We start from the raw sequence: 72,089 nt of genomic DNA on the forward strand, positions 1-72,089 counted from the left end.
AGTTTCATAAAAACTGGATTTTTATAAGATTATGCATAAAAAGCCAATATACCCACTTACATTTTCAGATCTTTATATTTATTTCAGAAATGTCTTTAGCTCTATAGTCAATGAAATGAAATAATACTAAAATATTCAAAAATATTCAATTTCCGAAATTGCAAGACTCGCTCTGGGATGCTATTTATATTGGAAAAGATATTCAAAAAGCCTTATTTGTTAAGTTGCGATAGTTACTCCCACAAAAGAGCCATTTGCCCTTTGCATGTACAAAACAACTTCAGATACATCCACTATCTGGAGATGACTTATGCTTTTTGTTCGTTTGTTTTTGAAAGAAATATCTAACAAGCATATCAACAATTCCCATTTTCAGTCACTATGATGGGATATTCAAACTTGATAAATATTGGGTTGATTACCTGTTAGTGTGAATAGATATGATCTTACAAAGATAGTTATTTTCAACAGAAAGCCAGAAAGATTTTATCTACTTTGTGTTTCATGGGTATAACCAGAGAGCAATACCTATTTGGTCCAGTTGGACAAACTCACTCTATGAACATATGTTAAAAGTATAACAAAATTAAGAAGTCAAATACATATTTTGTACCGACAGTCATCATACAGCACTAATTTACTACCTAAATATGTCTGATTCTTCTCACCTAACATATAATAAGAGCTGAAAGCAGTCTCTTTTATCTAACTTAATATGGTAAATCCTTTGATTCTGATTATATTATTTGACAAATAAAATGTACAAAAGAGTGGTCCAACTGAAATGACATGACAGAATACTGATAAAGAAAAACATTGCAACAAAGTTAACTCTTTTCAGCCTCACCCTGTCCACATTGGCAAGCAACATTGCAACAGCACATGCAAACATAAACACATACACACATATGCACACATGTACATACACCTATACATACATGCTAAATTCAGGATTTATTGTACAAAAAAAGTTCAAATAAAAAATTTATGATTGCTACAAATAATAATTTGCCTTACTACAAAAAATACACAATCCAGTCACCACAGATGTTACATTTTACATGCCTATCCACATGTGACCACTTAATTTATATTTAATTACTTAATTAACGAATTAATTCAATTATTTGTTTGGTGCTAATACTAAGGCTGGAACTCAGGGCCTGTCTCTGTCCCAGAATTTGTTATTTTTTTGTTTTAGTTTTCTCATAGATATCATTTTAATGCTTGTACCACAGCTCCAGTTCTAGCATTTGTTGGTTTCTTTCAAAGCAGAATCTAATGGACTTTTTTTTTTGGTCTGGTTTCAAACCACAATCCTCAGACTTCATCTTTCTGATTAGCTAGGATTAATGACATGAGCCACCAGTGTGGCTTCTGCTTTTTTCTCTATAGTTATCTAATGCACATACATAGATAGTAATTTAAAAATGAGAGTATAGAAGCAAGATGTACATGATGATTTTGTCCTGTCAGAAATTCAAGTTAGTAATGTAAATTTCTTCTTAAGAACATACTCAAAAATACCATGATATAGTATAAGAGACCTCACAATTGGACAAATGAGCTTTAAGAGCTTTCTAATAGATCCATTATTTATTGGTACCCAACATTAGAAAAAAAATGTATAATGTAGTACTAAAATAGAAGTCCTTTACATGAATGACTAGTTACATTCCATGTTTTTTTAAAGGCACTTGTTTTCATTTAAAAAAATAGGCCTGTCTATTTTCTTCATGTGGTTTCAATGAATTAAGGTGCTTAATGAGAAATAAAAATGCATTAGTAGTTGTTTGCTATCAATTAAATCTCACTTTGTCTTTTTGGAGAATATAATGATCAAAGCAATAGTTGAGAATCAGCAAGCAATTGTTCATATTCATGCTTCCAGTGCAAGTGGATCAACAGTAAGTAATGCTCAGTACCATTTTCCACAAAGTTTTGTCACAGATACAATCGGCCTGCCTTCTCTAGCTGCTTTCCTAGCCTGGATCTTTTCTTTCATTGTGCAGGAAAAGTGTGATTCAACTGATTTCAGTCAGATCTGTTCCTAGAATTATCAAGGATTTAGATTCTTGTCTGCAATAAGATTAAACCTACATCTCTTCATGTAGGCTGTAAAAAATGTATTTACCAAATTCAAGTAAATATATAAATTCTATTTCCATCTTTTTCAAAACATAAAATTCTGTTTGCTCTATAAATTGATCAGAGGCATGCATTTGTGGCTATCTAGGTCATTGCACATCTGTCTCTCTTCCTCTCTCTTTAATGTTTCTCATAGATAATAGGATTGCTCTATAATGATTGTAATTTATTTTGCTTTTATATTTTTGGTTGCATCATTTTACTTTCTGCTCTGCCATTTCCCAAATGATTTATATAGAAGGCATTATTTCATCTTTTCTCATTCATAGAATAATCTGCACATGAAGACACTACTGGTCCTTATTTTCAGTCTGTATCTTTGAATACGGAGGAAAATCTTTCCTCTGCTATCCATCAATTCCCTACTATCCAGTTAGAATAATTTCGAATAGTAAAAATGTAAAAAGGAAAAATAAATCATGGTGAAAAAACAGATGCAGAAAAGTCACAGGATTTTTCTGAACAGTTCAACTAATGTGAACTATTAGGGAAATACATGGACGCCTCATTCCCACTGTCACTCAAAGTCTCTAGTTAGGCAATTCTAAGGAATATGAGAAACTTGATGAAAAAGTGAGGAATGGTATCAATTGCAAAAAAAATGTAGTAGGATCCATGCAAACTTCTTCTTTGGGCTGCTGAAAATAATCAGGTTATTACATTGTGGAGACTGCTTTCCAAAAAGGCCACTCATGTGAATACTAGGGATGACGATGAGTATACCCATATTCATCAGGAAGCCTACAGTGGACACATAGACACTGTCCATTAGTTGTTGGCTCAAGCGGCAGATATTCATGCAATAACTGTAGATGGTTGGACAACCCTGGGCAGTGCTTATATGTGGAATAATACTAGAGTGGCTTTTTTCTTACTTCATCATGATGCAGATACCAATGGCCCCCTTGCATCTTGCTGCTGGGAATAGAGATAGCAAAGACATGTTGGATCTGCTTCTGTTGAACCATTATGTCAAATCAGGTCTGAAAAACAACTTGGAAGAAACTGTATTTGATATTGCCAAAAGGATAAGTATGTATCACTATCTCTTTGAAGTTTTGCAAGGCTGCAAAAATTGCTCTCCTAAGTCATAATGGTTCGGTTAAGTTTATTAAATTTCAAAAATGCTATTGCATTCTTTATTTCCATATAAAATATTTTCACAATCCAAATAACAACAATAGCTTATTGTAACAATTAATGGATTCCGTGGAAGTCTTCCAAGTGAATTGCCTGACTGTGATGTCAAAATGTATTCAAGAGTTAGTTGTATACATCTATAATGATTTCTGGAGAGTTTTGCTATTTTTATTGTAATTAAGTGGTTACATAATTTCCCTAATTTCACAGTATTGTGGAATAGTGATGCTCAGTTAAAGTCACAAACACATTCTAACATTTCTGGAGCAAATTGTCTATCACAGTCTATAATATTTATGAGTTCTATGAGCTTTGCGATACAGTTATTCCTTCCAAATTGGTTGGTATGTACATTTTTTTGTTTTGTATAACATCAGCTGTTCCTGTTTTCCCACGGGTTTCCTCCCTCCCATCCCTGCCATTAACTTGCTTAGTTCATTTTGGTCAATGTCCAGTGCAGCTGATGGATTTTTCCCTGATTCCCTCTAGTTCTATGTCATCTTCCTGGTTCCCCTCCATTGTACACATATACAACATACATGTGATCAGCAGCATGGGGTTATTTAGTAGAGATTCGATCAGATTGTTTCTTAAGTCCTGTTAAGTTTATCGTATTACTTAACATTTTGGTTTTAACATCCACTTATCAGGGAGACCATGTACTGTTTGTCTCTTTGCTCTTGGCCTACCTTGCTCAACATGATCACCTTCTAGCTCCATCCATTTCCCTGCAAATGCCATTATTTTGTCATTTCTAATGGCTGCATAGTATTCCATTGTGTACAGATACCACAATTTTGGGATCCATTCATCTGTGGCGGGACATCTGGGTCGTTTCCATATCCTGCTTATTACGAAAAGTATGGCAATAAACATGGAGGTGAATGTGTCCTTGTATACTGGTTACTGTTGTTCAGGATGGATGCCTAGAAGTGCTATGCCTGGGTCATAAGGGAGGTCAATATTTAGTTTTCTTAGGACCCTCCAGACTGTTTTCCAAAGTGGTTGTATGAGTGTACATTCCCAACAGCAGTGTAGTAGGGTTCCTTTTTCTCCGCATACCCACCAGAATTTGTCATTGGCTGGCTTGAGGATGTCGGACATCCTGACTGGGGTAAGGTGGTATCTCATGGTTGTCTTTATTTACATTTCCTTCAAAACCAGGGATGGTGAACATTTCCTAATGTGTTTCTTTGCCATTTTTATCTCTTCTTCTGAGAAGTCTCTCTTTAGTTCCCTTGTCCATTTAGTAATTGGTTTGTTAGCTTTGGGAGGGATTAGTTTCTTGAGTTACCTGTATATACTGGATGTTAACCCCTTTTTGGATATATTGCTGGTAAATATTTTTTCCCAATTAATTGGTTGTCTTTCTAGCTTGGTTGCGATAGTTTTAGCTTTGCAGAAGCTTTTTATTTTAAGGCAGTCCCATGTTGTCGTGTCTCACTCCAATTTGTTGTGACCCTGGGACGCTGTTCATGAAATTCTTTCCTGGGCCTATAAGTTCAAGTGTCCCTCCTACTCTGCCTGGAGAGGTTTCAGAGTTTCAGGTTTAATACTAAGGTCTTTAATCCATTTTGAGCTGATGTTGGTGTATGGTGATATGCTGGGTCCACTTTTATTCTTCTGCATATGGTCACCCAGTTTTCCCAGCACTAGTGGTTGAAGAGGCTGTGTTTCTTCCATGGTCTGTCTTTGGTTCCTTTGTCAAATATCAGCTGACTGTAGGCATGTGGATTTATTTCTGGATCTTCTATTCTATTCTATTGGTCTTCGGGTCTGTGTTTGTGCCAGTACCATGCTGTCTTTGTTATTAAGGCTCTATAGTAGAGTTTGAAGTGCGACATGGATATAACTCCCATGTTGTCTTTATTTGCTAGAATAGTTTTGGATACTCTAGGTTTTTGTGGTTCCATTTGAATTTTTGGACTGTTTTCTGTCAGAGAAATACATCATTGGGATTTTAATAGGAATTGCACTGAATTTGTATATTAATTTGGGCAGAATTGCCATTTTCACTATGTCTGCCTATCCAAGAGCATGGGAGGTCTTTCCATTTCCTAGTATCTTCTGTAATTTTTTTCTTTAACTTTTTATAGTTTTCATTAAATAGTTCTTTTACATCTTTGGTTAGGTTAATTTCTGAATATTTTATTTTGGGGGATGTTATTGTGAATGAGCTTGCTTTCCTTTATTTCCCTCTCTGCTTGTACATTGTCAGTATACAGGAATGCAACTGATTTTTGTGGGTTTATTTTGTATCCTGCTACTTTGCCGAAGTGATTTATGATTTCTAAGAGTTTGGGGATGGAATTTTTGGAATTGTGAAGGTATAGTATGATGTCATCTGCAAAAAGGGATAGTTTAATTTCTTCTTTCCATAAACAGATCTTTTAATGTCTTTTTCTTGCCTTATTGACCTGGCTAAGAGTTCCAGGGCTATATTGAACAGGAGTAGAGACAGTGGGCATCCTTGCCCCGTTCCTGATTTTAAGAGAATTGGTTGTAGCTTTTCCCCATTAAGTATAGTATTAGCTATTGATCTGTCGTAAATGGCTTTTAATGTTTTAAGAAATATTCCTTCTATTCTTTTGCCTCCAGAGCTTTTAGCATGAATGAATGTTGAATTTTATCAAAAACCTTTTCTGCATTTGTGGAGATAATCATGTGATTCTTGACCTTGGCTCTGTTGATGTGTTGGATTATATTTATTGACTTACGTATGTTAAACCATCCCTGAATCTCTGGGATGATGCCTACTTGGTTTTAGTGTATGGTTTTTTTATGCGTTTCTGGATTCTGTTAGCTAGAATCTTGTTAATGACCTTTGCACCTGTGTTCCTCAAGGAAATTGGCCTGTAATTCTCCTTTTTGGTTGGGTCTTTGCCTGGTTTGGGGATGAATGTGATATTGGCTTCATAGAATGTGTTTGGGATAGCTCCTTCCTTCTCTGTTTCTCTGAAGAGCTTGAAGAGTATAGGTGTTAGTTCTTCTTTAATGGTCGTATAGAATTCTGTTGCGAATCCATATGGTCCTGGGCTTTTTTTGTTGTTGGAAGACCTCTGATTGCTTCCTGTATCTCCTTGTAGGATATTGGCTTATTTAATTGATTTACTTCTTCTTTGCTCAATTTGGGAAACTGGTATTTCTCTGAAAATGCATCCATTTCTGCCAGGTTTTCTTTTTTTAGAGGATATAACTTTTCAAAGTAGTCTGTTAAAATTGTTTGGGCATCTTGGGTACGTGTTGTGATTTTTCCCGTGGCATCCCTAATCCTGTTAAAATGGATTTCCTCTCTTCTTTTGTAAATTAATCTTGCCAAATATCTATCAATTTTATTTATTTTTTCAACCAGTTTTTGTTTAGTTAATTTTGGCTATGATTCTCCAATTCTCTATTTCAATAATCTCCTCTCTTAGTTTGGTTATCTGGCCCTGTTTAGTAACTTTAGGTTCCATTTTTTCATGTTTTTCTAGCTGTTTTAATTGCAACATGAGATTATTTTCTTGGTCTGTCTCTATTTTCTTGATGTGGGCTCTGATGGCAATAAATTTGTCCATCAGGACTGCTTTTGCTGTGTCCCAAAAGGTTTTTGCGAGGTATTTTCATTTTCATTGAGTTGTAGGAATTTTTTAATTTCTTCTTTAATCACTTCCATTACCCAGGCATTGCTTTGAAGTGAGCTGTTCAATTTCCATGTATTTGAGTAATTTCTGCAGTATGTTTTGTTATTGAGAACTAACTTGATTCCACTATGGTCAGATAGGATACAGGAGATTATGTCAATCTCCTTGAATTTGCTTAAGTTTCTTGCATGGTCTATTTTGAAGAAAGTACCATGAGCTGCTGAGAAGAATGTGTACTCTGTTGTTTTAGGGTGAAATACTTGGTAAATGTCAGTTCTGCTTGAAGTATGGCCTCATTAATTCGATAGCTTCTTTGCCAATACTCTGGTTGGTAGACCTGTCCTTTGGTGAGATTGAGGTGTTAAAAGTTTCCTAGTATTATCATATTGGATCTATTTTTTTCTGTAAGTTTGAGAGTATTTGCTTAACATATTTGGGTGCACCGATGTTTGGGGAATGATAGGTAGATGATGGTAATATCCTCCTCTTGTATTGTTCCCTGTATTAATATGTAGTGTCCATCCTTGTCTTTTTGTATTGATTTTAGTTTATTTTTTTTACTGTTGATTGGATCTTTTTAAATTTTTTATTATAAAGATACTATACAGAGGGTTACAGTTACATGAGCAAGGTAATGAGTACACTTCCTATTGAGCATTGTTACCCCCTCTATTATTGTCCCCCTACCATCCCTTCCTTCCTTACTTCCCTGAGGTTCTTTCATTTTAATTGTGATTAAGTGATTACATAACTTCCCAAATTTCACAGTATTGTGAAATAATGATGCTCATTTAAAGTCATAAGTTCATTCTAACTTTCCTGGAGCAAATTGTCTATCACAGTTTATAACATATAACGGTGTACAGAATACAACATACATGTGATCAGCAGTATGGGGATATTTAGTAGTGTTTCGACCAGATGAGTGGGAGTTCTTTGTTTCTTAAGTCCTGTTAATTTTGTCGTATCACCTAACATTTTGGATTTAGCATCCACTTATCAGGGCGACCATGTACTGTTTGTCTCTTTGCTCTTGGCTTACCTTGCTCAACATGATCACCTTCTAGCTCCATCCATTTCCCTGCAAATGCCATTATTTTGTCATTTCTAATGGCTGCATAATATTCCATTGTTTGTAGATACCACAATTTTTGGATACATTCATCTGTGGTGCTGCATCTGGGTTGTTTCCATATCCTAGATATTGTGAACAGTGCTGCAATAAACATTGAGGTGCACGTGTCATTGTATATTGGTTCCTGTTGTTCAGGGTAGATGCCTAAAAGTGGTATGACTGGGTTATAAGGGAGATCAATCTTTATCTTTCTAAGGACCCTCCAGAATGCTTTCCAAAGTGGTTGTATAAGTGTACATTCCCACCAGCAGTGTAACAGGGTTCCTCTTTCTCCACATCCCCTCCAGCAATTGCCGTTGGCTGACTTGAGGATGTCGGACATTCTGACTGGGGTAAGGTGGTATCTCATGGTTGTCTTTATTTGCATTTCCTTCACCACCAGGGATGATGAACATTTTCTCATGTGTTTCTTTGCCATTTTTATTTCTTCCTCTGAGAAGTCCCTCTTTACTTCCCTTGCCCATTTAGTAATTGATTTGGTAGGTTTAGGAGGGATTAGTTTCTTGAGTTCCCTGTATATATTGGATGTTAACCCCTTGTCCGATATATTGCTGGTAAATATTTTTTCCCAATTAGTTATTTGTCTTTCTAGCTTGGTTTCAATAGATTTAGCTGTGCAGAAGCTTTTTATTTTAAAGTAGTCCCATTTGTTGAGTCTCTCTCCAATTTGTTGTGATCCTGGGACTCTGTTCAGGAAGTTCCTTCCTGTGCCTATTAGTTCAAGTGTCTCTCCTACTCTGTCCTGCAGTAGTTTCAGAGATTCAGTTTTAATGTTAAGATCTTTAATCTACTTTGAGTTGATGTTGGTACATGGTGATAGGCTGGGGTCCACTTTTAGTTTTCTGCATGTAGCAGCACAGTTTTCCCAGCACTAGTGGTTGAAGAGGCTGTGTTTCTTCCATTGTATATCTTGGGCTCCTTTGTCTAATATCAGCTGGTTGTAGGCCTGTGGATTTATTTCTGGATCTTCTATTCTGTTCCATTGGTCTTCTGGTCTGTTTTTGTGCCAGTACCATGCTATCTTTGTTATTATAGCTCTGTAGTATAGTTTGAAGTGCAGCATGGATATCCCTCCCATTTTGTCTTTATTCCCTAGAATTGGTTTGGCTATTCTAGGTCTTTTGTTGTTCCATATGAATTTTTGGACTGTTTTCTGTTTTTTAGTGATGTAAGTCATTAGAATTTTAATAGGAATTGCATTGAATTTGTATATTAATTTTAGCAGTATTGCCATCTTCACTATATTAAGTTGGCCTATCCAAGAGCATGGGAGGTCTTTCCACTTCCTAGTGTCTTCTGAAATTTCTTTTTTATCCTTTTATAGTTTTCATTAAATAGTTCTTTTACATCTTTGGTTAGGTTAATTCCTAAATATTTTATTTTGGGGGAGGTTATTGTGAATAGGGTTACTCACTTTATTTCCCTCTCTTCTTGTACATTGGCAGTGTACAGGAAGGCAGCTGATTTTTGTGGGTTTATTTTGTATCCTGCTACTTTGCAGAAGTGATTTATGATTTCTAAGAGTTTGGGGATGGAGTTTTTGGGATCATGAAAGTATAATATCATGTTGTCTGCAAAAAGGAATAGTTTAACCTCTTCTTTCCCTATGCGGATCCCTTTCATGTATTTTTCTTACCTTATTGACCTGGCTAAGGGTTCCAGGATCCTTGCATTCTTCCTGATTTTAGGAGAATTGGTTGTAGCTTTTCCCCATTAAGTATAATATTGGCTATTGGACTGTCACAAATGGTTTTATTGTTTTAATGATCCTTCTATTTCTGTTTTCTCCAGAGCCTTTAGCATGAATGAATGTTGAATTTTATCAAAGGCCTTTTCTGCATCTGTGGCGAAAATCATGTGATTATTGACCTTGGCTCTGTTGATGTGTTGGATTACATTTATTGACTTACAGAATAAAATAGGTCCCAATATGATAATACTAGGAGACTTCAACACACCGCTCTCACCAAAGGACAGGCAAAGAAGCTACCAAATTAAGTGAGGCCATACTTCAAGCGGAATTAACTGACATATACCAAGTATTTCACCATAAAACAACACAGTACACATTCTCAGCAGCTCATGGAACGTTCTCCAAAATAGACCATATCATAGTTCATGCAAGAAACTTAAGCAAATACAAATGGATAACATAATCCCCTGTATCCTAGCTGACCATAGTGGAATCAAGCCAGTTCTCAGTAACAAAGCATACCGCAGAAATTTCTCTAATACATGCAAATTGAACAGCACACTCCTTAGCAATGCCTGGGTAATGGAAGAGATCAGAGAAGAAATACATTTCCTATAACTCAATGAAAATGAAAAAAACCTCACAAAGAAACTTGTGGGACACAGCAAAAGCAGTCCTGAGGGGCAAATTTATTGCCCTCCTTGCCCACATCAAGAAAATGGAGACAGACCAAGTAAATAATCTCATGTTGCAATTAAAGCAGCTAGAAATACATTAAAAAAATGGAACCTAAAGTTACTAGACGGAGCCAGATAACCAAATTAAGAGCAGAGATTAACCAATTAGAAAATAAAAAAAAAATTACAGCCAAAATTAACCAAACAAAAAGCTGGTTCTTTGAAAAAATAAACAAAATTGTTGGACCGTTTGCAAGAATAATTAAAAAAGGAAGAGAGGAAATCCATTTTAACAGGATTAGGGATGCCACGGGAAAAATCATAACACGTACCCAAGATATCCAAATAATCCTAATGGACAATTTTCAAAAATTAATCTCTAAAGGAAGAAAACCTGGCAGATATTAATGCATTTTTAGAGAAATCCAAGTTGTACAAACTGAGCAAAGAAGAAACCTATTGAATAAGCCAATATCCTACGAGATACAGGATGCTATTAAAAGTCTTCCAACCAAAAAAGCCCAGGACCAGATGGATTCATAGCAGAATTCTATAAGACCTTTAAAGAAGAACTAATACCCACACTCCTCAAGCTCTTCAGAGAAACAGAGAATGAGGGAGCTAACCCAAACTCATTCTACGAAGCCAACATCATACTCATCCCCAAACCAGGCAAAGACCCAACCAAAAAGGAGAATTACAGGCCAATTTCCTTGATGAACACAGGTGCAAAGATCCTTAACAAGATTCTAGCTAAAAGAATCCAGAAACACATTAAAAAAATCATACACTATGAGCAGTTAGGCTTCATCCCAGAGATGCAGGGATGGTTTGACATTGTAATGATTTTAATGACAAGTTTATTTTGTCAGATATAAGGATTGCTACGCCTGCTTTCTTACTAGGGGCATTTGATTGGTAGATCCTTTTCCAACCCTTCACTCTGAGTTTGTTTGCATGTTTGGCTTAGAGGTGGGTCTCCTGAAGGCAACAGATGGATGGGTCATGTTTTAGGATCCAAACTGCAGTTCTTTTTCTTTTGGTTGGTGAAGTAAGCCCGTTAATCTTAAGAGATAGTATAGAGAGATGCATTATAGTCACTGTTTTTCTTCTTTCCTTTCCTCTGTCCTTGCTCAGATAGACTTCTATTAATGCCTGTCTGGGTGCAGGTCCCTGTTCCTGGTTGCTTTTCTCAGGTTGTGTTCCACCTCTTAGTAGTCTTTGTAATGCTGGCTTAATGTTTATGTATTAATTTAGTTTTTCTTTGCTCTTAAAAATTTTCAGTTCTCCATCGAATGTGAATGCTAACTTTTCTGAGTATATCAGTCTGGGTTGGCAGTTATTGGCTCTCAGGGCTCATGTGGTACTTTCCCAGACCTTTCTTGCATTCAGTGTTTGTGTGGAGAGATCTGTAGTGATTCTAATATTTTTCCTATAGTAGTATAGCTCCTTCAATTTTGCTGCATGCAAGATTGTTTCCTTCTCATTCAGATCTATCATTTATTCTATAATGTGTCTAGAAGTGTTTCTCCTGGGATCCTGCATGTTAGGTGTTCTATATGCTTCTGTTATGTGGGTAAGATGTTCTTTTTTGAGATGGGGAAAATTTTCACCGATTATCTTGTGGAATAGTTGTTGCATTCCCTTGCTTTGATATTCCTCACCTTCTTATATGAAGGTTGAATTTCGTGACACTATCTGCTTGCCCTTGAATTTCCCTTTGGTATAATTTAAGTGATTTTTCCATATCTGTCATTTTTTTGTTCCAGTTGATGTATTGTGTCTTCTGTATTCCATTTTGTTCACTCTGTTAACTGTGGCTTCCATTGTGGTTTGCATGGAGGAAATGGACTCATTGTTGATTTCAATGGATTCAATGTTGGTTTTCAAAATACTAATCTCACCTCTTAATGAGGTGTGTACTGCCTCTATTTTGTCACTTATCTCATAGCTTAGTGAGGTGTGTGCTACCTCTATTTTTGCATGCATCTCCTGTTTGATGTCCTGCACCTCTTTTGGTATTTCAACCTGGTGTTCTTTCAAATTCTGGTCTATTTCTCACTTTATTTCTTGAGTCATTGCCTCCAGCATGTCTTGGATGTAGTGTTTGTCTTCCATTCCTGCTTTGCTCCCAGTGGGGCTCTCCCCTGGGTTGCTGCTGGCTTTTAGAGATAGCTTGCTATCCTAGGTGTTGATAAACCTTGTAATATTTCTCTGTGATTTTCTCATGGTTATTCGGGATTATTGCAGACTAATCTGAAATTTTGTTTTGGTCAATAGGTGTCTGTCTTTGCTTGGTTACTGTTTCTGTGCTGGTAGAGAGAGTCTGTACCTGATCTCGGTTCTGTTGGTGGCCGACCTCCAGCTGCTGGTCTGACCCACACAGGATTCTCAGCTCTCTGCTGTAGATCACTGGCAGTTCCCGCCTTTACAAGTGATGAGCAGCCTAGACTGCTCCTGTTTATTCCTACAGGTGTTCTTGGCAAGTTCAGATGTGCTGGATGTACTTTCCCAAATGCTGGAGTCTGCTATGGTCTCCTGATGTTTTGTTTTGTTTTACATTTTTGGCTATTTGTGGGCTTGAACTCTGGTCTTGGGTGCTGTCCCTCAGCTCTTCAGCTCAGGGCTGGAACCCTACCATTTGACCCATAGCACCACAACTGGCCCTTTCTGCTTATGTTTTGCTAAGGAATCAGATCCAGGGCCTCTTGCAATCACTGTACTGCTGAGCACATTACCAGCCTGAGCTCCTGACTATTATCGGGTGCTGGAGGCCTGTGTTGTTCAATTCCTAGCCTAGAATACATGGGTCAGGTTCTTGTGGGGTTTGAGCTTCTCTTGTCCTGAACCCCCTGCATCTTTTGCTGTCACAGGCATGATTACCAGGAGTGCAGTTCCCTGTTTTTCTCCCCTCTGCTGAGGCGTATGCTCAGCTTCTGATTTCAGTTGGGAGGAGTTGGTTATGTTGCTCAGGCACCAGATCCCCAGGCCTGGTCCCAGACCCCAGCCTGGGCACACCTGTTGGACCTGTGCTGCTGTGTATCCCACCTAGATTACGCAGCTTGGAGTACACAGTTCAAATTTCTTCCACCGTTGGGTGTCTTGACCCAGTGGCGCTGTTCAAGGCTTGGGCGTTAACGCTTCCTTCCAGGGTCTCTCTTGTTCTAGCCTGGCCAGCTGAGTGTGATCCATGGGCTGGTGGACCTCTTGAAAAGTTTCTAGTTTTAGTGGGTCCTGTGGTGCAGGTTTTGGGGTAGGGGTTCTGCGGATTCCCACAAGCTTTTGAGGAATACACTGTCTCCCTTGAGGAATACACTGTCCCCTTCAGGGTACTCACCCTGGAGCTAGTTGTTTCTGTGTGATGTAGGTTGTTGGTTGCCATTGCAGTCACAGTTCAATTGAGGTGGTTGTGGGATAGGCTGAGAGGTGGTGGCTCTGTGTGTTTCTTTTCTGTCAGTGCCTCCATTGACACTGTTTGGGTCCGCTCCACGGGATGGGCCTCCGGCCTCCACCCGAGGGGTGGGGAGGGCCTCTGTGCAGGTACTGATTGCTAGGGTTTGTCTCTGTTTGCGCTCTCTGGATCAGCATCAGTTCCTTTCAGTTCTGCTCTGGTGTTCTGTGGGCATCTCATGTATCTCTGAGGTTCCTGCCATGGGGCTGAGTGGCTTTGGTGGGATGGAGCCTCTCTGCTCCAATGGAGAGTGAGGGGAAGGGGTGGGATCTTTGTGTAAGTTCCCTGCTCAGAGGATTCTTCATTCGTCAAGATCAGCCAGTCTGACACTGTTACCTCAGGGGTCTTTGGTGCGGGTGATCTGCAGACAACTCCCTGTGTCTCTGGGCCACCGGCAGCTCCCACCAGGCTGGGCTGGCCATGGCTTGGCACGCTGCTTTGTGGCCAATAGACATTGGGGGAGGCGTCTTCAAGTTTCTCTGTTATGAAATTCTTCTTTTCAATTTCTGTTTTTCTCTGGATGTTGATTTTTGTTGTTGTTGTCGGTCTCTTGGGGAGATTAAACGTTGGAACTCAAACTCTCTTTTTGGTTGGGGAGAGCTGTGGCATTCCCCTACTTCCCCGTCACCGTCTTGTACCCCCTCGAGTTTTTGCTTTTTTTATTCAGAAATAATTTTAATTTATCTGTTGAAATGAGTACTAAAGAAACTAAAGATATTTCTGGTGCTTATGTGAAAAATTATACTTTAAAATATTCTGTATTCTGTTTGTATAATGCTCATAATCTATTTTATTCTTTCCTAGATATAAGACTTTGAATTCTACATTGTTTTATAATATATAGGTTCATTAATAAATGTGTCCTTTCAGATTGCATTCCATACCAAAACAGTTTAAGATTCCTTTTTTACTAGGTCCTTATAGTATATTTCTTTGGAATAAAATGACAATGTTGTCTAATTTTAAAGTTTTATAATGATTATGCTATATAAAGGCCTTTCTAAGGTGAAGATTTAATACACTGATGTCAAACTTTTATTTATATGAATTACATATATTGTTACACTTGTAATTTTGTAATCAACTTTTTAATAATTGTTTTTCATTTCTTGCGTCTGAAGAATGAAAAATCTGGAATAATTCACAGATTTTCATATCATCCTTTGCAATTGCCATGTTAATCTCTGTATTGGTGTAATTTGGGTACATGTGCTGCTGAAGCATGTAATGTCCTCTAAATTTAGGTAGTTAATGATGCAATATTTATACAGGATTATATCCTTGGGTGCCTGTTTGTAACAAGGAAACCTTATTGTTCCTAACAATGCTACTGATCTTATTTCCCTAAAATTCTGTGTATAATGGAAAATAATTATATTGTTCAGTTTGTAATTTTTTTGTCAATGACTATTTTAAATCTTTTTCATTTTAGTTTAATCATACATTGAAGCATTTTTAGCTAGGTCCAAAGGGGATGGCTTTTTCAAGTACTTATTTATTCAACTGAGTTTGCTCTGTGTAGCTAACGGATTCAAAGTAAGCCTTGCGTAAGAGCTACTTCTAAACTTCTGCAGCTGAAATTTTCCCAAATGCGGTCTCATTGGCACAAACGTCTACCTGACACTTTACCCTTCTTCCATGTAGGATCAGACCAACCAGAATATCTTACCCTGATCGCGTAAATTGTCTTACTTGAACAAAATAAATCTTAGTTCCAAGGGATCATAGAAAAATGAATATTTCAGACAGAACTTTTCAGATTGGAAGGTTTTTATCAAAATATAATTGTTTATCATACCTACCATTTTAAAAGTAGCTAAAGCCAAGAAGGTGAAAAAATGGTTCATATGCATGATTACCTAATGTCCTGGCCTATCTACCTTCCAACCAGGCAGGAACTTAGACTACTGCCTTTCTTTCACCAAATATTTTCATAGCTCCAGGAGAAGTCCATATGTTTCTCCTTGTTATTAGGCCTTAAATTGGTAATGTTTCCCCTTGCCTTCAGTCTGTAAATCTACAAAAGGTAAAGGTTTAAGTCTAACTCTATCAAACACTGAGGTAGAGATAATGGAAAAATTCTTTAAATCAGAGTTGCTTTTGATACCCTAACCAAAACAGAACAATGCAAAACATGTGCCATTTTATTATATTATATATAGTTATATATTTTATATTTATATGTGCTGATTTTATATTTCACACAGTGAAACTTACTAGAATCAATTGATAATTTGACAAATAAAGTGATATTTATTTATTCCTATAAATATAATTGGAATATAAATAATTAGGTTTAGAATATATATTAGAATATAAAAAGTATCAATGCAATGTCTTCGGTATACACTTGCGATACCTTCTAATTGCTCATGGTCTTCTGAATTCACATTGTTAAAAATCAATGTGTTTTCCTCTAATCTATAAGAGATTTTACTCTGATGCTCTGTTTATTGTTTTAACTCACTGGTCCCAAACTGTTTTTCTACATATTTCTGATGCATTCCTACATATTATACTCCAATTGTCCTAATACGATATCTAAAAGACATTATTCTTCTATAGACCCATGGGTCCTAATATCTTATGGCTTAGTTACCTGCATCATCAGATAACAGGGGCAAGACTTCTCAACTAGGCTTATGCAACATGCCAGCAGACAGTAACTGAAAATCCATCTCAATTTCTCATTTCTTATATTTCAGGGCTCCAATTCCTTGAGAAACAAGAATTAGCAGCAAGCAATTGTGTAATGTAAGGCAACTTAAAATGAAAGATGAAGTCTCAAAATGGAGAGAAATTACTGTATTTCAAACTGAATTTACAGATGACCAGCCCATATGAGTGAACAAGATCAGAAAGTGTCACAAGATTATTTTTAATACCCCTCCCCTAATGACTAACGTAATATTTCAGTCCAGCATTAGTCGGCCCAAAAAATAGTTCCTGGAAGGATAGATCCGTGATTGATCTACCATGGTCAGGAAAACGACTTAGAGGTTAAATGTAATTCAGCAAAACATTAATTGAGAAGATTGTTTGTGCTTCAAAACACTGGTACTTTAGTACAACTTCGTTCTCTTGTATAAAAATGTTGTCATTCTCAAACCAACCTACATTTAATCTCCTGAAAGTGTATTCCTTTTCAAATAAACTTTTTGAAATCACACTTACCAAAATAACATTTGATAAGTAGATGACACTTAGTGACATTACAAGTTTTTCAAGTGTAGGGAGCAAGTTACAATACAGTTGATTCATTTACCCAGCACTAATGTCAGACAGGTTCAACCATTCATTAAAGTCTAGAAATAGTACCACGCACCATTTGTGTTGCTCAGTAGGTGCCTTCCAGAAATTTGTTAAATAGGTCAGCCTCCCATATTTCAACCCTAAACATTAGCTAATAAAGTAAATTTCATCACTTAATAAGGGGCATTTTAAAAAGTCACAAATACTTGCCTTATCATATGCTGTTTTGTTTTCCCTCTGTCTAACACAGTAAGAAATATGTCTTTAAGTCTTGAATATGGGTACTCATTTGAGATGTGACAAAATATATCTTCTATTTCTATCATATACTTCTATAGTAGTATATGTAACTTTTCTTCTTTTTCCAAAACTTATATGTAGTAGAAAGTTTTATTCCATGTAAAATAAAATAATCACACATATTGTACAAAACCATTTATAAAAACTGGTAGTTAAGAATACATTCAAAGCCATTTTTAAACTTTCTTGTTGACTAATGATTAATCTTGAAATGGATGAGAATATAATCATGTATAGGTGTTTCAAGTCTCCAGTCTTGCAAATTGTTATTGCAGATGAATGAATTATGGAAATATAAGCTGACATTAGTTCAAGTATGTGCAGGACTGAAACTCCATGGAATGTATGTAAACCTTTCAAATATTAACAAACAGTTTAACAGAATGACTATCAGGAAGTTGAAACCAGAGAGCCATAATAGTAAAGACATAGAATGAATGAAAAATGGAACAAGGGGCAAGTACAGCTAGAATACTCAATGTACACATTTGAGAAAGGAAGTGGTAAATCGGAAATAAATCTTGGAGAAGGGGGTGGTTGAGAATGATAGAAGGTGTCACTGTGATCCAGGAGCAATGGATAATTAGGTGGACATATTTAATTGTAAGACACTTGCACAACCTTTGGAAATTCAGTTAAAAAACACAAAAACACATAAAAATCACAACCAAACAGCAATCTGTAGGGAGTATGAATATGACCTCTCAAAAATTTTAAGCAGTTAATGGAGGAAAGTCTTAGTAAAAGCAAACAAAAATGTTCAAAGAGGATAGTTTGGCGTAGGGGAGGATTCTGAACAGATTTAAATAGATTATCTAAGGTTATAAATCACCTATATCTGCTGCAAATATTATCTTTCTGAACTTGATACTCCAGTCCTGAGCCACAATTGAGAGCTTGGAAATATGTAATGGAAGAAACAAGATGAAGAACCCATTACTCCACTGTAGAGAAAGCAATCCTCTATTTTTTCTCTTATCTCTCTTCACTACATTTTATTCATACTTTTAGGTCAATTCATTTTGAATTACATTTTCCTTCTTTATTCTGGCAAAGTAATTGGTCAAATAATTCACTAAAAGTTATTTGCCACTTTTTTTGATTATGCTGTTTAATTGACTAAGCAAGTCCATTAAATTTTCCTCTTGCATTTTGTTGCCATGAATCAACATCTATGTTAATGAGGACAAATCTAATGTAAAAATTGTCTCCAGAAAACCAGTCCAAGAAACTGTGATTACAAATACTTGGCTAACTTTTTTCTTTTTCCTTTACCTTGAAAGTCTTCTTGTGTCTAAATTGCCCAGAAAAATAGGTACTCCATCACTTTTTCTTTCAATCAATTCTAAACTCAAGGATATATTTTGCTAACAAGATGCTTAGAGGAAGCCAAAATATACTCCATTTTTATATTCTCACTTAAGACTCTCCTTAGATACCATATCAGGAACAGTGAAGTTTTTCTTTGCAAAATTATTTCAATATATTATTTTTCTCTTGTTCTTGCATTTGCTCACCAAGATGTATGGAGAAGAATAGAGGTAAATCACCCATACCTTAGAAGACAGGTCTGTTACAAAAGGACAATGCTTCTGTGTCCTACTTCTATGTCCTCCTCTCAGCAATTTCCTGATTTCCAATTAAACACAGCTTCTTGGCTATTGAAGCCTCACCCACTGCTTCATCTTGATAGTTTCTCTTTTAAAACTCTTTTAAGGGTAGAGACCCAGCTATATACAACCAATCTGAAAAAGATCCCAAACCTCAAAATCTAAAGGAGTTTTATGACTCTTCAGGAGGACGATTGGGAGACCTAGACCCCCCCATGCCAATCGTTTGATCATCACATTCCTGCCTCGGTTTGTCCCCTTTCCTATTGGCCAATATTCGTCGCTGTAACTGATCTGGATATGACCAGATGTCAGGAATGGTAGTGGTTAGAGCCCCGTTCTTTTTTTGTCTAGGAGACAACTCCTCTGCTACTTGCACTCTCAGCAATCACTGGCAACCCAATGACTCATATCCGTTTGCAGGTTTTGTACGTGTTCCTCCATTTATTGTTCTGGCTACTAATGACTCTCAGTTTTCCCAGGTTCAATTGATTCATCCGTGCACTAAAAGAGCAGTAGGATTGATCCTTGCAATTGGTGCGCAATCATCGCTACAGTGGCTTCAGCTACCACCACCGCTATATTGCTGTCCCAAAGCGTGTCCACCGCGCAACAGATAAACCAGCTGATCCCTCAACTGTCATCCATAGAATTATAACATTTACAAGTTGCCAATCATCTTAAGGGAGGCCTCCTTGTGCTCCAACAACCAATAGACTTGCTCCAAGAACAGATTACGTTTCTTTGATTACAACAAGGAGGACTATGTAATGCTATGACTACTTCTGTCTGTCAGCTTTCCACTCCCGCACCCAATTTCACTGAACTTAGTAACTACATCAAAGTCCCTAAGTCCCTTAAGTAGTTAAACTTCAACCAAAACCTGCTGCATGATGTTACCCACCTAAACCAGACCACCATTCAGCTTATTCCCGCTGTCTCCTTTTTAGAAGATGTGCTTAAAAAGTTACAACAATGGTTTTCGCCATCCTCTCTGGTCATCTGGGGAGGCCGTGCACTTGTAGGGCTAGGAATTATTAAATGCTTGCACTCCCGGCAAAAATGCCTCCAATGACGGGTCACCATAATGACGGTCCTTTTAAAAGAAAAGGGAAAATTTGTGGGTAGAGCCGGTCAGAACTGGTTGAGTCAGCTAGAGTAGCAGTTGAAGCACACTTCCTGCTCATAGAGACGGGACCCACAGGCACGTCTGCCTAGCTTTACAGCCATGAGCTGTCCATGCTCCCTACATGCCCCCTGGGGACCAATCAGTGCCTGTCACCAAGCAATGCCCATGATCAACTCCCCGCTAAGTAATTGGCTTGGAAGGACTCAGGAGGTTGGGAAAGCTGGGGCTATAAAATCCCAACCCTTGTGCAGAAATAAACCAGACCTGCTTAAGCCTGTTCTCCCAACGTGTGTTCCTTGAGTGCGTCGTTCACACTTACCTCCTGCCGGAGATCTAGCCCTACAATGTAGCAACGGGGGAGGCCTTATAGTCCTTCACCTTCATTAGACTTGAAGCTAAGAATCTGTGATTAGTTGGAAATCAGGCAAGAGCTAAGAGGAGGACAGAGAAATAGGACATAGGAGCATTGTCCTTTTGTAAAAGACACTGTCATCCATGGTATGGGTGATTCAACTCTATTCTTCTCCATACATCTTGTTGAACAAATGCAAGATGAAGAGAAAAAAATAATCTATTGAAATAATTTTGCAAAGAATAACTTCACTGTTCCTGATATGGTATCTAAGGATAGTCTTAAGAGAGAAGATAAAAGTGCAGTATTCTTCTGTTTCCTCTAAGCATCTTGTTATCAAAATATCTTTGAGGTTATAAGTGATTGATCCAAAAATTGGCAGAGTACTTATTTTTGAGGGCACTTTAGACACAAGAAGACTTTCAAGGTAAAAGAAAAAAGAAAAATGTATAGGTAAATATTTGTGATCACAGATTCTTGGACTGGTATTTTGGAGACCAAGTTTTACATTAGAGATTGTCCTCATTAACATTGATGCTGGGTTTCTGTGGCAACCAAATGCAAGGAGGAAGTTTAATGGACTCGCTTGGACAAGAAAACAGCATGATAAAAAAATGGCTTATAATATTTAGTGAATTATTTTGACCAATTACTTTGCCAGAACAAAGAAGGAAATATTTAATTCAAATCACTTGAATTAAACTTATGAATAAAAGTAGTCAATAGAAATTATAGAAAACGTAGAAGACTGTTTGCTCTCCAATGGATTAATGGGTTATTGATCTTGTTTCTTCCATTCTATCTTCACAAGCTATCAAGTGTGGCTCAGGACTGGAATATCCAGTTCAGACCAAGAGAACTCGCAGAAGAAAATATTTGCAGCATATGTAGGTGATTTATAACCTTAAACAATCTATTTAAATCTGTTAAAAATTCTCCTCTATGGGCTGGGAAGGTGGCTCAGTGGTAGAGCGCTTGCCTTGCATGCCTGAGGCCCTGGGTTTGGTTCCTCAGCACCACATAAGCAAAAAGAAAAACAAAAAAAAATTCTCCTCTACCCCAAATTGCTCACTTCGAACAGCTTTGTATGCTTTTCCCAAGATTGTCCTTCATTAACTATTTAAAATTTTGAGAGGTCATAATCGTACTCTATAGAGACTGCTGTTTGGTTGTGCTTTTTGTGTGTTTTTGTTTTTTGTTGTGTTTTTTCACTGAATTTCAAAAAGTTGTGAAAGTGTGTTACAAAAATGTCCATCTAATTGTCCAATGTTCCGGGATCAGAGTCATTCCTTCTATCATTCTCAACCAACCCCTTCTACAAGATTTATTTCCGATTTACCACTTCCTTTCTCACATGTGTATATTAAATATTCTAGCTGTACTTGCCCCTTGTTCCATTCTTCATTCATTCTATAGCTTTATTATTATTCCTTTAATATTATTAATATTAATTCAATTTCCTGATAGTCATTCTGTTAAACTGTCTGTTGGTACTTTGAAAGGTTTATATACATTCCATGGAGTTTCAATTCTGCATATACTTGAACTGATGTCAGCTCATATTTCCATAATTCATTCATCTGAAGTAACAATTTGCAAAACTGGAGACATGAAGCACCTAGACATGATTTCATTGCCCTCCATTTGGAAGATTAATCTGTAGTCAACAAGAAAGTTTAAAAATGGCTTAGAATATATTCCTAAATACCAGTTTTTATAAATGGCTTTGTAGAGTGGTGTGTGATTATTTTATTTTACATGGGATAATATTTTCAACTACCTATAAGTATTGGCAAAAGAAGAAATCTAAAATTTACTACTGTAGAGGAAAATGATAGAAATAGAAGACAGATTGTATGTCAAATCTCTGATGAGTACCCATATTCAAGACTTAAAGTCATATTTCTTACTATGTTAGACATATAGGGAAAACATAAAACACCATATGATAAGGCAACTATTCATGACTTTTTAAAATGTACTTATGTGATGAAATTTATTTATTAGCTAATGTTTTGGTTTGAAATATTGGAGGCTGATCTATTTAACAAATTTTCAAAGGCACCTACTGAAAAACACAAATGGTGGGGGGTACTATTCCTACACTTTAATGAATGGTTGAACCTGTTTGGCATTAGTGCTGGGTGAATAAATCAACTCTATTGAAACTTGCTCCCTACACTTGAAAGACTAGTAACCTCACTAAATATCATCACTTGTATAGTGTTATTTTGGCAAATGTGATTTTTAAAAGTTTATTTGAAAAAGAATATACTTTCAGCAGATTAAATGTAGGTTATCATTTGTTTGAGAATGACAACATTTTATACTACAGAACCAAGTTTACTGAAGTACCAGTGTTTTGAAGCACTAAGGATCTTCTCAATTAATGTTTTTTGAATTATATTTGACCTCTATTTCAAGTATTCCTAGCATTGGTAGACCAATTATGGATCTATCATTCAGGAACTATTTTTTTGCCTGCTGATACTGGACTGAAATCATTCATTAATCATTATGAGAAGGGTATTACAAATAATCTTGTGACATTTGTGGTCTTTTTCACTCATATGGCATGGTCATCTGAAAACTGAAAGTTTGAATTACTGTACTTTCACATTTTGTGATTTCATCTTGCATTTTAAGTTGCCTTGCATTTCCCAATTGCTCACTGCTAATTCCTGCATTTCAAGGAATTGGGGCCCTGAAATATAAGAAATGAGAAATTGAGATGGGTCTTCAATTACTTTCTCTTGGCATGTTGCATGGGCATAGGTGGGAACTTCTGCCCTAGTTATCTGATGAGGCGGATAACTGGGACCTGGGATCCTAGGACCCATGGATCCTGTAGAAGAATAATACCTTTTAGACACCATATCAGCAAAATTTGAGTATAATCAGTAGGAATGCTTCAGAAATATGGAGAAAAACAATTTGGGACCAGCGAGTTAAAACAATAAACAGAGCAGCAGGGTAAAATCCCTTATAGATTAGAGGAAAACAACATTTTTTTTTTACCATGTGAATTCAGAAGACCAAGAACACTTAGAAAGTATCACAAGTTTATACCGAAAACCTTGCATTGATACTTTTTATATTCTAATATATATTCTAATCCTGATTATTTATATTCCAATCTATTTATTGGAATAATATGAATTAATTTATCAAATTATCAATTAATTCTAGTAAGATCCACTGTGTGAAATATAAAATCAACACATATACGTATAAAATATATAATTATCTATAAGAAAAAGTTTTGCATTGTTCTGTTGTGGTTAGGGAATCAAAGGCAACTGTTTTAAAGTATTATTCCATTACCTCTACCTCATTGTTTGGTAGAATTAGAACTAAAGCTTTACCATTCGGGGATGTACAGCTTAGAGGCGAGAGGAAACACTGTGATTAAAAAACTACCAATTTAAGGCCTAATAACGAGGAGAAACATATGGACTTCTCCTGGAGCTATGGAATATATTTGGTGATAGAAAATCAGTGGTGTAACTTCCTGCTTGGTTGGATGGTAGTCAGGCCAGGACATTAGGTAATCATGCATATGAACAATATTTTCACCTTCTTGGCTTTAGTTACTTTTGAAATGGTAGGGTGTAATAAGCAGTTATATTTTGAAAAAATACCTTCTAGTCCGAACAGTTCTGTCTGAACTGTTCGTCTCTCTATAATCCCTTGTAACTAAGATTAGTTTTGCTCCAGTAAGACAATATATGCTGTCAGGGTAAGACATTCTGGTTGGGCTGTTCCTACATGAAGCAAGGGTAAAAGGTCAAGGAAACATTTGTGCCAGCAAGACCTCATTTGGGAAATTTTAAGCTGCAGAAGTTTAGAAGTAGCTCTAAGCAAGGCTTACTTTGAATCCATTAGCTCAACAAAGCTAAATCAGTTAATAAACAAGTACTTGAAAATCCATCACCTTTGCACCTATCTATAAAGGCTTCAAAGTATGATCAAATTTCAAATGAAAAAGACTTAAAGTAGTCATTTACAAAAACTTGCAAATGTGAGCAATCGAACAAACAACATAAGTTTTTTCCACCATACACAGAATTTTACAGAAATAAGATGAATAGCAATTTTGGGAACAATAAGGTTTCCTTGTTACAAATAGGCAACCAAGGATATATGCCTGTCTTAAGATTGCATCATTAATTACTTAAGTTTATAGGATACTACATGCTTCAGCAGCACGTCTACCCGAATTACAATACAGAGATTTATATGGCTCTTGCACAAGGATGATATGAAAATTTGTGAAGTATTCCATATTTTTCATTATTCAGATGCAAGAAATGAAAAACAGTTATTCAAAAGTTGATTACAAATATACAAGAGTAATAATATGTGTAATTCATAGAAATAAAAGTTAATTTGACATCAGTGTATTCAATCTTCACCGTTTTAGAAAGGCCTTTACATAGCATAACCTTTATAAAACTTTTGAAATAAGATAACATTGTCATTTTATCCCAAAGAAATAAAATTCTATAAGGACCTAGGAATTAAAAGAATCTTAAAATGTTTCTATATGAAATGCAATCTGAAAGAACACATGTATTAATGAATGTATGGATTATAAAACAATGTCGAATTCAAAGTATTATATCTAGGAGCGAATGAAATAGATTATGGACATTATACAAACAGAATACTAAATATTTTAAAATATACTTTTTCAGACAAGCACCAGAAATATCTTTAGTTTCTGTACTACTCATTTCAACAGATAAGTTAAAATTATTTCTGATTTAAAAAATCACAAACTCTATAGAAATCATTATAGATGTATACAAACAACTCGAATATATTTTGACATCAATGTCAGGCAATTCACTTGGAAGAATACCATGGAATACATGAATTTTTAAAGTAAGGTATTGCTGTTGCTTTGTATTGTGAAAATATTTTCTATGGAAACATAGGATGGACTGGCAATTTTGAAATTTAAGAAACTTAACTGATCCATTAGGACTTCGGAGAACAATTTGTACAGCTTTCCACAACTTCAAAGAGGTAGTGATACATACTTATCCTTTTGGCAATATCAAATGCAGTTTCTTCCAAGTTGTGCTTCAGACCTGGCTTGATATAATGGTTCAACAGAAGGAGATCCAGCGTATCTTTGCTATATCTATTCCCAGCAGCAAGATGCAGGGGGTCAAGAGGCCTTTAACTTGGCCATTGGTATCTGCATCATGATGAAATAAGAAGCCACTCTGTTATTATTCCATGTATAAGTACTGTGCAGGGATGTCCAGCCATTCGCAGTTATTACATGAATATCTGCCTTGAGCCACCAACTCATGGACAATATCTAAGTGTCCACTGTAGGCTTCTCGATGAAGAGGGGTATACTCATCGTCATCCCTAGTAATCACATGAGTGGCCTTTTTGGAAAGTAGTCTCTGCACTGTAGTAAGGCGATTATTTTCAGCAGAACAAAGAAGAAATTTGCTTGGATACTATTTCATTTTTTTCTTGCAATTGATACCATTTCTCACTTTTTCATCTTGTTCCTCAACTTCATCAGAATTGCCTAACCAGAGACTTTGAGTGCCAATGAGAATGAGCTCTCCATGTATTTCCCCAATAGTTCACATTGGATGAAATGGTCAGAAAAATCTGGTGAATTTTCTGCATCTGTTTTTTTCACTATTATTTATTTTCTCTTTTTTCATTTTTACTATTCTAAATTATTCTAACTGGAGAGTAGGGAATTGGTAGAGAGCAGAGGAAAGATTTTCCTCCGTATTTAAAGGTACAGACTGAAAATGAGGACCAGTGTTTTCTTCTTGTGCAGCTTATTCTAAGAATGAGAAAACAGGAAATAATGTATTCTATGTAAATGAATTGGGATATGGCAGAGCAGAAAGTGAAATGATGCAACCAAAAATATAAAAGCAAAATAAATTAGGATAATTGTGGAGCAATCATATTACCTATGAGAACCATGAAAGGGAGAGAGGGAGAGACAGATGTGCAATGGTCTAGCTAGCCACAAAATCCATCCCTCTCATCAAATTATAGAGCAAATAAATTCATTTTTTAAAAGAGATGGAAATAGAATTTAAGATCAGATATCTCCATTGTTTTTAATTATATTCTTATTATCTTAAATACTTGTATAAGGGAATTTTCATTCAACATATCAGTTTTTTAAGTAAAATGGATCTTTATATAACTTTTCCACACCCTTCCAAACCTCACCCCACTTTAATTTTTTCTAGTTTCATACTATCTGCATTGAATATTATACCTTCACTCTCTTCCTCCATATCTCTCTTTATTCCTTCCTTTTGACTTCCACTCACATATTCCAAGTGATAGTTTCCTGGTATTCATTTTGTTGGAGTAAAGTTCAATTTTATAAGAAATTACACCTTTGAAATACTCCTCTGCAAATAGCATGCTTTGGTTAATATTTTTGTGTAAACTTGTATAAATTTCTAGCTTCCAAATATGGCTCTGACTTAGTTCCATTAATATATTTTTAAATCTATCCTTTTCGTTGCAAATAATGTAAGAGTCTTCAAAATGGATGGGTTCAATCCAATTGTGTATATGTGCCACACTTTCTCTAATCATCACTCTGCCAAAGGGCATCTGGGCTGTTTCCGTAACTTGGCTACGGTGAATAGTGCAGCAGTGAACATGATTGTGAAAGTGATTTTACTGTTACATTTTGGAATAATTCATCACTTCCTTTGTGGGAGCAATACTCTATCCAGTTACCCAGAATAAGAACATCCTTCCCTTCATCTTCATCACATTGAATTGCAAGTCCTCAAAAACACACTTACCCCTACAGGTCTCAATAAGCTAAAACACCACTGTGCCCATATTCTTTCAAAACATTTTTCTCATAATTGTACATATAATTTAGTGAGAACCTTCTATGTACTTTCCTAATGTGGGAATGAGGGACATGACAGAGTAAACGTAAGAAATATGCAACTTAATTAGCTATTATCATATTTAAAATCATGTTCAGCTCTAATTCATAGCCTCACATAATATTATTTTAATCTTTATTTGATTACTTCATCTAACCCGTAAATTATATCAGGTGAGTTAAAAGCAAAGGCAAAAAGTGTGGTTTTATTTTGACACTCATGTGTGAGGTTGCACAACATGGGCAAATAGATGGATTGGAATTAATAGCTCTTATCCATTTTGTTAACGTAGAGATGATTTTCCCAACCTGATTCTTGAATTCGTATTCCATTCAACAACAAGAAACATGTGATAATTTCCTTTGTTTTGCTCCTTATTAAATTTTTTCCATTTTATTTTATAATGGATGATTTCATAAATGTACTGTAGATACAAAAATATGTTAAAATATTTCTATCCATATGCATTGATATATACATACTCACATATATTATGCAGGTTGTAATGATAATGTATAATTTCAGTAACTGTACAATTTACTAAATTATTAAAACTATCGACAGCTCATGCCTGGCATCCGGGTTACTCGGGAGGCTGAGATCTGACAATCATAGTTTGAAGCCATCCTGGGCAAGAATGTCCAGGAGCCTCTTATCACCAAACAACCAACAGAAAATCAGAATTGGAACTGTGGTTCAAATAGTATAGCGGTAGCCTTGAGAGAAAAATCTCTGGGACATCATCCAGGTTCTTAGTTTAAGAAGAACAATCTACCCAAATAAAATCTATTTAATTTACACCTGTGTAATTAAAGTATTTCCATCACCCAAATGCACAACCATGCTCATTTGCAAGGTAACACTGTTTTGTGTGAAGTACCATAAAATATATTCACTTAAGTTGAAAGCATTGGAATGTGGGTTCATTCTATCTCTCTCATGCATTTTTCCACTCAAATATTCAAATCTTACAATTATTCCAATTATTTAAAATCATAGCTTTTTACTTTCATACCCAAATATTAGAGTTTGAATTGAGTGTCTTGTGCCCCCTAAATGGGTGTTCTTACCACTTTGTCATGTCCCGAGCTCTAAATTATCCTGATTATTTTTCAGATCCTTGTGTATGACCTTGGGCTCAGTCCATGTTATGTTATTCTTCCTGGAATTTAGAATAACAGGTGCATGGCATTGTGTACTGATTTTTCTGTCCAGTCTGGGCTTTAACCTCTATCCTCAAGAGTAGACTCCCATGTAGTCAGGATTTTCATAAGTTTGTGATAGCTGATGTTGTTTTAAGTCTTTGCATTTCCTGCAGGTTCTTGACTACTAAATTAATTTGTTTTCTTGGGTTGTGTTGTTTCATTTGAATGTATGTGTTGAGTTGTTCCTCACTTGTCCTTTTGTTTCTTTCAATCAAGTACTTACCTAAAGTGCTGAGAAACCAATTCTTCTTTTTCATGATAGTCAAGGTGAACATGATTTATTACAAAGCAATTTCAGTAATATTTAAACATCTTCATATCTATGGATGGTACATAAATGATAAGTGCTGTGATGGGTTTTTTTTATTTTCACAGCAGTCTTTGCCATGCATAGACAGATCATCATAAAATCTATGAAGATAATAAAACTACAGATGCAAGCAAAGAGAAGAAAAACCTATTATTAATTGTTTGACAGAGGCTTGCGTTCTAGTGAAAGAAATACGTTGCTTGATGCAAGATTTCACAAAATTGTATTTCTAGGGGGAAGCTAAACAACCATCTAATTCTACAGAATTGAGGGAGAAGAATCAAACTCCTGAATAGTTTACATATGGGTCAAATAAAAGCATGCTTCTAAAAAGAGAGTTGACTTTAGAGAAACGTGATGAGTTCTATGTAAATAGGTGCTTAGCTGATTTTGTTAATTTGAAAACTAATACAGGGAAATAGGGTACAGCAAGGTAAAAAAAGAACTTCGCATTGAAATACTCATGTGTGTGTGTGTGTGTGTGTGTGTGTGTGTGTGTGTGTGTGTGTGTGTGTGTGTGTGTACATGCACGTGTATACACGCATGCTCATGTGCAAGTGCTAATTTATTCATTCATCATCCCTAAGATTCTGTGTCCAAGGATAGTGGTTTACCACTTGAGGCATTGTTCCACTTCTGGTTTTTTGGAGATAATCGCATGTATTTTCATGATTGGACTGGCTTTGAATAGTGGTCTTCATATCTCAGCCTCCAGAGTAGCTAGCTAATCTTACTCAGCCTCCAAGTAGCTAGTTAAAATTGGGCCTGTCCTCTATACTTCACTGCTTTTTTATTCTTGTCCTGAGGTGTTCACATGCCTAAGTCATATATATGTCTAGTTGCTTTAAGAAATACTCTTATTGCTTGGCACCAGGGGCTCCCATCTGAACTCTTAACTACTGAGGAGGCTTGAGAACAGAACCCAGGCCAAAAGTTTAGTGGACTTCCTTCTCAATATATAGTTGGGTGCATTGGATCATTTCCACCATCCTGCACTATCTACATGTTAAGATTGGAAGGGCTGCCGAATCCAGGCCAGCCAAGTTAGGAAGCAAGACAATTTGGTGTGCACCCCTTATACCCTTGATAATGGGAAGGCTAAAAATTCAGATCAGATGCATGTTCTTTTGAAAGGGAACCCATATCCTAAAATTAACCAATGATATGGCACCACTCTACAAAAACAATACCCAAATTGAACACAATTTCCCACAACCAAAATAAGCATATACTTTAACATGCAAAAACTTAGTACAATCTGCTCTTTGCTCTAATATCAGCTTCATCTAATTATCATATGATGTGACAGAATAGTTTCTTCATTAAACTGATTATATATTTTAAGAAACCTAGAAAATTCTTTCTCACATATTAAATCCAACGAATGGCAAATTGCCTCATTTCTTACCTATTTGGCTACTACTATAAGTTCATCTTATGATTATTATTAATAGTAATATATTCAGATTTATTAATTTACTATGTAACAGTTTTTAAACTTTTGGCTTCTCTGCTGAAGTTGAAGTATTTAAATAGTATCATCAAATTATATTACTTGGGTACTTAGGGCAGTTTTTTAAAAAGTTTTAAACCAATGGTTTCTAGTAATTCTGTTTTTTTTGGGGGGGGGGTGTCAGATCATGGGACCTGAATTCTGGGCCAGGGCGCTGTTCCTCAAGGCTAGTTCAAGGCTAGCACTCGACCACTTGATCCACAGTGCCACTTCCAGTTTTTTTTTCTGTTTATGTGATGCTGAGGAATTGAACCCAGGGCCTCAAACATGCAAAGCAAAAGTTCTACCACTGAGCCACCTTCTTAGCTCTCTATGAATTCTTAATTGGTATATTATTTAGTTTATTTTTAATTTCAATTTAATTTTATTGTAAAGGTAATTTACAAAGGGGATACAGTTATCTAAATAAAGTAATGAGTACATTTATTATGGAAGGAACATATTTATCGCTTCCATTGATTTTTTTGCACACTCAAAAAAAAACTACTGATGCTTTTCCTGTCGATATTGACCAATGGGTACTTTTCTTTCTTCATGCATTTTTTATTATAAACTTGATATACAGAGGGCTTACAGTTATTTAAGTCAACTAAAGAGTACACTTCATTTTATTTTCTAAATTTTGAATTTAATTATTTTCTTTTGTTTCTTTAGGGTTATTCTTTTTTCAGAGTTATAGGATTAGTTAATTTAGTTTTGCATAATTTTAACATATGTAAATTATTCAGAGATACATTTTTTGCTTTCAAAACAGTTAACATGTGAATATTTAAAAAATATTTTCTTAAATTTTATATGGTTGATGAATTTAAATAAATTTAATTTCTTAAAGTTCTAAACATATTTGTTCAGGTAATGAATACTGTATTTTCAAGAAGCACATACTTTATTTAAAAAGGCTGCATTACATGGTCACTTTTTGGAAATATTTATACTTGAATTAAAAAAAAAAAACTGAGCTGGAAGCCGGGCGCTGGTGGCTCACGCCTGTAATCCTAGCTACGCAGGAGGCTGAGATCTGAGGATCTCGGTTCAAAGCGAGCCCGGGCACGAAGAGACCGTGAGACTCCTATCTCCAATAAAAACCACCAGAAAACCGGAAGTGGTGCTGTAGCTCAAATGGTAGAGCGCTCGCCTTGAGCTGAAGAGCTGAGGGACAGCGCCCAGGCCCAGAGTTCAAGCCCCACGGCCGACCAAAAAAAAAAAAAAAAACTGAGCTGGGCATAGTGATTTGTGGTTTCCTTTTTCTAACTATGGTGGGAAGTGTAAATAGGGTTTGTAATTTGGGAAAGACTGGGAAACTTTGAGACCTTATAAAATTTCCAGAGTGAAATGATTAGAGATATAGCCATGCCTAGCAAGATATAGAGCACCTGGTTATCATATACTAAATCTTGAGTTAAAACACCAGTAACATCAATCTTTTATCAAAATAAAAGTATACATGTTTCAAAATGTTTATTATTTAAAACTTGTTTGCAAATTTCTCATGTCTTTTATTTCTTAATTTTAAATTTACTTAATCTATAAGAATCCAAGTATCTTGTGACTGTTTTATTTCTACTAAACTTTTAATAGTATGAGCAATATTATGATTTCATATATTAAAATACTTTTACTGTTTGTGATAATTTTCCCTGTTTAATATGATAATAACAATATTCCAAATGTGTGTATGTGTTATGTGTGTGTGTGTGTTTATGTGGGTTTTGTGTGTGTGTGCTTTGTGTGTACTTTGTAATGCTTGGGAGATCACACAATTGCTTCACATATGTTAGGCCAAAGTTTTATTACTGAACTATACTGTCTAGTTATAATACAAATTGTTTTTTAAGTTATGACTTTTTAAAATTTTCATTCCTAGTATGCTTTTCCAAAATTATATATGATAAAATGTGATCCATCTTCTATCCACATTAGCAATTGTTAGTTTTATTCTTTCTCTTATTTCTTTGGAAATGAATTATATTCCTATTACAACATTTTTACATTGTAACAGCTCTATACAATGCTTTGTTTTCTATTTTATTTTTTCCATGTTATCTGACTTTCAGTCCAAACTATCAGGTGGATTAAAAAGAAACTTGATTCAGGACACTTTATTTTTCTCCTTCTCTTCTCTGAAATCTTTCTGTTTTTTGAAACAATACCAATGACATACAGCTCCTATGTGATCCACCATTCTTCCCTATCTCTCTCTCTTCTGCAGTACAGCTCAAGTCGTTATCATTCAGCTTTATTATGCTATAATGTTATCTAAATCTTAACTCATTCCTAAATTAATTTTAGTTGTTTGAGCAATCTCTAAAGACATTTATCTATATATAATATCAGGGGTTTGTGTTTCCACAAGGTGCAAAATATGAGTGACTATCAAACATCCAGATATCTCTGGAGAATATTGGTCCACCTGCTCAATAATCCCGTATGTAAATTCAAGGAATTCATAACAATCTTGTAAAATGGTGTAGCTTGAGCCTTCATACAAGCTTTGAATTGTATTACCATGTTTAGTGAAGATAACCTAGTTCTATTATAAGAACAGACGCATAGAAGAAGGTAACAGATTTTTCAAAAATTAATTCTTAGTTTTATGTTCCACAGATTTTGAAAAGGATGCCATGAGACTTTATGAAATAAAAACAGAATCTTAAATGGTTGTATTGGCACTATTGCCTCTCTAGATTTAAAGAATGATCTTAGAATATTACCTCAATCCTTTTTTTGTGTGTATGTATGTCGGTCATGGGGTTTGAACTCTGGGCTTGGGAGTTGTCCATGTGCTCTTCAGCTCAAGGTGAGCACTCTACCGCTTGAGCAACAGCAAAACTGCCAGTTTTCTAGTGGTTTATTGGAGATAAGAGTCTCATGGACTTTCCTGCCCAGGATAGCTTTAAACCACCATCCTCAGATCTCAGCCTCCTCAGTAGCTAGGATTACAGGCTTGAGCCACCAGCACCTGGCCTACCTCAAACCTTACAAAGAATGATTATCAAACTAAATGTGAGATGTAAAAACCTGTAAAACATAAATGTAAAAATTCATGACATCGGATTAGTAAAGGTTTCTAAAAATTTGACATGGAAAACATTAGTAGCTAAAGAGAAGCAAGAACTGGATTATATCAAGTGATAACCTTTCATAATTCCAAGGACACTATAACAGAAACGAAACCATATCCAACAGATAGAGGGCATATATTTGTTAATGCTACATTATTAATGCTACAGTGATTCTGAAACTTAAGTGTTTTTTGGGAGGGGTCCGGTTGTGGGGCCTGAACTCTGGGCCTGGGCGCTGTCCTTCAGCTCTTCAGCTCAAGGCTAGCAATCTACCACTTGAGCTACAGAGCAACTTCCTGCTTTTTTTTTGCTTATGTGATGCTAAGGAATCGAACCCAGGGCCTCAGGCATGCAAGGCATCGCTCTACCACTGAGCCACCTTCCCAGCCCCTGAAACTTAATTATTTTTATATCTTCTAATTCTATAAAAATTTTTTCCTGAATAGTATATTTTATTAAATAACATGCAGATTAATAGTCAATAGGAGGAGCATATGAAATAAGCTCCTTTTTAGTGTCTAAGAAATAATAAAAACTCACTAATAAGTCCATAATATTAAAAGAGGACACAAAATATAGTAATGCATTTGTGGAGAAATTGATATACTTCTGATAGTGATCGATTTGTATAATACTACAATCATTTTAGCAAATAAGATTTCAAGTCTTCAAAAGGTGAAAGAGAATTTTATAGGATCCAGGCATTACACTTCTATGAATGTATTAAACAGAAGTAAAAAAACTTTTTTGGATAGAGAATGTAGTTAATTGACAGTGAACTTGAATAGTATGTGTGAGACCCTGGAAATGATCCGCAAAAAAAGTTTTTGAAAAGACACACTACAGAGGATGTATGCTGGGCAAATTCCTGTAACTGAATTTTATATCTATTTTTAATGTCTGTTCTAAAATATACAGCATTTCTATTTGAAGGAATGCAAGTTTGTGAAAATCGGGCTTTGAAAACCTATGAAGGCACAATTCACTTCCAAAGCACTAAAATGTATACAATAAAAGGAGATAATATATTGTAAGTGAATTGCAAGTCAGGAAAAAAAAAACTATTGTTAAACTTCTTCACACAAAATGCAGAATAGCTAAAAAGATGTTTTGGTGTTGGCTAAAAACTCATTGTAAACTACTGCATTTAAAACAAAGATGTGATTTCTGTTTATTTTGAGGGTATTTTGTCCGTTTGGGTTTATACAGAGATAACTCAATCCAAAAGTATATGTGATAACTGGAATACCTAGGAATTATGCATCAATTCTAAGTAATTTTTTATTATTTTTTATTGTGAAAATACTGTACAGATGGGTTACAATTACATGGGCAAGATAATGAGTACATTTCTTATCAAGCATTGTAGCCTCCCCCTTTGTTTCCCCTTCCCATCCCTTCCCATCCTCCCCCTGTCCCCCACCCAATCCTCCCTGCTCCCCCGCCAAAGTTGTAAAGTTCATTTTTCGACATAACGACTTGTACATCTCATTGTTGAAATGAGTCCACCTGTATCCCTATTGTTTTCCCATGGTTTCCCTTATTTGCAATATCTAGTATATGTCTGATTCAAACAGAAAAGGTCAGATAAGTTGATGTTAGGGAAATGAACCCGAGGGTAGGTATTCAAATGTTTTCTTTTCTTTCATGCGATTGTTTCTAACACATTTATGATTATTTCTTTGTTGTTTTGTATGTCCCTCCCCCACAGTATAACCCCTGCTTTCACTGTATTTGATGTCAGTATAATTGTGGAGGGGAAGGGGTAAAACTTCTAAGTAATTGAGAAACTTTTCTGGAAGAAACTTTTAGCAAATGACAAAAGACACAAATCTATGCATCTGCATTTTATGAAAGTCATATGTTACATGCTCAATCCAATTACTTATCTCTAGTTTTCTAGGAAAAATGTATTCTCAAGATAAGAGCCAAAAGCAGTGAAAATAACAAAATACACAATCATCTTGATTTATTTGTGAAAGTAACAAATGAAATAAAATAATTCCACTGAAGGGACTCCAATATTAGTGTAAGTGAAGATATTCCTAAATGCCAATATCCATTAAATTTTTGGAATTTTAGTTTCTACTAACATAGGAAAACTAGAACAAGAAAACAAATATAGACTTAGAGTGAACCAGCCTTGAAATCATTTTCTCAATTGCTTTGTATGTCCCTCCCCCACAGTATAACCCCTGCTTTCACTATATTTGATGTCAGTATAACTTATGGAGGAGATGGGGGAAAACCAGTTGTTTAAGGATACAAATGGACCTGTTGCAACAATGAGAAGTACAAATTGTCATGTACAAAACGAGCTTTACAACGTCGGTGCAGGAGGGGGAGGGGGGGAAGGAGAAGGATTGGGATTGGGGGGGAGGGGGGAGGCTGGGAAGGGATGTGAAGGGTAAACCAAAGGAGGAGGCTGCAATGCTTGGTAAGAAATGTACGCATTATCCTGCCCATGTAATTGTAACCCCTCTGAACAGTATGTTCCCAAATAAAATTAAATTAAATTTAAAAAAAAGTATTGATACTCCTTTGCTTTGGAAATCATTTAACAATATTTATCACTTATGATAATTCAAATACCAAGCAAGAGTAATTTTATATAATCATTATAAATATCATTTTATTACTATTGTAAAATAGAATAAAAAATCAGTCCCAATATATGACGTATCTATCATTATTCTTAACTTCTAATCATTACCTAAATATTTTAAACAATCTAAATAATCATGTCTTTAACATGGACGTAAATTTTCTATACTTTTTTACTTAACATTTTCCAGGGGTATGTATTCATGTTTCTAAGAAATGTTCACAGCGGTTAAAAGATGCTTTTGTGAAATTAATGTGCTACATTTTTTGTTGTGGGTGTTGTTTTTAGTGGTTAATTGAAGATAAGAATCTAACAAGTAATTTTCTGTCTGGGCTAGTTTCGGAAACAATTCTAAGATCTCAGCACCCAGAATAGCTCTTATTATAAGGGTGAGTTACCGGCACTTGATTTCATGAAGTTTTTTTTTTTTTTTAATTTTAATTATATTTTGAGATTCTTGTTTCACTATAATGTATATCATTCTACACATAAATTTAGATATATGTATATATTTCTGAGGACAAATAATCTCTAAAAATATACTATTCTACACATAACATTTATATATAGAGAGAGAAGACAGATATAGACAGAGAGAAAGAGAGAGAAGACAGATTCGCTCTAAAAATTTTATGCTACTATTTTTGACCTTTTCCATTTCAAAGATATACAGTCTATTTTTCTAAAAGTTTCCTAGAATAAAATAACTAATATTTCAATAGAAAGTAGAGTTTATTACTTTCAAGGGAATTTTAGATATACACATGATATTATAGTAACATTTACAGTATATTACTTGAAAAGGTTCTGTAGTTAGGGGAAGAGAAGAAGTTAATTCATACTGATTAGGAAATTGCAATGCTTCAAAAAATCTATTCCATAATTTGTTATAAGCACATAGTCAAACTACCTGATATGGTTTAGGGTTTTTTTTTATTTGTTCAAAATTTCAATATGGATTCATGCACAGTGGTAACATTAAAATTATTAATCAAAAGACAAATAATAAAATCATAGACACATATCCAACATTCAATAATTAGCACTTATGTTGCTAATAATAATTTTGATGGGGAGGCTGATGACCACAGTGTAGCCTGATAATGACGATGTTGTGATTGAAAAGGAAAAAAAAATACGTAGATATCTTTGAAGCTGGATTTCCCACATTGAATGCATAGTTATAAACAGCGTGGGATTACATACAATAAGAATAAGAGGAGGAGGGCTGGGAAGGTGGCTCAGTGGCAGTGTGCTGGCCTTGTCTACATGAGGCTCTGGGTTTGATTCCTCAGCACCACATAAGCAGAAAAAGCAGGAAGTGGCACTGTGGCTCAAGTGGTAGAGTGCATTGAGCTGAAGAGCTGAGGGACAAGGCCAGGCCAAGAGTCCAGGCCCCATGACGAACCAAACCAAACAAAACAAAACAGAATAACAAAAGGAGAGTTTGAATATCAAGAATTACAATCACATAAACAGGTACAGACAGTAAAAACCCTAATGTTATTCCAGCAGTCTTTCTAACGTATATACACTCACTGTTCTTGGTGGTATTATTTTCTTATAAATAAAATCATTTATTTCCACATTTTGATGGACTAAGATGTAGGTTTCAACTTAGTGTGATTAGTTCAAATAACATTCTCATATAGATACCATTCAATAACCAATGTTTTCAAATGATATATTAAGAGTATGTTCTTCATTACAGTTGTAAATACATGACACAATTTACATAATACTACTTACTTATCTGCAGTTACCATAAAAGGACACAAGTTGCAGAGCCAGGAGTTAAAATTTATTTTTATTTCTGCATGAAACAATTTCTGACTTTATACCAACAAACTGAATTTGACTCTTTCCTTATTTGTAAGCTAAGGTTGAAAATGTAAGGACTGTTTACTTTCTTTTTCCTTGCTCTAGAAGTCAACAAATATATTCTTCAATATTTCTGGCAGATTACATCCATTAAATGTAAGACCAACATTCAATGTTGTGAGTAATTAATGGTACTAGAATTTTTGTCTGAGTTCTTCGCTCTGTGTGCTTACAAGGAGACTCATTGGGTGATGGAGAGGACCAATATGAAAAGACTAGGGAGAAATGCATACTTAGTAAACAGTTGTTTTAGGACTGAGTGACTGGTGATGAGTATTTGCAATAGGCTGGTGTGTCAGGGTCATAAAAAGAAGTACATAGAAATTACATTAGTGACAGAAACTGAGAAAATCTTGATCATTCATCTTATCTAATGGATGGAGGTAGAGTAAGAGGAAATCTAAAGTTTTTCCACATCTCTGTCTCCTAACTCTGTTAGTTACATTCTTGGTGATAAGGATGGATTTAGATGGATTTATCTTGGTGATAAAGATGGATTTAGAGGAAAAAACTCTCTGATAGTTCTAAGATTTATGTTAAACAGATGCAAAGATAGGTCTGTTTGGACATCATCAAAATATTCATAACAATGAATATGAAAAATAATAAAATCAGGGACATTATTAAAGGGAAGAGGAAAAGGAATGTTCTGAGGAAAGTGTGAAGAATGTGAGTACCAGAGTGGAAAAGATTGGAGGAAAGTGATAAATAAGGAAACAAAAAAGGAATAAACACAGATTTACAGAAGAAAAGGAAGGAAAGAATTTTCAGGAAGATATTGAAGGAAACCTACTATTTGGATTTGAAAAGTAAAAGGGCATAGACAAGTTCAATAAGAACAGTGTTTTGGTGAAAGTTATATTGATAAAATGTTGAGATGTGAATATGAGGACAAAATTCTGGATAGATTAATTCAACAGATCCTGTTGATTCTAAATGTTGGGAACAAATGCTTTAATCCTGACCTTAGAAATATTATACAGATATAACTGTCATGAACTTTTCTTAGTGGTATTATGTGAATATTTTTGAAAACTTTATTTAGCTAGGAGATTATAGATTGAACTACAGCACAAAAAAGCCTAATTTCTCCTACAGTTCCAATTAGTGACCCATCTATGCATATCAGTTTGGGATTTTATTGAAATATATTTAGATATGTTTGGATATCTTATCAGCCTACTCATTATAAATGTAGGACAAATAACACCAAGTATTAGGTTGAACATACAGCTTTAATGATGTGACTGAAGACTCCTGGAATTGATTTCTCTTTAGAATAGAAAATGCCTCAATAGCAATTGACACATCATAATTGCCATATACACTATCAAAATCTAAATCTTGTTAGGTATATCTCCATGCTGAAATAACACTGTCAACCAACCTGACACAAATTCTTATATGTAGGAAAATGTTCTTATAAACTTCAAGCTTTTATTGAATGGAAAAATTCAGACATTACTCTCACCACTATGATTAAATGCCTAACAAGATAAGACCTTTTGCTTTAATGCTTTTCTTTCACTTTCTCATACACATTGTCAAGTAGTGAAGAATTCTGATTTAACAATAAGACAATCGTGACTTGTATTAACACAACATCTAGGATCTAATGTTAATTTGGATGCTTACTAATTAGCTCCAAATTTTGTGGATATTTAAATTTCTCCTGGGTAAACTAATGAACTCCATGAAAATGTCCCTAAGGAGCCTTTCAATTCTAATATCACTGTCTCAAAATGCTTTAAATTCTACATTCTTTAATGTGGGCATAGGGTTATTTTGTGGAACTTTTCTCCTCAGAGAGTGAATATTACCGTATTGCTTAACATGGACAAAGTACCTTCTAGACTGGGCGTGTACAAACAAGAAGTGGTAGTTGAACAATGTTCTTAGCAGTTTGTACAGATGAAATGGAAATAGATCAACTATGAACTCAAAAGGAATGTGAAAAGAAGACAAAGGCACAAAGTAGAATTTGCCAAGAAAAGCTAAAGTATAATTTCAAATAATGTGCTCAGGTGTGAGGGTCTGTTCAAAGTACAGGTTCAGACAATGTAGTTGGATATCTTGGGCGGAAAACTGCTTTAAACTGTTCTGGGATAATTGTACAAGTAAAAGCCTCTAATTCTGACTCTAATCAGCCACAACATCATCAATTTACCAAGTGCAAAGTGAGAAAAAGAGGGCTGATCACAGTTAGTGTTGAAACAATGGCAATAACATAACTTTTCTTGTAAGTGTTCATTTATTTTGGAGCATGTAAGTAGGGAAAAGCCAAGTAAATATTTTGCATGTACCTAAATTAAGTGGGACATATTATATTGGTATCTCTTTAACTTGGAAGTTATAGATTATGTCTTTTTGTACTCTAACTTGGGATAATGATCTGCTGTCAGTTATTTTATTCTCTTACCATTTTTTTGCCCTTCAATTTACATAATTATTATTTCAAGAGACATAATTGAGCTTGCATTTCTAAATTCTTCAAATTTATCTGAACTACTTCATACTTCTGACAGCCTCCTATATCTTTCTCAAGGGAAACATTTTGTCACTACCATTTTTATCCTACATGATATTGGATATCTTCCTGGCTAATTCGTGCAAGATATACATCAGACTCATCCTGTATCTCAACATTTGTACCTCCATAAAATACTATCTTACCTAGAAATCATGATATTAGTATATCTGTTGAGGCAGCATCTGTCATTTTTGAATGGCCTTAAGTGATACTTACATGCAATCATGTTTTAAAACAATATGCTACTCAGTAGATGAATAAATTGACAAAATATAGTTATATATGTACGGTGTACTTCTATGCTTTCTATTCATAAGGAAATGGAAAGACATGGAAAAATCCTACTAAAAAAATAAGCAAGAAACAAAGAAACAGATTTGATGGTTTCCCTCATTTGTAATAACTAGGAAATATCTGATAGTCTTAGCAGATGAGCAGAATGAATCAATAGCTATGTATAAATGATCATATAAAATGATGCTGAGAGGTTTTTCTTTGTGGTTGTTGTTTTTAATGTACTATGTGATTTCTTTTTTCTTTTGTGTTTTCCCCTATGGTTTGTCCATTGTTGTATTTGGATTCAATATCCAAATACAATACAATTGTATTGTATATATATTTATCTTCATTTGGCAAGGGAAGCAGAACAATAAAATGGCGAGACTAAGGACAAAAGGCAAACCAATGCAATAGCAATAGTCACAGGACAATATGTTGGAAATTTACATAACAATTTGTGAGTGGTATTGGGATGAAGGAAAAGTGTGAGAAAAATGAGGGAGGGGGTAAAAATTTCGACATGTTATGTATTCAATAGCTTACAATTACTGCAACCCCGTCTATATATCACCTTGACAATAAAATTAAGCTAAAAAATGAGCTACATAAAATATAAGTTCACTGTATTGGTATAGTAAATATTATTTTATGTTTATTACCTTTAAAAATGAACATTTTGGTTGCTAATTTGAATTACCTCTTTCTTTATCAGACATCAATTGGAATGTTATCAAACTATACAATATTTTCAGAATATACTTGGCATTATTTGGAATAAAACATTATTTTTAGTTTTGTCTCATACTAAAACAGAAAACCGTTCAATTCTACGGAAACTCCTAACTTTGAAAACTTACTAATTGTTAAGAGGAGAGAATATATCTGTTCCTCAACATTCCTATGACTACTAACTACTCATTTTCAAATTCTGAACATGCCATACCAGAGACATTCAAAAGAGTACCTGTTTGTACTTTATTTAATTCTGCAATAGATGCAGTTTTCAATGAGGCATTACATATTTAAAAGTCAACAGAAAAAATAGACACATTCTTGTAGAGGATAAAACTATGAAGTAACTATAATAATTAATTTCTTTTTTTTTTTTTGGTAAGTCGTGGGGCTTGAAATCTGGGCTTGGGCACTGTCCCTGCACTCTGCAGCTCAAGGTGAACTCTCTACCACTTGAGCCACAGTGCCACTTCCAATAAAAATTCTGTAAGGGTAAACTTTTGTTCATCAGATTAACTATTATTTCTATGACAATCAATCCCAAGTTTTTATGCCATAAAGTCATCCTAGCCCAACAGTTTCCAACTTGTAAGGTGCACATTAAAATTCCCTAAATTCACATCATGACTAGTTTATCAATATTGTGAAAAAATACTACACTTTTGCTAATGTGATGCCCTTCCTATTGTGGAAAGAATAATACACTTAACTTTGCTACATCATTTTCCCAACAGTGGTATTCTTGAGATCAGAACACTTGCAAATAGAATTTATTTTTATTTTTATTTTATATTTTATTTTATATTTATTTATATTTATTTTATTTTATATTTATTTTATATTTATTTTATATTTATTTATATTTTATTTTATATTTATTTTATATTTATATTTATTTTATATTTATTTACTGAATATCATAGATATTCAGGAGATCTGTATATCTTAATATTAAGATTTGAAGATTATGGTTGAAAGCCCACCCAGGCAGGAAAGTTCCTTGGATTCTTATCTCCAATAAACTCAGAAGGAAAAGCCAGACCAAAGTGGCACTGAGGTTCAAGTGGTAGAGCAGTAGCCTTGAGCAAAAACAGGCTCAGGGACAGTGCCCAAGCCAGGGGTTACGCCCTAGGACAAACCAAACAACAAAAACAAAATTTAAAAACCCCTCAAACACAGCACTTTTCTCATTGTATACAGAGGTACATAATTAAGAAATTACTTCCTGTGCTATGTAAAGGTAGAAAAAAATGTCACACAATTACTCTCTTCATACCATGTTACACCAAAGTCTCAAAAGATTGCTCTTTTCCTATATTTATGAATTAATATCATCAATTTGTTGACAATTTGTCTAGATTATTCACATTATCATTTTACAAATGAACTGTTGGAATTATCTATTAACTAAGTTCTTATTATACCTCACTTGAAAGACTACTCTAGTCAATTAGAATGCCAGAATCATTTGTGAATTTGTAAATTAAATCTTTTATTTGAAAAGAATTTTGAAGTATCCTATAGAATATTAAATTACAAACAAAAATTATCTATTTTAAATCTAATTCTAATTTAGGCAAGTCTACAAAGTCCTATATTAAATGAACTTTCCTATTTCTCCAGGCTTTGACTTTTGTAATTCTTCATCATTTCTTTGGAATCTAACAGAATGATGCTTACATTTTCAAATTTTTGGTTGGGAATCATGAGCTCTTTTGCAACTAGAAATGTTATGTAATTAAGACAACATTTAAAACACAACTGAGGATTATATTTGACTTGCATTTCTATAGGAAACTTGAATTCTCAAAACATAATGACAAAATTAGCCCAAATTTCCAACTGTGTCTTTCTTTCTTGTTTATTTTTAATTCCTTTCTTGGTTGGTTTTATTGAGACAAAATTATATTCTGCTACTTAGCCAAAGTTTTATATCAGCTCAAGTAACTTGGGAGTGGAGTCCATGGAGTCCATTAAATACAAGATCATGACATCTTCATGATTTTTTTTCTTCTGTTTTTTTCTTTTTTAAAATTTATTATTTTTTCTTGTGAAAATACTGTACAGAGGGCTTAAAATTACCTGTGCAAGACAATGAGTACATTTCTTGTCAAGCATTTTAGCCTCCTACTTTGTTTCTCCTATCCATCCCTTCCCATCCTCCCCCAACGCCTCCACCCAATCCTCCTCACCCCACCAAAGTTGCAAAGTTCGATTTTGACATAATGACTTGTACATCTTATTGTTGCAATGAGTCCACCTGTATCCCTATTTAAACGATTTGTTTTTGCCCTTCCCCTCCAGAAATTATACCGACATCAATACAGTTAAAGCAGAGGTTATACCATGGGGGAGGGACATACAAAGCAACAAAGAAATAATCTTATAAATGTATTAGAAACAAGCCCATGAAAGAAAAAAAACATTTGAATACATATCTTAGGGTTCATTTCCCTAATATCAACTTATCTGACCTATTCTGCTTGACTCAGACATATTCTAGTTACTGCAAATAAAGACCATGGGAGCTAGGTTTCTTTGGGTAAGGCTTATTTCACTTACTATATTTTTTCCAAGTCTTTCCATTTCCGAACAAATGGGGCAATGTCATTCTTTCTGATGGAGGAATAGAATTCCATTATGTATATATACCACATTTTCTTGATCTATTCATCTACTGAGGGGCATCTGGGTTGGTTCCATATCTTAGCTATGGTAAATAATGATGCAATAAACAAAGGCGTGCTGGGAGCTTTAGTGTGGTCTTGTTTGTATTTCTTACAGGGACGCAATAATTTCAGGACATTGATTTAATTAATAGTTTATTAAGGATGAAAACAATAATATTAATTATATGGAAGCATAATAAATACCCAAGAATTGTTAGGAATGTGGTCTATATTACTGAATAATGGATAGACACCTCTGGCACACTATAAATATATATATTTTTATTAGCATACTACGATGTGCGTGCCAATCTGTTCTTATTTTGTCAAACCAAGGGGCTCAATCTCAGGTCCTGGTAAATGCCTGTCTGCTCAGTTTGTCCCAGGATGGCATGTTGACACTCAATCATTCATGAATTTGGCCCTGTAGGCCATGAGTTCATATGCCTGCACTCCCAAACAATGAATCGTGGAGTAAAAAACAGATGGTGACACATGTTTTCCTTTCTGTGAACATCCTGCGTGTCAGGTATGAAGTGGAATACATATGCAGACCTATATCCTATGTAATCAATGTAATCAATATTCTATGTGCCATACTATTAAATAAAATAACTGGTTACTACATGAACAAAATAAAAGGTAAAATGAATAACTACACTGAATGCAATATGGAGTCAATATATGTATGTAAATATAAATCATATATTTAAAATGTACACAAATAGGATGTTTGCTAGTGGTGGGGATCGATTTCAGGCGTAAAGAACAGACTTAAATTTCTTGACTTCAAGAAAGCAAGCTTCCCCTTCCTACACAGTGCAACAGAGTTACCCAGACCATGAGTTGCAATCCCAGTCCTGGCAGAAAAAAATGGCATCTCTATGCTATGTGACAACCAATTCTTAGGTATTTCATTATTTCTCCTTTTAATGAAAGTATTTTTTAACACTTCATAAAGTATTGATTAATATCAATCAGTATCCTAGAATATAATTGTATATAATTTTATCGTAGAATCATTCAAGAATTGCCCATTCAATCATGACATACATCACATTCCATTGGTATTCATATGGATAAAAATGAGTTCCTTGGGATATCTTCATCCTGCAGTTTGCGGACCAGAGACAACCCAGGAACCAAGACTCGGCGTAAGTAGAAGCCTGACGTCCTCACTCCTTCTCAGGGAGCAGAGGAGGGAAGGCTACCCCTCCCACCCCCCAGTACCGGAGATCTCCATATTGGATACCGACAAAGCTCAACGGAGCTGCTAGCTCCAACTCAGGCCTTTGAATAAAACTAGAGTCATTTAGCAGGTCACAAGAACTTAACCTGACCTGCCAGACTCAGCTACACCCAGGCAAAAGTCACTCAGCTCGGGTGGCAGAGCTAGGAGTGGCTTTCTTCTCTGGGTTATCAGATACAGAAGCTGTCCCTCCCTTTAGCAGCCTCGACAATCAATTGAAATTAAGTAAACCGAAACCCTGAGAATGGCTCTATGCTGGGCTCTGTAAGTTTCTCACAAACTATCCCCCGGAAAAGCTACTGTTTGTTGAAGTGCCTCAACTCTACTCAGAACCTACCCTCATCACAGTATCTCCAAACTTGAGGAAACAGCGATTTCCCTCTTTTGTAATACTCAAAGCAGATCCTACTCCCATTGAACTACCCTGGGAGGACGATCGCAAAACACTGGTTAAAGCAGAGCATTTTTCTGCCTGTTCGAACAAACTGACTTAAGAAACCAACCAAGCCACAGGACCAAAAGCAGACCAGAGACTACAACAAGAGGCTGATTGAGGACACAAGGGAGATACAAGATTTTTCCCACCCCTCCCCCAAAAAATTAAAGAACTATTTCTTCTTCTTCTTCTTCTTCTTCTTCTTCTTCTTCTTCTTCTTCTTCTTCTTCTTCTTCTTCTTCTTCTTCTTCTTCTTCTTCTTCTTCTTCTTTTTGGTACTTTTTACAAATTTTTTTTCTTTTCTAAAAATTTTTAATCTATAATTTTTACCTTTTTTGAAAATTATTGTTTTCTAGTAACTTTATTTTCCTCTTATAATTTTTATTTCAGGGATACATATGTGCTTGTGTTTTTCTTTCTTTGTTTTCTTTCTTTTTTTAATTTTCTTTTTGTTTTTTGTTTAGCTCTACTGGACTTCTGTATTTTTCTTCCTTTCTTATTCTTTTCACCTTTTCTTCTCTTTTGTTCTTCTTTATGTGACTTAATTGTTGTCCTGCACATGCTCAGATAAACCCGTAGTTGATTATTAGACCTTATCCCCCATTGAGTACACACTTAATCCACAAATTTATTACTCAATTCAAAACCTCTGAGACTTAAATTGCCTAATAGCAGTACTAACTTTTTATACCTATATAATATTTTAAGTATTTTTATTTTTAATTTTTTCACATGTCCTTTATATCCCTTCCCTTCTCCCATTATGTTCATGTTCTCCTCTGAATAGTTTGTTTTCGATATGCATAGTATTATTAATTATTATTTTCTATTTTTCTGGTCTCTTTTCTTTTTTCTTTCTCTTTCTTCTTTTTCTCTCTCTCTCTCCTTTCATCTTATCCAACCTATTTCCTGCTTTGAGATTAGGACTTAGTTAACTCTACCTGTGCCTTCCCACATCACTCTATTCCTATTTTTAACCCACATTTCTCCCTAACCCTAATAATTTCTGGTTTTCCAAATTCATCTTTGCGGTTCATAGCCCATTAATATATAGTTGTCTGATGTTGAATAAATGTATCTGTTGAACTAGATTGTATCTGCAGACTATTGACTGTGCAAATACAGATTTTGGTTGATGCTTGCCTTAAGTTAGTGTTCTAGCGCAAAACTGGTGCTATTTTATCCCAAATCTGCAGAGTAAGCCGGAAAAACAGAAGAAAAATGTCAAGTCCGGGTATCTCAACTCCCACTCATGATAAGCAGGGGACAGAACAGATAATGAATAATCCAGAGGAGAGTTCCCAAATAGCTCTACAAACACTGCTGGCAAACATGATAAATGAAAAGTTTGAAAACATACAAAGGATCCTGTATGAGCGTGATAGGGAGAGAGAGAAAGCAAACAAAAGGTCAATGCAGGAAAGGTTTGAAAACCTACAAAGGACTCTGTATGAGCGTGATAGGGAGAGAGAGAAGGCAATCCAAAGGTTTATACAAGAATATCATGAGCTTGAGGAAGCTACTCAAAAACTGATAAAGGATTTGCATGAGCAGCTTGAGAATACTCAAACAGAAAGGCAGGAATGGCGTTAACAGGCTGAGAACACTCAAAGAGAACTACAGGAATGGCATGAATGGGAGTGGGAGGAACCTAAGGAAAGAGTAATACAGGAATTGAGAGTACAGGATGAGAATACACAAAGATCACTAAAGGCATTCATGGGATCCATTAACAAAGAGTTGAAGGAAGTCAGGGAAACCACAAAGGGAATGCTGAATGGACCCAACAGAAGGAATGGGAGCACAAGGAAACCATAGCCCATCAAGTAAGTGAACACCAAATTAAGGAAGTGAAGAAATTCATACAAGATCTAAAACAATGCTTCAACAAAGAATTTAAAGCCATCAAAGCTGCCCAATTAGAAGGAAAAGAAATAAAATACAAAGTAGAAAGTTTTGACAGCAGGTTAGACCACGCAGAAGAACGAATCTCAGGCATTGAAGAAATACTAGGTATTATAGAGAAAGAACATAAAACCATCCAAGACAAGTCCAAGAAATATGATAGATCTATCCAAAACTTGGAAGACACCATCTGAAGGCCTAATCTAAGGAAAATGGTTGCAGAGGAGAACCTAGAAACAGAAGTTAATGGTCTAGGAAATTTGTTTAACAGGATCCTAGAAGAGAACTTCCCAAACACGCAAAAAGATAGACCTATTCAGATACAAGAAGCTTTTAGAATTCCAAATAGACCAGACTAGAATACGACATCCCACCATCACATTATAATCCACACAGGATCAATTCAGACCAAGGAAAAGATCATTAAAGCTATCAAGGAGAAAAGATTAATCACCAATAAAGGGAAAGCAATTAAAATCACCTCACATTTCTCAGCAGAGACAATCCAATAAGAGTCTGATATGATGTATGCCATGCCCTAAAAATCAAACAACTATCAAGCAAGAATACTGTACCCAGCTAAACTCTCCTTCATAACTGAAGGCCAAATAAAAAACTTCCATAACAAAGAAACATTGAAACAATCCATCGCCACCAAACCAGCCCTACAAAAGATTCTTAAAGATGTCCTGCATATAGAAAACCAACAAGACCACAATAAACACCAAGAAACTGCACCCAAACTGAGAATACAGGAACTATAGGAAGAACCCAGTTTTTGAAACCCCCAAGAAGGTGGATAACATGGCAGGAACTCCCAAATACCACTCAATCCTATCTATCAACATTAATGGAATTAACTCTCCAATTAAGCCACATAGACTGTCTAGTGGAATAAAAAAACAAGATCCTTCTGTCTGCTGCCTTCAGGAGCATACTAATTAAGGGATCTCTCCTACAGCAGGATATTACCATTCAAAATATCTGTTCCCCAAACAATGAAGCACTCAAATTTATCCAAGAAACACTACTTTCCCTCAAATCCCACATAGATCCAAAGACATTAATTGTTGGGGATTTTAGCACACCACTCTTCCCACTAGAGAGATCAACTCAGCAAAAACTCAACAGAGAAACCGCAGATCTAAACATCTGCATAGATCAAATAGATTTAACAGACATCTACCGAATATTTTACCCAGCAGCATCAGAATACACGTTTTTCTCAGCAGCACATAGAACATTTTCTAAATTAGACGACATTTTAGGCCACAAAGCAAACTTGTCTAAATTCAGAAACATTGAAGTTATACCTTGCATTCTCTAGGACCACAAGGGAATAAAATTAGAACTCAACACTAAAAGCCACCAAAAAAGTCCAGTAACACATGGAGGGTGAACAACACACTGGTGAATCATGAGTGGAAGAGATTAGAAAGGCAATTCAAATGTTCATGCTATTCAACAAAAATGAGCACAAAATTTTCCAGCCCCTCTGGGACACAGCAAAGGCAGTACTCAGAGCCAAGTTTATAGCTCTGAGCTCCTACATCAACAAATTGGGGAGATCTGAAACCAACAATTTAATGACACATCTAAACCTCCTTGAAAAAGAGCAGCAAGATAAAACCCAATCCAGTAGATGGAAATTAATTAATTAATTAATTCTGACTTATCAGAATTAAATGAATTAGAATCCAAAAAAACTATAGAGAGAATCAAAAAACAAAGAGTTGTTTCTTTGAAAAAATCAACAAATTTACAGAAACTTAGAAAATCTTATCAGATAAAGAAGAGAATGCACCCAAATAAATAAACTCAGAGATGAGAATGGAAACACGACCATGAAGACAACCAAGATTCAGAACATTATAAGGGAATACTTTTCAAAACTTTATGCTAATAAGTTTGAGAACTTGACAGAAATGGACATTTTTCTAGCAAATACTGACATGCCAAAACTAAACCAAGATGAGTTAAACCATCTTAACAGGCCCATATCAAGCATTGCAATAGAAACTGCAATAAGAGACCTTCCAGCTAAGAAAAGTCCAGGACCAGATGGTTTTACAGCGGAATTCTACAAGGCCTTCAAAGCAGAGCTCACACCAATACTTCTCCATGTCTTCAATGAAAATGAAAGAGAAAGTTCACTACCGAACACATTCTATGAAGCCATCATAACCCTCATCCAAAAACCTGGCAGGGACTCATCAAAGAAAGAGAATTATAGACCCATTTCTTTGATGAACACTGATGCAAAAATTCTCAACAAAATTTTGGCCAATCGACTTCAACAATTCATCCAAAAAATCATACACCACGATCAAACAGGATTCATTTCAGGGATGCAAAGCTGGTTCAATATATGCAAGTCAATTAATATTTTTCATCACATAAACAGGAGCAAGAATAAGAACCACATGGTTATCTCAATAGATGCAGAAAAAGCATTAGACAAGATCTAACACCTCTTTATGATGAAGGTTTTGGAAAAATTAAGAATCCATGGAACATTCCTCAATACAATAAAGGCTGTATATGACAAACCTACAGCCAGTATTATACTTAATGTTAAAAAATTAAAACAATTTCCTCTTAACTCAGGAACAAGACAAGGATGTCCCTCTCTCCACTTCTCTTCAATCTAGTATTAGAATGCCTAGCTACAGCAATAAGACAAGATGCAAACATAAAGGGGATCCAAATAGGGAAAGAAAAAAAAACTCTCCCTCTTTGCAGATGACATGATCTTGTATTTAAAGAATCCCAAAGACTCCACTCCCAAATGACTCAAGCTGATTCAAAACTTTGGCAAAGTAGCAGGGTATAAAATTAACCCCCCAAATCAATGGCTTTTCTGTATGCCATCAATGAGAAAAGCGGGGCTGAAATTAGGAAAGCAACTCCCTTTGTAATAGCCCCACAAAAAATAAAATACATAGGAATTAACTTTAACAAAGAAGTGAAGGACCTATATGACGAAAACTTTAAAATCTTGAAAAAGGAAATCAAAACAGAACTTAGAAAATGGCAAAACCTCCCATGATCCTGGATTGGAAAGATTAACATCACGAAAATGGCAATACTTCCCAAGGCTATGTACAAATTCAATGTGATACCTATAAAAATTCCAACCTCATTCTTCAAGGAAATAGAAGAGGCAATCCAAAAATTCATAAGGAACAATAAAAGACCCCGAATAGCTAAAATGCTACTCAACGGCAAGAACACTGCTCGAGGAATAGCAATATCAAATTTCAAACTCTACTACAAAGCCATGGTAATGAAAACAGCTTGGTACTCGCATAAGAACAGACCTCAGGACCAATGGAATTGATTTGAAAACCCAGAAATGAACCTACAGACTTATAGCCATCTAATCTTGGATAAGGGTGTTAAAAAATAGAATGGAAGAAAGACAGGCTTTTCAGTAAATGGTGCTGTAAAAATTGGTTAACTACTTGTAGAAAACTAAAGCTAGATCCTTATACATCACCTTGCACCAGAATCAACTCCAAATGGATCAAAGCCCTCGGAGTCAAAGCAGACACTCTGAAACACGACAGGATGGGATAGGAGAAACCCTAGGTCTCCTTGGCCCAGGCCGAAATTTTCTTAATAGAGACCCGGAAACACAACAAATAAAAGAAAAGTTGGACAAATGGGATTGTATGAAGTTTCAGAGCCTCTGCATGGCAAAGGTTATAGCTAGCAAGATCAATAAAAAGCCTACGGATTGGGAGATCTTCACTAGCCATACAACGGACAAGGGTCTCATATCTAAAATATACTGGGAACTCAAAAAATTAAATCCTCCAACAACAAATCCTCAAAGAAACAACTGCCCAATAAATGAGTGGGTTAAAGACTTAAAGAGAAACTTCTCTGAAGAAGAAAGAAGGTTGGCCAATAGACACACGAAGAAATGCTCAACCTCCCTAGCCATAAAAGAAATGCAAATCAAATCAATGTTGAGATACCACCTCACCCCAGTTAGAATGGCAAAAATCAAGATCTCTAACAACAGCAGATGCTGGAGGGCATGTGGACAGAAGGGAACCTTACTGCATTGTTGGTGGGAGTGTAAACTTGTTCAACCAATTTGGAAAGCAGAATGGGGTTTCCTCTAAAGACTTCACATAGAGCTCCCATACGACCCAGCAATCCCACTTTTGGGCATTTACCCAAATGTTTACAAACAAGACCAAACTAAATGTACCAGCACAACTATGTGTATTGCAGCATTATTTACCATAGCTAAGATCTGGAACCAACCCAGATGCTCCTCAGTAGATGAATGGATTCAGAAAATGTGGTATATATACACAATGGAATTCTATGCCTCCATCAGAAAGAATGGCATTGCCCCATTAGTTAGGAAATGGAAAGACTTGGAAAAAATTATATTAAGTGAAGTAAGCCAAGCCCAAAGAAACATAGTTACCATGGTTTACCTTATTTGTAATATCTAGTATATGTATGAGTCAAGCAGAAAAGGTTAAATAATGTGATGTTAGGAAAATGAACTCTTAGATTTGTATTTTAATGTTTTTTCTTTCATGCATTTGTTTCTAACACATTTATAAGATTATTTCTTTGTTTCTTTGTATGTCCCTCCCCCACACTATAACCCCTGCTTTCACTATATTTGATGTAGGAATAATTTCTGGAGATGGGGAAAACCAAGTTGTTTAAGGATACAGGTGGACTTGTTGCAACAATGAGAAGTACAAGTTTTCATGTCGAAAACAAACTTTACAACTTTGATGAGGGTGAGATGGGGAGGATTGGCAGTGGGGGTGGTGGAAAGGCTGGGAAGGGATGTGAAGGGTAAACAAAGGAGGAGGCTGCAATTCGTTATAAGAAATGTACTCATTATCTTGCCCATGTAATTGTAACCCCTCTCTACAGTATGTTCACAAACAATTAAAATTAAAATTAAAAAAGAAAGATTTTTATGGCACCTTTTCTGGAAAAAATGAGTTTCTTAGCATTTCCTGCCATTTGGAGGTGGAAGGACCAGGATTCGAATTGTGGGCTATAGCTCCGACCACTTAAACCCGAAGGTAGGGAATTCACTGGTCTGTCCAAGAATATCAGCAAGACCAATGATTAAGTAGGCACCAGTGGCTCTCAGCAGTCCTCCATGATACTTACAAAGCTGTGAAAGGAGATTCATGGTAAAATTCACCCTAGGCTGGAAAGTACTTGAGACGCCTGTCCAACTTCAGTTTCAACAAATCCAGAAGTAGAGCCATGTGGCTCCAGTGGTAGAGGGGTATCTTTGAGCAAAAGCAGCTCACGTACTGTGCCTAGGTCCTCAGTTCAATGTCCGGGACTGGCAACAAACAGACATACACAACAATCTGTGTAGCCATCCGGCTGTCTGTTGGTTGACACCACTAACAGAAGTTGCGGAAGGTAGAGGTAACTGAGTGGTAAGCAAGAGTCTAGAGGCGAATTTGGAGTAAAATAGAAAATTGGCAACCTATTAAGTGAGTGGGAGAATAGAGGATTTCCCAGAGCCTGGGAATGTGGCCAGCCCATCTTTCCCATCAAAGCACTCAGATGTCTGAAACAACAAGACTCTGAGTCAGAGCTGCGGGCAACAAACTACTGCCAGAACACCAGCAGAAGAATCCTCACGTCAGACCTTCAACATTCAAGAAAACAAAGAATACAAAAAAGGGAAGGATTCCAAACACAAACACCACTGGGGAGGGTGATTCAACGGAGGGTCTGGCCAAAGGTGATGCTTACCACAGGCCTCCCCTGCCTTTGGACACAGTCACAGCCACCAGGGTCCAGAGTGTCAAGGGTCCAGATACCACCAAGAATCTGCAGAGGTGCTACCGACATGTGGTGCCTTCCCTGGACTGCAGCAAAAGAAGAAACCAGGTGTTCTGTGCCGAGATCCAACCACTGAAGCAGGAAAAGAAAGACCTGCAGGATTGACAAGCGAAAGAGAAGGAGAAGGTAGCCCAAGTTCACAAAGCACCGAGAACAGAGCTAGACATCCACAAGCTACCCATACAGTGGTTGGTTTTAGCAGAAAGTGATTTACAATCGGCACCAGCCCACATGCAGCTCGCGGCTGATGACAGAGAAATGAAGCACGAAGCTCTCACCAGCTGCCTACAGGCTGCAGAGCAGTGCATGGGGGAGCTGGAGATGGTGGCTTCTGTGGTTACTACTTACAGAAGGATACTGAAATGTTGTTTGAACAGCTGAAGGATGTAACACTTCAGCTCAAGGAAAAGACCAGAAGCTTCTATGACCTGGAGCAAGTGAACACAGAGTTTTCGGAGAAGCTGGAAGCACTCTGGACATAGAGGAGCAACAGGAAGAACAGAATCTGCAAGTTCCAACAAGTGCTGCAGAGGTGTGATGTACTAAAGAGGCTACAGGACAACCTGAGCTGAATGGTGACCACAGCAAATCTGGAGACAGACACCTTCTCCCAGAACCTGAGCATTGAGAGTTCCATGCCGAAGGAGGTGGCCTGGTGGCTGACTGAGCACGTAAACCAACTGACAGAGGAGAAGGAGTGAGGATCGAGGTAGGTGCTGCACCTAGAGAATAGTTGGGGGAACTGAGAACAAAGCTGGCAGAGCCATGGCCCCCCCAGGGTCCATCTCAGGAGGAACAGCAATTGCAGGCCCATGCCTACTGCACGCAGATGGGGTTGAAAAACCTGGAGAAACAACTTCACATATAGGTCCAGGAAAATCAGAGTCTCCATCTCCAGATTGCGGAGCAGCAGGAGCAACTGGGAAGACTAGAGGAGAAAACCAAAGATCGGCAGGATATCCCCGAGACCCCACGATATGCATGTGTGTGCAACCCACAGCTGGAGGAACAGCTGGCCTTGCTGCGGGATGCTCTCTGCAGGGTGAGCAGTGAGAAAAAGGAGCTCACCAGCATCGTGGACTCAGTGCAGCAGGTGAAGAATCATCTGCGGGAACAGCTGGACTGCTCAGAGGAGAAGATAGAGGAATGGAAAGAGGTGGCTGAGAGAGAAGGCCAAGCAGCTCGTGAGCTGCAGGGGCAGCAGCAGCAGTCCCTGGCCTAGCTGCAGGAGCTCAGAGCCACCTGCGAGCAGCACATCACTTCAAATGAGCAGCTTTGCTCCAAGTAGTAGGTCCTGCTGTAGAACCTGCAGAAGCAGACCCAGCAGTTGGAGCAGCTGAAACAAGTGCAGGGTCCGACCAAATGGAGGGACTAGGTGGTGCCCCCAAAGTGGCAGGACAGTTTCAAGTGCCTGGAAGTGACCAGTCCACAGGAGGAGCACCTGCAGGCCCAGCTGAGCTTCCTGGCTTTCCCTGGGGAAGGGGAAGCTGTGAACCCTGGAGAAACAAAAGCTGAGGAAGCGACTCTCCTCGATGTGCCCATGGCAGAAAATGGAGATGTCCCCCAAACTGAGAGGGATGTGGTTCTGTTAGCACTCTCAGAGGCTGAGATCCACAGGGGGAATCTCCTGCCTGACTGCTGCAGGCACTCCCCCTTCCCCGGACAGCTCAGTACCAGATAGAGCTGGAGCCACAGGTCCCCCGCCCATGAGCTGCCACCACAACACATGAGAGAATGAGAAGTGGGACATGTGGGCATCCAAGAAGAAAATCTGGTTCATCCGCAACCTGCCTGATGAGGTGGACTTCCAGACTCCTGCAGATGAGCTCCACCATTGATGCAACCAGCTGTCGGCACATATCCGCACCGTCCAGGAATCCCTCTTGGCATGTAAAGGACAGATGTTCATTCTGGATCAGCTGTGTCAGGAGAAAGCCGAGTGCATGTGCCGGCTGTCCCAGGAGAAAATGAAGAGTAGATAGCTGGAAGAGTTTCTGTCGCTCCTACACGGGGCTCCAGATACCGACACAGGCTGAGCTCTCCACCAGTCCAGCTTCTTCAGAGGCCTCAGGCTCCTGGGTGGGCAAAATGAGGAAGGCACAAAAAGGTTTTGAAGAATTGATACTTCAGGATAGTGTGGAAAATGCAAGAGGAGAAGTCAGGGTTTGCTGCCCCATACAGGACTCCCCCACAGAGCGTGTCCTGCTGCAGATCCCCACATCCAGAACTACCCACAGCTGGTGCACTCAGGCTTGCAGTGCTCAATCCCTTTTCTCTGTAGACTGATGGGGATGATGACTCCCTATGTGACATACTGATTTCCCAAATCCTCAGCAGCCACCAGAACTAGGTGGACAGGTGGGGTTCTCTAGGCCTCCATCTACCTGGTGATAGGAAGGGTAACCTATGGGCCAAGTAGAGCAGAGGCTGCTGGGAGGAGGCCCAAATTCCAGAGCCATCTAATGGCCCATTGCTGGCCAGGGAAGAGGCCCATGTTATGCTTATCACAAAGCATAAATTGTTTCCAAAGGGAAAATAAAGCCTCCACAAGGATTTGTTCTTCCAGTTATGGGGCTTGAACTCAGGGCCTGGCCACTGTCCTTGAGTTCTATTTGATCAAGACTGGTGGTCTACAAGTTGAGCCCCACCTCCCCTTCCAGCTTTATCTTTGTGGAATCAAACCCAGGGCTTCAGACTTGTTGGCGACCAGTCTATCACTGAGCTACATTCTCAGCTAGGATGATCCTCCTCCGCCAAACCCACATGCCAATCCTCAGATAAATAGGAATTAGGGGCTAGCATGAATATGAAGCACAAGTCTGGTTCACACGGAAATACTTCCCTGCCCCTTCTTTGACACCCTTATTTAAAGTTTCTCTTTTACTATTGAGGGATGAGAGAGGGAGAGGGACATCCGAAAGAGGAGTACCAAGAACAGTGTCCCCCTGATTGCCACAGCCTCCCCCACACAAGTGGTGCTAAAGATTCCCATCTTACCTGACTCAATGTTGTGTCTACACTGTCTCCCTACCCCAGCAAGGCTCAGAATGAAATAAATGTCAGCCCTGGCTTCAGCCCACACCCAGAGTAGAAGCCTAGTCCCAGGCTGGCTTCCACCTCTGACTTCCCTGAGTTAGGCTGGACCCACCATTCACCACTGTGTTGGTGTCAATGATCTCATGGATGGATTTCAGGAAGAACGTCTATGGCAAAGAGCAGAATCAGCAGTGTGAGCAGGGAGGAAGGAGCCAGGGCAATTGGTCTGGGATCTTCGTCCTTGGAGCCTTGCCGTCAAGCCAGAGCCATCCTGTCCTGAAGCACAGCCAAGGACAGGGATTGGACAAGATAGAAGAGCATGGGACTAAAGGAGGTACTGCTTTATCTTGGCACTCTTGAAATTTCCAATATTTGGCCCATGTCAATCCCAAAGCCAACATGCAATGCCTCTCCTTGTTGTTGTTGTCCATGAGCATTGTCCCTGAGCTCTTTTTCTCAAGGCTTGCACTCTACCACTTGAGCCACAGGGACACTTCTTTTTTTGTGATGATTCTTTGAGAATAAGAGTCTCACAAACTTTTCTACCCAAGCTAGCTTGGAAGCCAGATCTCACCTTCCTGAGTAGCCAGAATAACAGGCGTGAGCCAAAAGTGCCCAGCATGTGATGCCTTTTTAAAGGATCTTGGCAAGTCTGTAAAAGGTATCCCATAGGGTCTGGATAGACCATGACCCAATTAAGGAGCTCGGATTGGGGAAGGCTGATGTTATAGCCAGTCTGTTCCCCAAAATTATAGATGTTAGGTGGTGTTGGGTGCATCGAAGTCCTAGGCCAACAACCACCAGATTTAGTGGGGAAAAAGGTAGAGAATACCCAAAGGTTACAGTGTAGAAATCTCTAATTTTGCATGAACATGGTGTGTGTGTGTGTGTGTGTGTGTGTGTGTGTGTGTGTGTGTGTGTGTGTGTGTGTGTTTACCAAGGCTTGAAGAGCCTAGGTGGGAACCTTTAGCTTGTTTGCACAAGTTTGATACTCTAATATTTGAATTATAATATTTCTTCTTCCCAGCTTTTTGGTGATTCTTTGGAGATAAGAGTATGCCCAGGCTAGCTTTGAATCTTGATTGATCCTCCAGTGTCAGCCTTGAATAGCTAGGATTATAGGCATGTCTTTTCATACTTTCTGTTCTAACAGCTGTCTACTTTCCCTGGCCTAGATCTCAGATCTCTACATCAACTCCCAGCAGCCCCTGGCTCTGTGGAGAACTTAATGCTCAAACCTTTCAGTGCACCCTATTTCTTTGTCCTCAGGGGAGAGTATGTTTCCTCTGAAGCCTGGAGGGTTAGGGGAGGGGAAGGAGGGATAGCTGTAGATGGGTGCTTGGCTAGGAAATAGGTATTCTGTTTTATCCAAGAAGGAAAGCGTGGCCAGATGCTAATGGCTCATGCTCTCATATTCTTAGCTCCCTCAGCACGCTAAGATCAGAGGACAACCATAAAGATGCAGCCCAACAAGAAATGTCTCCTCTCCCAAGAACCACCTGAAAGCTGGAAGAAAAGCTGTGGCTCAAGTGGTAGAGGGCTATCCTTGAATGAAAAAACTGAGGGACAGAGCACGGGCCCTGAATTCAAGCCCTACAACCAAGATGCACTCATGCACATGTGTGCACAAGCACACATACACACACACACACAGACACACACAGACACACACATATATATATACATATATACATACACACACACACACACACACACACACAAATATATATATATATATATATATATATATATATATATATATATATATATATATATATATATATATATATATATATGGCACTACTGTGGCTTGATCACAGGTCCTCAGAACTTCCTGGCTGCAACTCAGTTTTCTGGAGGCTGGTGGGCTAATACTGTGACCCCATTTATGGATTGGACATTGTAGGCTGTGAGTTGAAATCCCAGCATGGCCAATAATGTATTCATGGAGTAAGAAGCCAATTTTGTCCCATTTTTTTCCTTCTCTGTGAAAGTCCTGGGTCTCAGTATATGTGATAAGATGTAATAAAATAAATGTTTTATGTGTAATAATACTAAATCATAAGGGTAAAAAATGACATATGGAATAAACCCTTGTATGTAAATAGATCTCATATATGAGTATTATTTTTTTCAGTACTGGGACTTCAATTCAGGGCCTTGGAACTTTTCTGAACTTCTTGTCTTCTAGGACGGTGATCTTCTCCTTCACCCACAGTGCCGCAGAGTTACCCAGACCCTGAGATTAAATTCCAGGCCTGCCATTAAAATGGTGCAAATTCCAAGCCTGAGCCTTTTTATTATTATTATTACTATTGTTGTTGTTGTTGTTGTTGTTGTTGTTGTTATTATTTGGTTGTAGTCCAAGTACAGGGCTTGAACTCAAGTCTTGGCATCTCTGCCAAAGATGATCCTGGGATCTTAGGTCCTTAGTTCAAATCTCAGGACTGGCAAAAAATAAAAAGAAAAAGAAAAAGGATAAAACTGAGAAGTTCAATAAGGTGGTTTTACTTTTTTTCCCCTTTGTATTGTACCATCCTGGGGCTAAATAACAATGCCCAGACAATGTACATGACCTTACCTTGCTGATGTTTGGTGGGATATTAGGGAAGCCAAGCCGAAATCAGCAACTTAGGACTGAAGGTTGAATCCTGGGACTCCCAATAATGAATGGCTGGCGGGAGATTCTAAGAAATGCTTTCCAGGGCTGTGAAGGTGGCTCAGTGGTAGAGTGCTTGTGTTGCATGCTAGAGGCCCTGGGTTTGATTACTCAGCACAACATAAGCAAAAAGAAAAAAGCCACAAGTGGCGCTGTGGCTCAAGTGGTAGAGTGCTAACCTTGAGCTGAAGAGTTGAGAGACAGCAACCAGGCCCAGAGTTCAGGCCCCACGACCGGAACCCCCCAAAAAATTAAAACAAATTAAAATTAAAATTAAAAAAAGACGCTTTCCAATAGGCATCTGTACAAATAGAATGTTGTAAAAGTAACAATTACATTAGTAGTGTACAATTATATTATAAAATTATTCACAACCATTATACTACATTGACTAATTTTCAATTAATACTTTATTAGGCATTTAATCATGATACTTAAAAAAGGAAGGAATAATTTAATTGGCAATATTTGGTAGAAATATCAAATATGCAATTTCATAATTTACAGACCTCTCGTTAAATATATCTAAATCTATATCTATCTATCTATCTATCTATCTATCTATCTATCTATCTATCTATCTATCTATCTATCTATCTATCTATCTATCTGTCTGTCTGTCTGTCTGTCTGTCTGTCTGTCTGTCTGTCTGTCTGTCTGTCTGTCTGTCTGTCTGTCTATCTACCAATCTACACATTTATCTGTTTATACACTTGTCACTACTGGGGCTCAGTGGTAGAGTGCTCACCTAGTAAGTACATAGCCCATGGTTCGATTCCTCACTACCATGTGCATAGAAAAATCCAGAAGTTTTGCTGTAGCTCAAACATTCGAGGACTAGCTTTGAGCATAAAGGCTTAGGGACTGTCTCTAAAACCTTACTCAAGCCCGAGGACTGGCACCGAAACAAAAACAAAAAAGGAAAAGAGAATGTTCTGACTGCAACTATATAAGGATAGGGCTGCAAATACCTCATCAAAGAGCAATCTGGGAGTCTAGTACTGACATTTGCCATCTAACCTGAATTAGCCAGAGGTAAACCGCTGCAACCCAGTTCCATGAACTAGATGCTGATGGCTTGCTCATCCTGTCATCCAAGATACTCGGGGGCTGAGATCTGACACTGGTGGGTTTAAAACCCAGCCCTGGCAGGAAGTCTGTAAAACACTGAGCTGTGGCTTAACGTGTTAGAGTTCTAGTCTGATAAAAAGATCTTAGGACAGTACCCCCAACATTTCAGTGCAATCCCCGTGGCTGACTCCCCCCCAAAAAAATCTCACCCCTCTAAAATTTAAATTTGGACTGTATGTGGCGTGTTTCTGAAAGAATGGTGATACTGATGAAAGCCCCCTATTTCTAATGACATTATGTGGGTTACAGCTATGTGATGAGTCTTTCATGAGTTGTGTGCTGAGTCCTTCATGGGGTGCAATTTTTTATTTTTTCATCTGGTTCTTTTAAGAGCTACACAAGTAAGATGATTGTGCAGATGAGAAATTGTGGCTCAGATATGTCCTCATGTTAGGGCCAAAATTATGTATGTACCTAACTCTAGTGAGTTGTCTCCTGCTGACAATTGTTTTGGTTTATGTTTCTTGATCATGAACCTTGAACTCAGGGCCTAGCCACTGACACTTACCTGTGGAGATTATGGGTAGTGCCCTACCATGTGGAGCCAAGGACCCCCTTGCAACAGAGTGTTACAGTCTAGTCATGTAGTAGCTGAGGTCTGTCATCCTGCCTACTCAGGAAACTGAGATCTGACGATCTGGGTTCAAAACTATCCCAGACACAAAAGGTCCCATGAGACTATTATCTCCTATTCACCACTTAGAAACTTGAAGTGGAAGCTAGTCGCTGCTGACTCGTGCCTGTCATCCTAGGTACTCAGGATGCTGAGAGCTGAGGATCACGGTCCAAAGCCAGCCTGGGCAGGAAATTCCTTGAGACGCTTCTCTCCAGTGACCCACCAAAAACTTGAAGGTGTGCTGTTGCTCAAGTGGTAGAGCGATTGGCTTTCACTAAAGAGCTCAAGGATAACACCCAGGCCTAGATTTAAATTCCTCCAATTTCCAACAAAAGAAAGAAACCTGAAGTAGAATGCTGGGAATGTGTCTTTGGAGTACAGTGCTTTGCATGTGTGAATCCCTGGGTTTCATTCCTTAGTACTACATCACTAGAGAAAAACGTGAATTGGCTGTGTGCCTCAAGTGGTAGAGTGCTATCCTTGTACAGGAGAAACTCAGGTACAGTGTTCAGGTCCTGAGTTGAAGCTCCAGGACAAGTATATGAACACACATACATACACACACAGATACCAGAAGTAAAGCTGTGACACCAAATGATAAAGAACTGAGCTTCTGCAATGAGTTCATAGTCAGTACCCAGGTCCTGTGGTCAACCCTGAAACACAGCCATGCAGGGCCCAACTAGGAGAGGTCAAAATTTCAAAATCTGACGAGTTTCACCAGCCCTAGATGACAGGAAGCATAGTGATATTACACATGTGCTTTGATTTAGCAAGCTTCTGAAAACGCAGGGAGGATCATTGCCAATAATGAATCATTTCATTAGGCTCAGGTCCCTAGTTGTCTGCCAGAAGGACCCTTGAATTAATTGTAGCAGGTTATTTCAACACTGGAACATAGTCTAACAAAGACAGGACAATTGCAGGGAACTTGGCCATGGGAGGTGCACAAATGAAGTCTTCCTGTCACAACAGAGCTCTTGGCAGAGAGATAGGTTGAGGTACATAGAGGCCTTTTTCTCCTGGCCTTCAGAGCCCACCCACACTCCACACTAATTGGCCTAGAAGGAGTTTTTTTTTTTAAATCACTTAGCTGTACAGGAGTGAGGCCTATTCCAACAACGAGGAAGACTTCTTCCAGCAGTCCCTGATGTGGAGAAAACCTCAGGCTACAATGGGAACAGTGAGAGGAGCCCTGGAAGATGTACTGTCTTGAAAACTCTCTCTGTTCTATGAAATCATTCTATTCAAAGTAAATTTCCTAGCTGGATACCTTTCATCATAGGAACTCGACCTTCACCAATAGAAATACATGCATACATACAGGGGGTGACAAGTTGTTACTGGCTTTTTTTTTATTGGAAGGTGCGGGGGTTTTACTGTGAGCCTAGGCAATGTTCCTGAGCTCCATTTGCTCAAAGGTAGTGCTTTGCCCTTGAGTCATAGCCCCATTCATGGGAATTTTTTATTCCTGTAATCCCTCAGAAATAAGAGTGTGGTGGGATTTCCTGTCCTGGCTGAATTCAAACTGGCATTCTCTACCTCTCAGCCTCCTGAAGAGCTAGGCTTACAGGTAGGATTCACTGACACTTTGCTTTCTTTTCTTCTCATTCTTTTCTTTCATCCTGACAATCTGAAATCTTCACAGTGTCATTCCAATGGTTTGCATTTTGAAGTAAATTACCCAGGCCTGGAGTTGAAGTGCCTGGACTGCCACCTACAAATGGAGTGAGATCTTGAGAAATCATTCCTATCCATGGGAATGCCTAATGGAATGTTATAAAAGTAACAATTAAATTTGCAGTTAGTTCATGATTCTCTTATAGAATGCCACACAAAAAGTATTGTCTTCCATTCTAGCACCATGGTATGATTCTCCCAATTAAGGAATACTGACTACTTTTACATTAATGCTTTAATAAGTATTCAACCATGACACTTCATTACATTCAAAGGAGGCATAATTTAATAACTAATAATCCATAATATATATAATTTAATATCCTCATATTCTCTCTCATATACATAGCAAGCTACACATCTATCTATCTATCTATCTATCTATCTATCTATCTATCTATCTATCTATCTATCTATCTATCTATCTATCTATCTATCTATCTATCTATCTATCTATCTATCTATCTATCCGCCACTAGTATTGCTTGATCTCAGAAGTGGCTGGCAGTCCAGTTTGCCAAAGGCTTTTGTTTTACAACTGGCCCATTCATGATTTGTGCATTGTGGGCTGCGTGTTCAAATCCCAGCATGGCCAAAAGTTTATATGTGGAGTCAGAAGCCAATTTTGACCCATTTTTTTCCTTCTCTGTGAAAGTCCTGGGTCTCTGTATGATGTATAATCTGTATGCAAATAAATCCATTTCATAAGATGTAATAAATGAAATAAATGTTATATATGTAATAATACTAAATAAAATAAATAAAAAATACATAAGGGTAATAAATGTCATGTGGAGTAATCACATGTATGTAAATAGATCTCATGTATGAATATTATTTTTTCCAGTACTGGGCCTTGAATTCAGTCCCTGGAAACTGGTCTGAAATTCTTGTCTTCAACGATGGTGGGTTTCCCTCCCCCACAGTGCCAGAGAGATAATCAGACCCTGAGTTGACATCCCAGGCCTGTCAGAAAAATGGTGCAAATTCCAAGCCACGGTCTTAAATTTTTTTGACTAGGAAAATGCACTGTCTTGAAAGCACTCTCTGTGCTATGACATCATTCTATTCAAAGCAAATTTGTTAGCTGGGTGCTATTGTTCATAACGACTATGGATGTTCACTGATAGAAATACATGCATATACTGGCAATTACTGACACATGCAATTACTGGCTTTTTTTTTAGTGCAGATCCTGAGGCTTAAACTATGAGCCTAGAAATTGTCCCAGAGCTCCATTTACACAAGGAAGCACTTTATTGTGCCTTAATCCATGATACTTCATTAAATGGAGGCATACTTTAATACCTAATAATTATTAGTAATATATTACATGTAATTTAATAATATATAGACATCTCACATTCTATAAATATATTTATATTTAAATGTACAGTGGAATATACATATACATCACTCTCTTTCTCTCACTATATATACTTATATACACGTATTTGCAGCAATTTACACATCTATCTATTTATATATTGGACACTCATGTGGCTAGAACTCAGGTCCTGAGAACTGCCTGGCATTGAATTTATTTGAGGCTGCTGTCCTTAAACTGACCCCTTGATGATTTAGACATTCCAGGCCCTGAGTTCAAATCCCAGGAGTGCTGAAGTCAATAGGTGGAGTAAGAAGCCAATGTTGACCTGATTTCCTTTCTGTGGAAATAGTGCCCTAGATACAATATGTAACATCTATGCAAATACATATATATGATAGATATTATACATGTATATAAATATTTTTTTTGCCATTTCTAAGGCTGGAATTCACACACTGGGAAATGCTCCGGATTTTTTTTTTCTTCTAGGAGGTTAGCTTTCATTTCACCCAGAACACAATAGTGTTACCCAGTCCCTGAGTTCAAATTCCAGGTATGGCAGATAAAATGGCCCTAACTCCTAGCCAGGACATTAACTTTTTTGGGAGGGCAGGCACGGGGCTTGAACTCAGGTCACCACAACTCTGCCTCAGCCTTGATTACCCTAGGCTGATGTGCAGCTTTTACACCTACAGATGATCCAGGGATCCTACGACCTGAGTTCAACTCAGGCAAAAAAAAAATAAAGCAACCAAGATGGAGGAGGAAAAACCAGGAAGTTTTAGACAATAGTTTTACCTTTGTTTCCTTTGCACGGTGACCACCCTGGCTCTCAATGCCTCGGCTTGAAAATTGTACATGTCCTTGCATGGCCGAAGGCTGGTGGGCTGTCAGTGAAGCCTGAGCCCAACCAAGACACCTAGGCCCTCAGTTTGATCCTGGGACTTTCACCTACTCGTTCCTATCTATAAGAACAATCTTTGTAATATACCAATTGAACTACTAATTAGCTAGTCATTTGTAGTATAATATTGTACACAATAAATATAGGTCATTGATTAATTTAATTTATACTTTATTAAGTCTCCTACCGTGATTAATTAATGGAGGCATAATTTTAGACCAAATAATTCATAGTAATAGAATATATAAAAATAAGATATAGGTCATCATTCTTTGTATAGCGTTATACACTAGAATCTACATAAATGTCTATCTGTCTCTCTATATAACTTTATTTATAGATTCATATACATATGTAAATACACACACACACATGCTTCAATCTACACATCTATCTGTTTATATATTGGCCACTCCTAGGGCTTCATTCTCAGGTCCTCAAATTTGCTCAACAACTTCACTTGCGTCAGACTGGTGGGCTAACATTGACCCATTCATGAAGTGGGCCTTCTAGGCCCAGGGTTCAAATCACAGAACTGCCAAAAACCTAATCCTGGTGGAAGAAGGCAAGTGTCCCACTTGCTTTCCTTATCAGTGAATGTCCTGGGTCTCAGGAATGATGTATAATACAGAGCAAAATCTATGTTCTGTGTTATAGGATGTAAAAAATGTTATACATGTAATCATACTCTCTAAAATATATAATGAATGAATAAAAAACAAAATAAAATGAATAACTACACTAACTGCAATATGCAGTAAATATGTGTATGTAAGTATAAATCATGTATTTAAAATGTATACAAATATTATTTTTGCGAGTGCTAGGAACAGGCCTGTCTTTCTTATCTTCCAGCACTGTGAGCTTTCCCTTCCCCCACATTACTGCAGATTTACCCAGACCCTGAGTTCAAATCCCAGGCCCGGAAGAAAAAATGGCGTGAAAACAACTCCAAGTAGCCTAATAATTGTTAAATATTTTTAATGTATATATGTACGTATGCATGTATGTATTATGTATTTTTATTTTGCCAAGCACAGGGCTTGAACTCAGGGCATGGCAACTCTTCTCAGCTTTGATCACTCTAGCCTGGGTTGCAGCCACTGGACCCACAGCTGAACCTAGGTTCCTGGGCCTCAAAGGCTGACAGGAAAAATAAATAAATGAGAAGACACATTAAAAAAAACCCAGTAACTTGCAGATGGCTGCTGGTTTTACATTTGTTTTATTTTCAAGGTGACCATCCTGGGTCTAAATTACAGGGCTGAAAAGTGTTGGTAACCTGGCATTGCTGAATGCTGTCGTTCTTCCAGAGAAGCCATGGGCCAACATGACAACATAGGACCTGTGTTTGAAGCTGGGTCCTGACCCCTACCAATGAAGGGAGATCCTAAGATTCTCGTTCCTATTCATAGGAATACCGATGGAAAGTTATGAATGTCAAGGTTGTATTACTTGTTCCTGAATGATACTAGCATAAAATTACAGAGTGATTTTAGGAGGCTGATGGATTTTAATGAAAATTTTTAACACATTAAAAGAATACTATTAATTACATGGACACAACAGTTTCAGGACATTGGTCGATATAATTAATAATTCATTAAGGATGAAAAAAGTAATATTAATTACATGGAGGCATAATAAATACCCAAGAATTGGTAGGAATGTAGCCTATATAACTAAAATAATATGTAGACATCTCTGGTACTCTATAAAGATCTATATTTATTTGTGTACTACCATCTGCATGTCCATCTGTGCTTGTTTTGTCAACCCCTGGGACTAAATCTCAGGTGCTGGGAACTGCTTGTTGGCTCCATATGCCCCAGGCTGGCGTACTGACACTCACCCATTCATGAATTGGGCCTTGTAGGCTGTGAGTTCAGATGCCAGCACTAACAAAAATTGAATCTTGCAGTAGGACACATGGTGAAACATGTTTTCTTTTTCTGTGAAAGTCCTGGGTGTCAGGTGTGAAGTTTCATGCATAGGCAATTCTATATCCTATGTAATAAATGTAGTAAATATTCCATGTGTTATAGCAGTCAATAAAATAAATGGTAAATGAATAAAAAATAAAATGAATAACTACTCTAAGCACAATTTGGAGTCAACATACAGGGCTCAATCTCAGGGCCTGGGCACTGCCAGGCAGCTGAATTGCCTAGGGGCTGCTGTGCTGGCAGTCACCTATTCATGAACTGAGCCTTCTTTGCCCTGATTTTAGATCCCAGCACTCCCAAAAATGTAATCTTGGAGTGAGAAGCTGAGCATGACACATGTTTTCCTTTTCTTTGAAAGTGCTCAGTGTCAGGTAGGATGTATAATTTGGATGCAAATCTATATGCTATGTAATAGGATGTAATAAAGGTAGAAAACATCATAGGTAGAAAAGTTACCACTACAGTAAATGATAAACAGATTGAATTAGTAGTGAATCATTCTAGGATAATATTACATGCAATAAGTGTAGGATGTGCACTAAGTTTAATTAATATTTTATTAAGCATTAACAAAATAAAAATTACAAGGTGACATAATTAAACAACTAATAATTGGGAGTAACACATGATGCATAATTTAATAATATATAGACATTGTTCTCATTCTATGAAATATCAAATTATATGTATGGATATATGTACATATATGATAAACAGTTATGGGATATTGAGTAATTATTAATTAATGCTTTATTAATTGTTAACTGGGACACATCATTAAATGGAGACATAATTTGATACCTAAGTATTGGTAGCAATATTATCTATGATTTAATATTATGTAGAAATCTCTTTTTGTGTATATAATATTTATATACAGCAGTCTCTATCTATTTATACCTCGTTCACTCCTGAGGCTCGGTGGTTGAGTGCTCTCATAGTAAGCACGAAGCCCTGGGTTCGATTCCTCAGTGCCACAAAACAGAAAACTCAGAAGTTCTGCTGTCTTTCAATCGAGTGCTAGCCTTGAGCACAAACGTTTAAGGACAGTGTCTAAGCTCTTACTCAAGCCCCAGGTATGATACCAAAAAAAGGTAGGATATTCTATAGAAGGACAGAACTTCAAATACCTCATTACAGAGCAAGCTAGGAGTCTGGTGCTGACAGCTGCCACCTAACCTGACTTAGTCACATGTAAACTGCTGCAACCCTGCTCCACGGGTTACCCATGTCATCCTGGCTTATGCCCGTTATCTTAGCTGCTCAGGGGCTTTAAAACCCAGTCCTGGCAGGAAGTCTGAGAGACACCTCAAAATGTGGCTCCAAATGGTAGAGCTTTGAGTTCAAGCCCCATGGCTAACACCCTCTCCCCAGAAAAACACCCCACTAAACCATTAAATGTGAACTTTTATGGTTTGTAAATTTTCCTCAAAGAATGGTGATACTGATGAAAGCACCCTAATTCTAATGACAGCTTGTGGAATGGAGCTATGTGCTGAGTCCTCCATTGGGTGCTCCATTCTGAGTCCTGCACAGGGTGCTATGTGCTGAGTCTTTCACAGGATGTTGTGTGCTGAGTGGTGCAAAGAGTGCCATGTGCTATGTCCTTAACAGGGTGCATTCTTACATCTTGTCTATGTAAGAGCTCCACAACTTAGAGGATTATACAGACAAGAATATTGCGGCTCAGATAGGCCCCCATGTCAGGGACAAAATTATGTATTACTGAAGACTCGTGAGTTGTCTACAGCAGACAATGGTTTGGTTTGGTTTTTTCTTGGTCATGAACCTTGAACTCAGGGCTGAGGCACTGACCCTTATCTCTTGGGCTCATGGCTAGCACTCCACCACGTGGAGCCATGGACCCCCTTGCAGCAGAGGCTATGGCCAAGGGGTCAGTAGCTGAAGTTTGTCATCCTGCCTTCTCGGGAAGCTGAGTTCTAAAGATCTGGGTTCCAAACTATCTCAGACAGAAAAGGTACTATGAGACTATTATCTCCAATTCACTACTAAGAACCTGAAGGGGAAGCTGGGTGCTTTAGCTCATGTTGGTTATCCTACCTACTCAGGAGGATGAGATCTGAGGATCATGGTTCAAAGCTAGCCTAGGCAGGAAAGTCCTTGAGAAACTTAGCACCAATGAACCACAAGAAAACCAGAAGTAGCTCTGTGGCTCAAGTGGTAGAGCACAAGACTTGAGCTGAAGGGGTCAGGGACAGCACCCACACCAAGACTTCAACTCCTTCAATTGACAAAAACAACAATAAAAAAGACAGAAATAAACTAACAAAGCTGAAATAGAGGGCTGGGAATGTGCCTTAGTGTTAGAATACTTTGCATATATAAAATCGTGGGCTTCATTTCTCAGGACCATATGACTAGGACAAAGCCTGAAGTGGCTCTGTGGCTCAAGTGGGAGAGGGATATCATTGTACAAGAGAAACTAGGTACAGTCCTCACGTCCTGAGGTCAAGCTTCAGGACTCATGTATATGTGTGCATGCACACACTCACCCACGCACACACACACCGTGGTGTACACACATACACACCCACACATACACTCACAGACCAGAAGAGATGTTGTTACACAAAATGGGAAAGCACTGGGCTTCTGCACTGAGCTCATGGTCAGCACTCAGGCCTTATGTTCAACCCCAAAACCTGACCACCCAGGGACCAGCTAGGAGAAGTCAAAGGTTTCAAAACCTGATGAGCTTCACCAGTCCTAGATGACAGGAAGCTTTGTGATATCCAACATGTGCTTGGGTTTCCCAAGCTTCCGGAAACATAGGAAAGGCATCATAGGCCCAACATTGCTTGCAATGAATCATTTCATTATGTTCAGTGCCTTAGTTGTCTGCCTGAATGACTCCTGAATTATATTGAGCACTGTAACTGAACAACAGAATATAGTCTCACAAAGGCAGGATAAGTGCAAAGAACTTGGCCTGCCATGAGAGGTGGCACAAATGAAGGTCTCCTGTTAAAACAGAGCACTGGGGAGAGAGATAGCTAAGGGTACAAAGAGGCCATTATTCCTGACCTTCAGAGCCCACTCACACTCATTCTCACTAACTGGCCCAGATGGAGTTGTTTGTTACCCAGCTGTACAGGAGTGAGGACTTTTGTGTGCCTGTCTAGACAATGAGAGAGACTTCCTCCAGCAGGCTTGTGATGCAGAGAAACCCTCAGGTTACACTGTGAACAGTGAGGGGAGCCCCAGAACCTGCACTATCTTGAAAGAACTCTCTCTGTTATGAACTCATTGTACTGAATACAAATTTCCTAGGTTGGTGCCATTCAGTATAGCTACTCGGGAATTTCACCTATAAGAATACAAAGACATGGAAGTACAGGCTCTTTTAGAGGGGACACGTCCTGGGTTCTACCCCATATTTCCACATATGATCCTATTCATGGTCCCTGGGCTCCTTTTGCTCAAGGGTACTGCATTAAGCTTGAGTCACAGCACCACTTCTGGGTATTTCTGTGATCTCTTAGAAATAACTGTGTCATGGACTTTCCCACACTGGCTGGATTAAAACTAAGTTTCTCTACATCTCAGCCTCCTGAGGTCCTGGGATTACAGACAGCAGCCACTGGCACCTTATTTCTTCACTTCTTCATTTTTTAATCTGGACAATCTGACTTCTTAACAGCGTCATTCAAAAGGTTTTAATTTATAAGCAAACTATCCAATGTTATTTATAGCTGCTTTCCCTTAGAAGGATTTTCTCTGCTCATCTTCCCCTCTGGTCACAGGTTTGAGGCCAAAAGCGAGAAATGAGTGTCACAGGATTTGGGAGCAAATATCCACAGTACATGCCAGTTCTGTCACTTAGCATTGAGCTGCTGTGAATTTACTGTCTCAGGATATGAGGACAGAAAGCTGGAGTGATCCTCATACAGTCTGCATTGCTCCTTTTGCCTATAAAATGATCTAATAATTATGAGTGTTTTGTGTCTCCAATATTAAGTGTCTAGAACACACTAGTAGCATCTTCATGTGAAGGGTTAAAGTTTTGAGGCAGTGAACACTTGTTGCTTGTTTCTAGCAGAGCAACACGTGGTGGTAATCCAAACACCTGGTTGATTGTGTGCCTTTATAAACCCTGCAAAACTTTAGCTCGGGGTTCTCCTCCTAGGCTCTGCTGTGTTGGAGTGTAGGATGAGACCCAAGCTGCAGCCCGTTTAAATAAAACCTTAAAACAGCTGTAAAGTCTGACTCTCGATGGTCTTCTTGGAGTGGATCCTGTGACCTGGGTATAACATATTAGTGAGGGCTTGTCCGGGATCCCCCCAAAGACCCCCGAGATCTCAGCCTCCAAAGGTAATATAGAGCTGTCTTTGTTAATTTGTCTTGTCCTGTCATTTGTCTGTTTTACTTTCGTTTTCCTTTGTGAGGATGGCCACTCCGATTCGTAAAGGGTTGTTGAGGCAGATGCGCTTGCACCACAACCCTGGAGGAACTGGGAGATGTCCAAGATCCTATTGTGGGGCAGGGGTCCTTGGAACCCCGCTGTGTGAATTGTGGGGTGGTGGTCGGTTCAGTGTTGGGCCAGAACTGACCAAGAGGGCCTCCTAACAGAGGCCCAACTAGCCCACTGTGGCTCTGCTCTTTCTGCTGTGTGGCCTGGGTGTGGAACCCCACCGTGACTGTAGTCAGTGGACCAATTTGGGAGATCTTCACTTTGTAAGCCCTTTTTTGTAAATGTCAGGCCTGCGTGTGTTTTGTTTGTACTGTTTATTGATTTTTGGATTGTACGTCTGACGGGACTGGAAACCATAGGCACCATTCCATCTAGCCTCCTAGACTTACAAAAAGTAACTGAGACAGAGGGAAAGAAAAGGTACCCCCCAGTTTTTCAGGGAGATAACTTGGAAGAAGAAATGTTTCCTCCCCCATTCTCTCCTTTCCAGGTTCTTTTTGCAGAACCTGAGAATGGTCAAGAGGAGGAGGGAGCTATAAAACACTCAGCACCTGCCCTTAACGTTTCTGAGTGGCCAGTCACTCCACAACAAAGTGGGATCAAACCCCCCTTCTAATGCAGCTGTTTTTCCCATACGCACCATAGGTCCTTTGGATGCAGATGGTCAACAGCAACTTCAATATTGGCCATTTTCTACCAGTGATC

The 72,089-nt window shown here is 37.5% G+C and overlaps 2 pseudogenes; one reads left to right on the forward strand and one right to left on the reverse strand.

The window, feature by feature from the left end:
• Positions 1-14,992: 14,992 nt before the first annotated feature.
• On the reverse strand, positions 14,993-15,091 carry LOC138808672 (U6 spliceosomal RNA; annotated as a pseudogene).
• A 9,613-nt stretch (positions 15,092-24,704) lies between these two features.
• On the forward strand, positions 24,705-24,801 carry LOC138808671 (U6 spliceosomal RNA; annotated as a pseudogene).
• The last annotated feature ends 47,288 nt before the right edge of the window (positions 24,802-72,089 follow it).

This window comes from Dipodomys merriami, unplaced genomic scaffold (assembly GCF_024711535.1).
Source record: "Dipodomys merriami isolate MVZ:Mamm:240054 unplaced genomic scaffold, mDipMer1.0.p SCAF_466, whole genome shotgun sequence".
Taxonomy (NCBI): domain Eukaryota; kingdom Metazoa; phylum Chordata; class Mammalia; order Rodentia; family Heteromyidae; genus Dipodomys; species Dipodomys merriami.